We start from the raw sequence: 72,089 nt of genomic DNA, 5'->3' as shown, positions 1-72,089 counted from the left end.
ACTATTTAGCAGAAAACAAGTTGCTGTCTTTTATACCACGGATGATTTGCCAGAGCAATGTCATATCTTATTTGAAACAAACTCTTCTGACATTTATTTGGGAAGCATACAGTACTCCCTGCTATAATTCATAGCAATGTATATAACCAAGACCTTTATTACCCTCAGTTAGTGCACATTAGGGCCAGAAACAACCATTAAGGGACATCTTTTTTAGTTTCTTTTTCGGCTGATTAATGGATAGTTTCCCATAAGTTCTGTCAGGGGAGTGCTTGTGTTCAACAGCAGCAGATCCAATCTGAGCGAGTCACTTTGTGAAACTTTTATGAAATGACCTATTGCTTTATTTGATATAGTGATAATGACTGTGATTGATATTCTGTTTGTCTTAAAGATTCTTTAAAACTCTATATCAACTTTTTAAATGTTCTCTGTTTTATGGTATAGTAACACTGCCCCGAGAAAAATGTAACTATTCCACATATTCACAGGTATATGATTATGGGGCATCCAAATATGCTTCAGTGCACTGCTTCACCCCCTTTACCATTAAGAGCAGATGCATCTGTAGAATATTTAATATCCACAATATATTGTGAGATTCCATTAGATTTAATGTTTGCTTTCGTTAACAACAGTTTAATTATATACTGTGTGATTACTCTGTGTTTATATTAGATTACTTGTATTACATCCTCATTCTGCTGACTCTCCAAAAGCACCGTATTCAATAATATAGGACATATGTTCTGGTCCACATAACACCAGGGATGTAACTGGCTTCTAGCATTCATTATGCAAAGATCAGAAGAGAGTACTGAAAACTCAATGGACTGTAAACATAAATGCTAAATGTCTATCTTATCCTTTAGTTGCTTTCGGCAGTGTTTTTTAAACATTTTACTGGAGTAGATAGATTTGCATGCTCCTTGTAAATGTGTATTGATCAAATGTAAGTTAATGAGGGTTATTGACTTTTGTCATGTTTCTTTCAGTGTAATTAATCTAGTGATTTGTTTTTTTGTCCAGTATCATTGTGAGGTGCCTCATTGACAAAGGGAACTGGAGTCTGTGTAACAGATATGTGGTGTGACTATCAGTTTGATATGTTACTTCTGCAGGCTACTAGGTGTTTGTAAAGGTTTACTTCATTTTTGCTGTAATGCTTCATATATGTACACAGGGAGTATTCTTTAGCCACTTTTTCATATTGTTAAATATTACCAGCTTCATTAATGAAATCTCAGCTGAAATTAATTTAATTAAATTCTTTCTCTGGCAAATGACTTACTATTGTCCAGTCAGACTTTGTTCCTGCTGAACACGATCGAATCGAATAGAATAGGACTGCAATAGAGCTGTAAAATTGCAAAAGTTATTTTGGGTCAATTCCTAAAATATCTGGTTGAAATTTGGTCAAATTAAACACCCAACAATCAGTTGATGAAAAGTAAATTACTATTTTCAATGTGCATTTTGGAAAGGAAAGCCTCATTACCAAGCTCTGAGCTCAAAAATCTCATATCTTCCATGATTTTATTGAATGAAACAACAATTTGAGTCCAATTTTAGCTATTTCAGCAAACTGATAAGACGGTTTCCATCCTAAATGAAGATAACACCTCTATTGTTACCATGTGTGTCACTACTTTTGTTTTCAGGTTACTGGAATATTTAAAACAATCACAACGACCAACATGGAAAACACACAAAAATAAGCTTTTTTTAAAAAAACAAATAAGATTGACCATGACTCAAAACTTCAGAGACGTTTGCTCGTGTGCTTGAAGTGCTTGAAGTTTGTGTATTTCGAAATGTGGCCAACACTAAAGTCATGGTGCACTGACACAGGCTAAATTTAATTTATACCTCATTAAACCACTGGAGGTCCATAGAAGCTAGATTTTCACGGTGGTGCCTTCCTGTTTTTTCTTTTCCTGGAAAATATAATTTTAGCAGTTTTTCCTCATCTTTTGGTAAGTGAGTTGAAATATTTAACAGTAGATTAATTGCTCAATGCTGTATACCAAATGATTTTTTTATGAGGCAATGAAAACATTACTTGTTTACTTGTCAAACCTTTGTTTAGAGTTCCTTGGAAAACATTCACCCCATAGTCAAATGCACACACAGCCCTTTAAAAACTGGCTAGAATACCAGTGACTCGCTTTCATCCACCGCCATCATTCATGCACTTCAAATATCTTTAACAATCCATTGACATGAGCAATTAAATGTTCATCACAGCCACCGGAGCCGAACTGTTAACAGTCCAATCACCTCCATCAGTCTGTGACACCATTTCTAATCTTTTTAGCAGATGACACTGGCCAGTAATGTGGCCACAGAGAGATTAGACCTCACTAATCTAATTTCATTTTTTGTCTCCGTGCAAGCTAACAGAACCTAAAGTGTGTTGACTGTTAACTGTCACAGTCTAACCTGAGAATGATAGTGTACAGGCCAATGAAGTAAAAGTAAATGTCTGTCAGAAAAGAAGTTAGGTTACATGTTAAATAAGTCAGGGTAATTTAAAGGAACAAAGTCTGAAAATATGACACAGGTGGAGAGCTTTGAATTACATTTGAGATAAGCTAAATATAGTTGTAATTTACAGATAATGTGCAACTTTGGTACTGTGGCTACATGGAGACGCTAGCTACTGTAGTTCACAGTAAGTATCTTCCATTAAATTTTTAAAACACTGCTTTTTGAAGTTGCTGCTGAATTGTTCATTTCAGGCCTTTGCTGTTAAATCGGAATTTTGTATTACTTATATTCTTTTCTTATTTTCTGTTTGAGATATTTTCTTAAATAAGATAAAATACTGATCATATTCTAGACAATTACAGTTCACACAAAGAGAATGCCATATATGTATGCAGTTTTGTTTCACTTTGCAGCCTCCTTTTTTCTTTTGCTTTGCACCCCCTTTCCTATTTCAGAATAGCTGGTGAAATACATTTGTAAGTATATGTCATATTTTGTTCCAAGGCATGATAATTGTAAGACTTAAAACCCGCTCTATAACTCACCCTGGCACCATATTTCTTAAAAATGTACCATATTCTAGGTCTCCTGGCACTTATAGAAGCTAAGAGAGTTGCTGCTCTTTTTTTCTGTCGTTGTGTCACATCTGTCCATTGTCATGTTTCTAGCCTTGCTATGCTGACACTCTTGCTGGTGAGCTTGCTGAGTTTGCCCAGGATTAAAACTCACTGAGCTCGTGCTTAGAAACTGGATATCCCCATGACTGTGCTGCAGCTTATGCCAGAGAGAACAGTTTGACAACATGTTACTTTATTACCAAATATGGAAATTCACATCCAGAAGCAATGCGCTGTCTATTTGTCTGTGCAGGGACTGTTCAAAGGACTTTGCCGTCTGTGAAATGTGACAGAAAAAGAATGAAAAGTAAGGTTTTTAATGGGTGAGACTTCTACGTGCACTTCTTCAATAAGGAATTTAGAAATGTTTAATTAAGAAAGAAAAGCCAGCCACAAACAGTAACTCTTAGAAACACTGGGGATTTTGGAAAAGCCATTAAGCCTCTGTCACATCTGACTGCTTTTCAGTGAAACCAGCAAGTATTCACCCTCAGAAATCCCCCTCCAAACGCAGAAAAAGGAGTGATTGGGTAAATCTCTTTTTCTAGTGTTTTCTAGTGTTCTTGAGGTCACCCTAATTATGCACCATGAGCAAAATGTTGAAACAAATCTTATTATTGCTCACTGCTGTGTCTGAAAATTATAGCATGGTGCCAGTTTTCCTTCTCTATCATTCTGTTTATGAAGATAACATGGGGAAAAAATTCAGTTCTCACTAAATTTTGGAATGTTTCAGCAAGATAAACAGACTGTTGATTTGGGGACTTGTAATCCTAATATTGTTGTTACTGACAATAGTGTATAATATAAATAATATATCTCTCTATGTATGTGTCTGTGCTTGTGCATGTTTATCTGGGTTATTTGCATTTGGTTATGCATCCCACTTATTTATTCATTTAGTTTTAAGTCGTTCATCTATGAACCAGTAATGTCAAATAAAAAACTAAAATCTGATCAAGGTAACGTAAAACATAAGGCAGTCGTTATATTAATCTTTACATAAAAACAATAATTAAGCATGTTGCTGTGTGCTTCTGATATATCCAACTGCCTCTGAAATGTCCTAAATCTTTATACAAAACAGAAAGAAAAGAGCAGAAGGGAACAATAACAAGAAAATTGCTTCCTTAAAGTGTTGAATAGAGGATCGCTATACATGGGCACATTCTGTATTGGACTATTTGAACAGAAAATGACACATCTATCATCGTAGAGATTACACAAATATACACTGAAACCCCTGAGATCTTAATATTTAGACTCTTCACCACATTTCAAACATGCTACACTTTGCCATGAAGATGATGGTTTTCTTAAATTTGAGCTTCACTGTATATCAAGACATGCCAACGCAACACTGTTGCATCTGTGTGCATTTTTTCTACACTTTAATTTAATGATTAAATGTGAGTTTTATCAGAACACAGTTAGTTAGATATTTTTTCCATTGAAATTTAGTTATTATTTCATGTACAGTACATTATCTACAGTAATTTGATGCTGATTAATTGACCAATTTGATATCCACAGCAGATGCAGCAGATGCACAGGCACATTAAGGAGAAAACAGCATGGGTTATTACTGTTTTGTTTTTATTTTTGTATTTTGTTTGATTTGTTTTGCCTGAAGTTGGGTTAATCTAATGGATAGAATATGCCATTTCTTGTAACAACTCCATTAGTTCACCCAGCAGTTGCTCCACATTATTTGTGCTTACATAAACACTCATCAGGCACTCCGTGGTCATCAGAAGGTTCTAATCCCTTCATTACAGGATGACGTTAAATGTGCTGCAAAAGTGACTCTGGCACAGTTTATCACCTTCCAAAGAGAAGGTGTACCCTTTGAAATATATTTAGCCGTCCCAATTAGCTGACCTCGTTTTCACCACTGTGGCACTGAAGGCAACTTCGCTGCTCAGCCACTGTTTACATGACTGCTCCGTCACTGATCAAAGATTAAACTTGCATAAATTTGCAACTTCAGCTGACATCTAATATGCCCTGAAATTGTCCAAACAACATGGATGAATTCTGCAAATTCAGTTAATCTCATCAAAACATACTTAAGTCTATCAAAGTATGCCCATAATAATAATATAGTAAAGCTATTATTTTTTAATATTGTCACCATTTTAAATGTGATAAGTATCTAATCATATTTAAGCTTCAACATAGTTTCAATGTATTTTATTTTGAAAATATCAAATCCAGTAAACAGAAATCTTTGGCATATTGGTGCTTTTTATTAATATCTACATAAAGAAAATACACAATTTCCCATTCAGTAGAAAAAACTGACTAAAACAGGCATCCAAATCTGACAAACCATCTGGTAACAGAAGGCCAAAATTGGCAAAGTGCTTCAGCAAACTGATGAATCAGTGTAATGCACATGCATGCATTCGCACATGCCACGTCACTGTGGTGATAATCATCAGCAGTCCACTCACATCTAACAGAACTCACTGTTATATATCTCAGCATCTCCAACACTTCTGTTCTCACCACATAAAAAACTGCCTCGAGACCTTAGGGCTTTTATGTAGAACTGATATGTCACCAGTTTGCACAGCATAAAAGCACCCCAAGGAAATTTGTCACTGATATAGTTGTTGCACAGGAAAATTTTGACCTTGGACGTCTACAAAACACTGGAGAAACCTGGTGGCTTGTGGCTTCCCAAAACAACCCAATGGTCATGCTACTGTTTTGTGAAAATGATATTGGAAGATGGAAGGGATTTTTTGTATTATTTTTTTTTAATAATGAAAAAAGGACAAGTTGAGAAAGGACTGCAGTGAAGGACATACTTCATCAAGCTAGAATTCACGGCACTCGTGGGAAGAAAAAATTTTTTTAAATCAAATTTATAGTGTAGGGAATCTTTTTATAACTTATAATATGTTTTCCTCTCAGCAAATAAAAACTAAATTTAATTTTATTCCCTTTTTGCTATGTTGTTTTGATAACCTTTTTCAGGTTTGTTTTCTTTATTTATTATATTTTGACTGCAGTAAAGAAACAAAGGCAAGTTTTGCCAGTAAATGCAAATGAAATATTTAATAAACATACTATTCATTGACAAGTAATCAAAAAATGAGGTTCACGGGACATATATGGGGAGTTATATTTTCATATTTTTCAACATATTTCACTGATTAATGCTTGTTCTATATGCTATATGCATTCACTTTCCTGTTGCGTATTAGATCACAACATTAACTCTACTCATTTTGTAAAGATTTCTGATAAGGTGGGGTCTGTTATGCTGGTAATTAATATAAAATTCCATTGCATACAGGTTAGAAAATTAAAATTCATAAGCCATGTGCTTTAACTGATGATCAGTTTATGTAATATATAAGTATGTAGCAGAATCCAGCAGCTGGTTAGCTTAGCAAAGCATTGAACAGCTGTGCAAAGCATATATAATATATTAGATGTAGATGGCAAGTAAAATGTTTTTTTAGACATCTGTGACAAAATTTAGTTTTTCACTTGTTTTATAACCTCAGTAAATGTTCTTGTTTGTGGATTTATGGTGAGTTTCAAATTGTATTTTATAAAGCATTAATTCCACCTTGTAAATGGTGGTACCACTAAGCATTAAATAGAAGAAAAAGCATCCTGTGCATTAGGGGTTGTCTACCTTATGCATTGTCCCCAGATATTGAGTTAAATTTGGGTCTGATCTGATTTCAAGAAAACAACATGGGAACAATCAAAATGCCGAATTAGATTCAAAGGCTCCACTGTAGTACAAAGCAAACAGAACTTGCCTAAAAGCACCTTTAAATTCTATTTAAAAATGATTGTTGCATGCATTATATAAACCAATCTAAGTAACTATTGCTCAGAACAGCTGCCAAGAAACTAACAGACTGCAGACTTTATGATAAGCTAAGCTTACAGTAAGAGATAAAGATGTGTGAATCAGTGTTCAACAAACCAAATAACTACCAAACTGCATAAGAACCATTCACTGTTACCAGAAAGAATGTGGTTTCCAACTGCAATTAGCAGGGTTAAAATAAAAATGGCATTTTCATTTTCCTCTTCCTTCTAGACAAGAGATGCTTTTAAGCACCTAAAAAAACATCTTTATTGGCTCTCCTGGGTGAACTCAATCTTTTTAGGCCCTTGCACAGTCCTCCTGTGTGTTCAACAGTGCTGTAGGTGATGTAAGGACAGCTACAAGCAGCTTTTTTAACTAAATTTATTGCTGTGTTCCTAAATGCTCTTGTAGTACTGGATTTTTTTTTTAAGTATTTGCATCCTTATCACTGTGGCTCAGATATAGAAAATGGGAAAGAGGTTTCTAACTTAAGGCTCTGACACGGGAACAATTTTGAGATTGCATTTTTTCTCAATTAACACACATTTTAGTGCAGAACAGAATTCCTACTCTTTTGATTCCCAGACATTTTCTTTAAGTTGAAGCCTGTGGTTGTGGTTGATGAGTCAAATAAATGACCTCATGTTTTTTATTTTTTTCCTAGACACTTCTCCTCAGTGGCAAACAATATGAATTCATGGAAGTAAGTGAAGGAAGGATTAAGAACGTACAATATGACATACTTCCCCCTTTCTTATTGTGTTGCTTAATGCAGGCTTGATAAACTGCTAAATTTCTCTTCCCTTTGCAGTTACTCTAGTTGAATTATTTCTTTTATTAAGGCTTTCATCATTTGATTGAAGTAAAATTTATGAATTTCAGTGCTAAACGCTGACAACAACTCTCAAAATAAAGACTCAGTGAAGCCCAAGTGAGTTACTCCACCGTAACATTATTTTTAACATTGATCTTTATAAATGGAGAGTCCTTTCTAAATCCATTGTGCAAACTGTCTTACACAAAGCAACAATTTGACCAGCAGAGACTTTGCAAAGAAAGATGGATGCAGCTTCTACACCTGAAAGGTGACTCCAGTGAAGACGTGCCTTGAAATGGCATTGTTTCAAAAGATCAGCATGAGCCTGGTCCTCTTGTTTCAAAAATATTTCTGACTTGAAGAAGAGTTTCTTGAAGATGTTTCACCTCTTGTCCGAGAATCTTTTAAGCTTCTCGGCTGAAAAATAAAGAAGTCCAGGTGCTTTCTTTCCAAGCTCCTTAAACTACAATGACCTGGATGACTGAGAACATAAACAGATATTCTGACTGTATAGAAATCTAAGAGAACTCACTGTAGTCTCCTTCAATCACTGTGGATCCTGGTGAGTTAATGGTCTCAATTACTAATTTCATGTTTTACTGTTTTACTGAAAATATGATCACCATTTGTTTCCCAAAGCCAGTAAAGCAGGGTATCCAATAAAATGTCAATCTTTTATATACAGTATGTGACAAAAAAACTGAATTTGCCTATTTACCTTGTTGATGGTTCAAAACATATCAAAATATTACCAAGTTATGGCACAAGCCTTAAAGCACAAAAGTAATTCATATGATGATCTGCATCAGTCATGCTGATATTATGGTTTTCTGAATGAATGGATGACGTGCCACTTTAAAATGTGGGACAGCATTAGCTCATTCCCTCTTGTAAGGGATGGTCTAGTGTATCCTTTGCTGAAAGAGGAAAGAAAGGAAGCACTGACTTATTAATTTTTTTGGTAAGTAGAGAATTTGAGATGGTCTTATTATGGCTATCATCCTGACACTTAGGTTACAAAATGTCTATTCATCTGCAACTTAAGAATATAGACTGTAAAACGTGCAACACTTACAGAAAGCAAAATATTAATATGTACTTCGTGTGCTTTATGACTTGTCTGCAGCCCATAAAGGCGTGATCTGGTTTAATTCCCTCTGTAGACTGTTGCCAGGGTAACGTATTTCAGCCATGTTCTCTCTCTACATAGCAGGAAACACAGTACACAGTTAAATGCAGTGTTTAGGCTCTAAAATCTTTCTGAAAACCTCTGGGATAAGGGAATTAGAAATATGGGTAAGATCCCTGCAGTTATTATTTCAACAAATTTTTATGCATGCAGAAATTGTTCTTCCTGAATTTTACAGTTACATAAACTCATATTTCCTATATGACCAAACTTGTATGTGAAAAATCTCACTTTTTGTATTGCTAATGTGGATATACATGTAGTAAATCTCTGTAGGCTGTTGCCGTGGTGACAGCTCTCAGTCATGCTTTTGAGTGGCCGATAGGACTGGGAACTGTTTTTGTCTGCCTTTGAGCAGCTCTTCCGGCAGCTGGTCTCTAGTAGAACAGTACAGCTCAGTTCTTATCAACTTCTGACCCCCCTCCTCCCATCTCCCATCCTATTTCTCTCTGTCTCCTCTCTTTCTCCCTCCCCGCTTTTGTTCACTGACCTGTTTCCTGCAGGCTTTCTGCCGTGGATAGATGTAGTTTTCACAAGAACAGAGATTGCTGAATGCCCCTATACTAAATACCCAGTGTGTGATCTTAGTACAGAACCCACAATGTCCTGAGCATGATGTACACTTTGACTTTTGTTGCTTTCTAAGCATCTTTGAATGAAGTACAGTTGTGGTCAGAAGTTTACATACACTCATCATACTCTTGAATGTGATGGTCATTTTTCGGCTTTTAATGCATTGTTTAAACTCCTCTTTTCCAGGGTGGAAGTACTGTTTAGCGTACATCTTTAATGAGTAAAAAACAGGAATTGGGTGGACAAGTTTGAATTAATTTAGGATTTTCTCTAATCCACACAAGGTCAAAAAATCATACATATAGACTCTAAAGTTTTACATTCTTTAAACTTTACAACACTAATGCATATTAACTTCTTATCAGTGATCATAATTTACTACAACTGGTTGTTCTTTGCCAGCATTAAAACAATTTGGTTGACAGAACTCATTGGATTGGCCAACAGAACCTGTGAAAGTCCAAAGAACTTTCACAGATTAACTGATTTGACTTGGGAGAGACTCCTTTCTAAACAACTGCAGATTTCAAGATTATCAGACAACTGTATGTAAGCACAAGTGATCTGGATGTGTTAACACCTTTCCCACCATCGGATGAGATGAAATTGGCTAGGATGTTCACCAACAACCCAGGAACCACCAAGGCTCAATAGTGCCATGAATTTAAACACCACTCTCACTATCCACCATGAAGTTTTACATCACTGAGACAGTGCTGGCCAAAAAAGTGCCGACCAAAAAAGAAGCCTTGACGTCTAACTCTACAAGCTCGACTGAAATTTGCAGATGTCCACTTGAACAGGAGGAAAGTTTTATGGTCAGACAAGACAAAACTCGTTCTATTTGGCGTAATGACAAATGGTATGTTTCATGAAATGAAGGTGAGATTTTCAAATAATGCCCAAAATCCATATTTTGAGCATTATATTAGATATTATTCATCCATCCATCCATCCATTCCGACTGGGTTATGGGGGCAGCAGCCTGAGCAGAGAAGCCCAGACCTCCCTCTCCCCAGCCACCTCCTCTAGCTTATCCGGGGAAACACCAAGGCGTTCCCAGGCCAGCCGAGAGATATAATCTCTCCAGCGCGTCCTGGGTCTGCCTCCCGGTGGGACATGCCCGGAACACCTCACCCAGGAGGCGCCCAGGAGGCATCCTTGTCAGATGCCTGAACCACCTCAGCTGGCTCCTTTCGATGTGGAGGAGCAGCGTCTCTACTCTGAGTCCCTCCCGGATGGCTGAACTTCTCACCCTATCTCTAAGGGAGAGGCCAGCCACCCTTCGGAGGAAGCTCATTTCCGATGCTTGTATCCACGATCTCGTTCTTTCGGTCACTACCAACAGCTCGTGGCCATAGGTGAGGGTAGGGACGTAGATCAACCGGTAAATTGAGAGCTTCGCTTTTACACTCAGCTCTCTCTTCACCACGACGGACGGGTGCAGCTTCCGCATCACTGCGGCTTCCTTCTCCCGTCACTCGCGAACAAGACCCCGAGATACTTGAACTCCTCCACTTGGGGCAGGAACTCATCCCCGACCCGGAGTGGACACTCCACCCTTTTCTGGCTGAGAACCATTGCCTCAGAGTTGGAGGTGCTGATCCTCATTTCCGCTGCTTCACACTCGTCTGTGAACCGTTCCAGTGCGAGCTGGAGGCCAACACCCGATGAAGCCAACAGAACTACATCATCTGCAAAAAGCAGAGATGAGATTCTGAGGCCACCGAAGTGAAAGCCCTCCGCCACTTGGCTGCGCCTAGAAATCCTGTCCATAAAAATTATGAATAGAATCAGTGACAAAGGGCAGCCCTGGTGGAGCCCATCACCCACCGGGAACGAGTCTGACTTATTAGATAGATATTATCCTTCTAACCTTAAATTGAAACAAAGGAGAAAGTAAAATAATAGCCAGTGAGTCAGCCACCAAAGACTAGAATAAAGGAAACGTTTACAGACAGGTGAAGGGTACAGAAATGGTTTCAATACCTGGGAAGAGCTGGGAAGTGTATCTGTAACCGGAAGGTCGCCGGTTCGATCCCTGGGCTCTCTGTCCTGGTCGTTGTGTCCTTGGGCAAGACACTTTACCCTACCGCCTGCTGGTGTTGGTCAGAGGGGCCGATGGCGCGATATGGCAGCCTCGCTTCTGTCAGTATGCACCAGGGCAGCTGTGGCTAGAACTGTAGTTTGCCTTCACCAGTGTATGAATGTGAGAGTGACTGAATAGTGGCATTGTAAAGCGCTTTGGGTGCCTTGAAAAGTGCTATATAAATCCAATCCATTATTATTATTATTATTATAGCTAATTGTGAACAAGACTTCCTAGCATTAGCTGGCAATACAATTCTACTTCTTGTCCAAATTTAATCTCTAGTTCCTACAAGACAACATGGTATTGGGAAAAATGCAACAATCAAGGCTTCAGGCAGAATCCATGATTATCAGGGCAAAGTTAAGGAAGCCATCTTTTATTTACAGTCTATGTTCTAGACAACAAATGCGACTATTACAAATACATCGTGTGACTGATCAGTCTTCTCTCATCTGATTCCCTCCTTTCTACTGGTTTACAAAGCTCTCGTTATTTATGTGTTTCCCTTGTTAATTTTCAGTCTGTCCTGTATCTGCCTGCTTGCAACATGTTCATCTCCCACGTGAATTGCCATTTTTTACTGTGCTATGTTATTCTTTTTAGTTTTTCTGCTATTTCTGATTACCCAGCCTTTTTGTTTGCCAGCCTTAATTTTTCTAAGCCACATCATGCTCCCATTTTTTTGTGTTTGGAATTAAAGCTGACTTTTTGTTCATTTTACCTGCCTCACGAGTCTTGTATTTGACTGTTTTTTAGCAAACAAACATAACACTTTCAGAATCATCTTTTTGAAAACAGGAACCCCATTAAAAAGAGCAAAAATAATAAACAGAACAATCAAAGACCCCTGTGATGTCTGTATTTATGAATTTGACTCTCCTGCAATTTAACAGTGTTAAATTATGTGGAATAATTTATCACAGTATACATAATAGAAGACACCTTTCTATTACATTATCCAATACATTATATTATCTATATATTATCTAATAAAACTAGGGTCTCCACTTTGCCTTTACATTATCTTGAATTCAGTTTCTTCGTCACCCTGAAACTAACTGCATTACAACAGCTAGATACAATTCAGCAATCAATTACATGTGCAACCATTTGCAGACACCTATTCTGCAAGACATATTCTTCAAAGAAATCCTACATAATGAATGTTTATCTTGCACAAAGATCAAAGAAAATTCCATAGCTCAACCTGCTCTCTCTAAAGACTAATTTGTACCTCATTCACATTAATCATGGAGCACTCTGATTAAAAGATCTTTAAATACTTCTACTGTTAAAAAACTGGCTGCATTTAGATCTAAAGACTGTGTTGTATTACTGCACACACACACCAGTCTATTTCATGAAGCACAATACAGAATTCTTTAGTTGTATTGATTTTGCAAAGGCAGTCATACATCAGACACACTGTTCGCACTTCATCTGCCTCCCATAATAAAACACACCGTATGTCCAATGACCTTTAGTGGAAATACCAAAGCAAACTTTGGATCTGCTGTTTTATGTTCTAATGATCTGGGAACCTGCCAGAGCAAAATTAGTTATCTATAAAAACACAGCCTCATCCAGCATCTGAGGGAGCAGCTGCCATAGCAACCAGACACTCGGTGTTTGCTGTAGATATATAGGGATCAACTCAGAGAGGTCTGGCAAAGTAAAGAGCATTTAACACACATAATCCTGCACTTACTGTTCATGTGGTAGCCTACAAGTACGCTACTAAAGTTTTGGCACCTTCTTTGTTTTCTTTTTTTTTCTTTTTTCTTTTTTTTTTGTAGAATCCTCTCATTTTTTTCTTTTAATCTCTTTCATTAGAGGGATGTAAAGAGAAAATACAATATCACCACACTGAATGTCAACTTCTAATTTCAGGTCTCTCATCAGCTAATTATTTCATTTAACCTCAGACTAACCATCTTTTCCTTGACCCTCAGTTCATTCCTCTTAAACTGACTTTCATACAACAATCCATCATTCATTTCTTTGCAGCAATTGGTGAATGTGTTCATAGATGTTCACAGAAAAATAGCAGTAAACAGTTTGTGTAATTACTAATAAAAAAAATAAAGACCATCCCCCTAATCAAAATCAAACATTGTCTTTGGTCATTATGTCATATAATGTCACAAACTAATAATCTGCAATATATATTCTATGCTCTGCTATCATACTTTTTACATCTTAATAGTGGTAAAAAACCAAAAAATGTGTAACTATTAAGATTATGCAATGATTTGTAAATAATGTAAACTTGAAAATAGTGCATGTTTTCCACCTTTTTTTGTCAGGTTTTGAGAACTGACATGTTTATGCTTGGCCCCGGACATCTTTGCAAACAGCTGTGCTGAAAAGTCATCTCATATCTGTGTGTCATTTAGGGTTGTCATGTTTTTTTAATCTGTCAAGCGACACAGTTGATGCAGCTGACTTGAAGAGAGCCCCAGGTTATACAGACAGAGATACTGCTGCAGCTTGAAATGATGAGACTTTCTGACTAGTTTGCTTCTTGTTTTGATTTTTTCTAATCATTTACCAGCTGATGTGGAACGTTTTTCTGAGTGCTGACACCTATAGTTCAGAAGAAGGCTGCAGCCTGCCCTCAAGTGTCAGTATGAACAGTATCAGGATTATGGTGATGTCACAGTCGGTGCGGGACACAACCAATGCGGTTTGTAAATGAGACTAAAAAGACCGGTTAGTGTAGTTGTACAATGATAATATTTCCTCTGTCTTTCTTTATACTGGTTTACAGCAGTTAAGCAGTTCTGGGCTTCCATTGTCCTTTGTCATGTTTCATAAACATCAAATCTTTTTACTCCAATGTCTGTGTAACCTGACTAGCGTTAACGGAGCCTTCACAGATGTGCAAGCTGACGATGCTAAGTCCCCCAGTGTCATCAAATTGCCTTACTTTGGCCCCAGTCACATAGGCCTAGAGTTTGATTGGTGACTGCTTGGCAACCACAGGTCACTAGAAAAAAATAAGTGGTTTCTGCCAGTTGTTGTGAAATCAGTTGCTAAAACTACTAGAGACTGGTCACTCAGCCCCTTGCAACTACCGATCACTTGGGAAAAATGTGTTTATTCCACTTGGCAAATGGTTGCTTGCTGTCACTCAGTAAAATTGGTTATAAAGCAGTTAACTGTCATGGTCCGCGGCCCGGCGTCCGGGGTGCTGCTGGGATGTCCACGCCCACGAGCGTGGCTGCTAACCCCACACCTGCATCCCATCCCAGGCGATCACCAGGTGGACTATTTAATCCTGCCCTACCTGCTGCTCCACGCCAGTCCGTAGTCGCCTCTCAGCGATCACAACTCGGCGTGTTTTTTTCGAGCCACCTGCCTGTCCACCTGTCCGCCTGAGATTTGGTTCACATTCAGCTTCGCCGTCTCGACCCCTTTTGGAGCTCCACCCCCCTCTAGTTCACTCGGCCCGGCTATCACCCCTCTCACAGCCCCGCTCTCGGCGTTCCCTGTGCGGTCCCTCGGTTTCGTCTGGTTTCATCCGTTGTTTTTCTGGCTACCCTCACGGGACACCTTTAGTTGCAATAAAAATTACTTTCTTTATTCGCTCCTACCCTAGTGTGTGTGTTCTGCTACTGGGTCCTGCCTGCGCTCGGAACTTCGGTTCATGACATTATCATGCAGTTGCTTTCGTTATGACCAGGTTGCTTCAATCACCCAAAGCTTGTATGTAAGATAATGACTTATCTTCAAACACTCACTAACTATTCCCTATGCTGAAACTTCAAAGTGTGCAACACAAACTGTCTTTAGTGGTAAGGCAGTACTTTTATGTTGAAAGTGGTTAGTTAGCAAGTGTTTGCAGACAGCTCTTTCACACCAACATAAGGCAACTGTGGCAATTTTCTAACAACCAAAGCAATCACAAGGAGGTTTTTGTTGCAGCACACCCTTGGAGACCTTCACCCGGCAACAGCCAGAAACCTCCAGCAACCGCTTGTTCGGGTTATACACATATTCATCAACTACAACAACAACCTGATCATAGCCACCATTTAAAAGGAAATACAAATTGAAGTAGAGGATACAGTAGTTAATGTCAGGGACCTGGGCTTGAGCGACCCAGGGTCCCTGAGCAGTTATGGACTTTATTATATTTTGTAGAAATGTGTGTGCACTGTGCTGCTGTCTGTGTGTGCATTCCACGCGTGTATGTTTAGGCAGGTGTGGGTGTGTGCCTGTCTGTGGGCGGATGTGGTGGTGTCCTGTAGGCCGGGTGACAGGCACCTGTGTGGCCCGGCTAGGGGGCTGGCCACACCAGAAGACCATGCCACGCACCTGCTACTGATGAGGCTCGTCGGGGGAGCTATTTAAGAGGATGATGGCGCTCCCACCGAGGCTGGATGATTGAAGTCGACTACAAGTTAGTTTGCCTAAGTGTAGTGACGTGCAGTAAGTGTGTGCCTGCTGGAGTGTGGTGTCCTGACGGCTGCCTCTGTTGTTTTTCCCCCAGGAGGAGGAGAGTGGAGCACAGGTGGACAACAAGCACGGGGAGTGAGAACAGAGTACAGAGTTTTGGGTGAAGACACAACACAAGAGTCGAGGGAGCTCACGGGGATTATTGTGTTGTCTCATTTACTCCACTGTAAATAAAATGCACTGTTCATCGCAAGAGCCCTGCGTTTGGGTCCTCCTTCCCCACTTCTATTAGTATGATTGAAAATAAAATTAACAGAGGTTAGAAGTCTTTGTTGAATATAGTATGGAAACTGTGTTTGTTATTTTACGTCTCCAACACTAAAAACACTTTAATATATAAAATATAGTCATGTTAGATAGGGGATCAATGGAACCATGCAGCACAGAAAACTGACTTCAGGGGGGAAAAATACTGCCTAAAGTCAATGAGAATTATGTTGTATTTACTTATCCTTCCTTGTTTTAATAATTTATTTTTAACGCAAGCACTTTATCTCTGCACCAGTGTCACAAAAGACCTAGATTAGCAGATCGTATCCACAGAGCCCAGATTCTTATCCTCAAAAGATGCAACCAAGGCTTTATCCTTGGATCTCTATCAAGATGTCCCCTCCTATATCTATAATCTGAAAAATAAAGAAAAAAAATTCTCCTACCGTTATAAAAGCTTATATACTGCAGTGCCAACAGCATTAATATTAACACCACCCCTTTCCCTTGCTGTTTTATTATGAGAACTAGCTGTGTGAGAGAGAGGAACTACTGTATCACCACAGCAGAAGGAAAATTTGTCATGAGTCAGATGCTGGGTATCCAAAATGATTATGGATTATCTCACTTTGCCATCGAGAATTGATCACAGTTGATGAAGAGCATATTGTTACCACTGTATCTCTGAAAAGTGGGCTGACTAGATTTTTTAAATTCTATAACTTTGAAGAAACGTAAAATTATATTTAAGATGGCTTTATTTATATCATCTATTCAACTAAGGCTCCAGATTATAAAGAATGTTTTACCAGGAAAATAATATAGACAACCAGTTTTTAAGAGAGTAGTTAAGTTGGACATTTCAAAACTTTAACAAAACTATCTTAAAACTAACCTAAAGCCCTGGTAACACAAGCAGAGAACAGCTGGTAACTGGGAGTTGGTAACCACTAATTCCTAGGGGAAGATGAGTTTTCAACAACCTGTTACAAGTGGTTGTTGGCAGTTGCTGTGAAACTGATTATAGAGCCACACTCATGCATGCCTAGAAACTGGTTCATGACTCTTTAGGGACTAAAAATGTGTATTCCCCAAAGGCAAGTGATTGCTGGAGGACACTTGCTGTCACTAAGTAAAATTGGTAGCAAAGACATATGCAATACTGCACTAAAAACCTCCTTGGAATTGCCACGGTTTCCCAAAATTTGTATGGAAAACACAGCCTTGTCTTGTTGTCACAAACTACTCTCTGAGCTGTCGTGAAATTGTGAGGAGTGAAATGTAACAAGAAACCTTCAAAGTAATACATGCACCTTTTGAAACATGCTGGTTTCTGTGGTACGGTAAAGATAAAGTAACTTTAACTTGAAAACGAGCATTCTCAGTTTCCAGTATGTACTGAAGTTTTTTGAGTTTCCCTTCTGCTCGATGGTTAGTTAGCAAGTTTTTGCAGACAAATCAGCATTTTCCATGTTAACTATGAGGGACTGTGGCAATCTGCAAGTGACCAAGCCAATCTCACTGAGGTTTTTGGTGCAGCACCCTCTCTGTGACCGATTCCCCCTGACAACTGCCAGCAACCTGTAGTGCACATCTTTTCCTGAGACCTAATTTAACAACGTTCAACTTACTGAAAGAACATGACACAAAGCAAAACAAAGAACACACATTTAAAAAGGAGCTAGTCTTTCGCAGGTGAACTTCAAGTGGCTGTTATATTTCTACAAGGATCTTCAAATCTAATTACAATCATTGTGAAAGTCATTTAACTGAATATTTTCATTATTTCAACAAATAATGTTTACTGCTTAAGAGGGATACTCATCAACATGCATAGAGGAGAACCTGTGCTTCCTATCATTGTGGGATTACGATTTGATCTGGTTGCCTTGTCTACTCTTAATGGGTGTTTTTGTCAAGCTTTTTAAATCTGATTGTGTATTTGTGGGCATTTTGTGTGTGGACTAAAAGAAAAAAATACAACTGAAATGACAGGAAAGATAAAGAAATAAAAAAAAAATGATGAATGCAAATGACACAATAGGACGAGAATGTCTTAAGAGTTTGATAAGCTAGAGAGCAGCACATTTATAGATGTCTCTGTTATCTCTATTGTTCCACCGTTATGTGTCAGTGAGCAAAATCTAAATGTAATGTAAATGTAGGACAGACTTTCTTTAGGCTGGCTTTGTCCTTTAAAAAAGGGCATGATGACTCAGGGTAAAGGTAGATAAGAGTGGTGGGGCGGGAGGGAATCTGGGTCTGTTTTTGTGATCTTAGCATTTCATACTTTCTCTGTAAACTATTAGGAAGGATAGATAAATACTCAAACTTAGCAAGTAATTGATTATACTATTTACATTAATTGCACTGATTAATGTAACTGACTGAAATTTATTTAATTGCGTAAATTAGTCACATGAAGAAGAGGAATTAATTCTCTGTTTCCTGCTGAAAAAGCACATATGCCTTTTTTTCCCCAGCCCTGTCTCTCAACCAGAGCTCACTTTGCCCACTTCATTTGCAGCTTTGATCCCTTTGAAAGAGTTCTTTATATTGTCAGCACTGCTGTTAACTGCTGTCTGTTTTACAGACAGCGGTATTGTACTCTTGTAACAACTTGCTCCCTGATGATCTGCCTGCTTAAACAAAAGGTTTCATCTGGACGGTAGCCAAAGCATCTCAGCAGCTGTTGGCTTGTCGTTCACTTTTTCTACAGTTGTGTAGAATTTTTTTGTGCACCAAAGGGTTGAAATTGTGAAACTAGGCCTGCCTACACTGCTAAAAACAATATTTCTGTGTTTTGTTTTTTGCTACATAGATTTGCATTTAACTTATAAATATTAGCCTTTGTTTTACATAGAACATATGAATATGTTGGTTTATTATATTTATTTCTAAGCATAACACTTGCTTGCTGAAAACTGTTTATCTTTTACATGTATAAGTGTTTGGGCTGTTGAGTGAACTATCACAAGATGATTTTGGTTTTCAGCCATGCACCAGTGCAGTCGCCCCCCTGCTGATTTGCTCTGCGTTGATGTTTGTCTCCATTAAAGGAACTTCATATGTTTCCTGATCAAAAGTTTTGTAAGGTCACAGTCCCTGAGCAGTTTCTTTAATCTACCTCTTTCATTGGACAGAGAATCATCTTGCCAAAGTGACTATGCAGTGTATGTCAAATTCTCTCTTTATGCAGAGGTGTGTTGGAGTATTCATCTTCACCTATTGCCCTGCTATGTTTATGTTTTAATAGGTGCAGTTTTGGTCTATTACCCCACTGCTTTATGAAGATTAAAAGGATAAATTATTGACTGTACAGGTTAAATGACATGCAAATTCTTCTCACGTGTCGATAGCATTTCCCTGCTTACATCATAACAAATTAAATTAGTTACAGTTACATGGACTCTCTAAAATAAAATACGTTTTATGTGTCATTTATCAATGACTGTCAATAACGTACGTGTTTTGGCTAGTTTCCTTATATGTTAAATGATATGATTGTTATTTTTCATACTAAACCTAACAAAAGATTGTCTGGCAGAGACTTTAAAGTTACAGCTGCCAGCAAAATGTGTTGACATTTATTACCGGGCCTACTGGCTCAGCTATCAATGAAAGCATAAAGAGACAGTGGGTCACATTAAAAGTTCCTTTATTTTAAGTAAAGCATATGGGTTTTTTTTTAATATAAAATTACACTGATCAGTAATATTGCCCAAAAAAGCATTATTAATGGATAGATTTTTCATAAATGATTAATCATTTTTTTAGTGGAATATCTATGTAGGTGAGCAGAGGACCATTTCAAGTAACTATAACATAGTTGTCTGGCTCCCAAAAATCATGGTTATCATGGTACATGTGGAGAAAAAAAATAACAAAAATAATTATACAATGGTGTGTATGAAAACTCTCTTCAAAATCTGTCTTTTACTGAGATAAAAAGAGAAGTGGGACTCCAACAAGTAAGTATCAAGTTTAACAAGCAGATGCCTCACAGGTCCTCATCTGTTAGTTTCATTTAATAGTACCCATAAGTGTCCAATAATGCTGGTTTGTGAAAGGAGTAGTATACACTGTTGTATAAAAACTTTGACTGTTCTGTTGGTCTTTGAAAGCTCATCATTAGTTACAAAATTATTAAATTACTGAGGGACATCAACAACAACTATTGTCAAATCCCAAGACATATCAATACTAAACTAGCCAGTCTTTATTAGTTACAATGATTTTTAACTATGCTAACCTGACCTGATGAAACACAGGAGTGACGTTGAAAATGAGCCTCAGTTCTTCTAATACAAAATATTAAAAGGAAATAATTAATTAATTGACCCTAAACTTTTGAGCAGTAGTGTATACAGAAATGTGGACTTACAGTACATCACTGGTTTCTAGAAACTGGTTGGTTTCTAGGCACTTCGGAAATGCTAACAGAAGTCAAGGACAGTAGTGGCTCTAGCTCAACTTAGCATATGCAGCAGCATCAACCCTACAGTTAAGATAAGGACAAACTCACAATGGTAAATTCAATGAGAGATTGGTCACAAGGACAGCCAAATATTCAGCAGGAAGCAAATGGGTAGCAGGTCAAAACAATTTAATGGACATTAGAAGCAGATAAGAAAACAAATAATAAAGAAACATGATGAGAATGGAAAGAAGAGATGGGATTTCAGCCAGAAGCTGCATCAACAAAAGCTTGATATGCACACATGCCCAGTGACAACATTGTGTGTGACAGGTGTATGAAAAAGTGGGCAAACAAACCTACACATGCTTGACACACTAGTACCAGATATTCTTGCCCATGTACATGCCTGGGCAGCAGACAGACAGTGAGCATAATAATAAGGCAAGAAGAAACTCCAGACTGTTCACTACTTTCAGCTCAGATTTCAACATGAAGATAAAGTTAATGGAAAAGAGTGAAGTTGATTGTGTACAGGTAGTTTCTGAGTTTGGTGTGGAGACTTACAGTATAATGTTAGCAGTCATATTCTGCCAAAATATTTCAAAATTATACAGGATAAGAAAACCGCCCTTGCATTTTTGGCAGCTCAACAATCCACCCTGCTGTTTTAAAACAGCAGGAGAAACACTAGAAAAGGGGGGCAGCTGAATAAATTATCTGATATTTTCTGATTTCATGGTTTCTATCTGAAAGGAAGTCAGGGTAAAACATCTGATAAAACAGAGCCATGACAGTTTATATTCTGTGGTTTCATTTTACATATCCAGGGTTCATATTTGTATCATTTTTTCTTACTTTCTAAATTTTCTACATTAAGCTGCCCTTATTTTATGAAAGACAAAGAGTAAGAAAAATGGCTGTAGACCAAGTCCCTCCAGAATGATCAAAGTTTATACCATATTAGTGTCCTACTTATATTTAATACATTAACACATTTATATCATTGTATTTATTTTTCATCTATACAAACAAATACTTCTAAGCAAATATTAATATTTGGTCCAGTGTTGTGTCAGCACACTAAGTTTGACTTTTTGTCATGTCTGCACAACAGAACAGCCTTGTGCTTAACAGAGGTGCTTGTCAAAAATAGTCAAATTTGCATGAAAATCCCCAATAGTGATGAAGACATCAAATCCCATGAAAGAAGTGCAGCTGCAATCTAAATCTTGCTTTTTAATGCTTTCTCTGTTGTTAAAAGCCAAGGCCTGTGGAAGTTCACAACTTTAGTGTGCTTCCTTTTAAACTAAGAGTATTATGTACACTCAACAAAAATATAAATGCAACACCTTTGTTACTGCTCCCATTCCCCATGGGATGGACGTAGAGACCTAGAATTCATTCCAGATACACAATATAACCATCCCTCCCAAACAGTGGTCACAAATCAGTCCAAATGTGTGGTAGTGGGCACATCTGCCATATTGAGATAATCCATCCCACCTCGCAGGTGTGCCACATCAGGATGCTGATCTGACATCATGAGTAGTGCACAGGTGTACCTCAGACTGCCCACAACAAAAGGCCACCCTGGAATGTGCAGTTTTGTCTCACAGCAAAATGCCACAGATGCCACAAGCAATGAGGGAGCGTGCAATTGGCATGCTGACAGCAGGAATGTCAACCAGATCTGTCGCCCGTGCATTGAATGTTCATTTCTCAACCATAAGCCGTCTCCACAGGCGTTTCAGAGAATATGGCAGCACATCCAACCGGCCTCACAACCGCAGACCTCGTGTAACCACACCAGCCCAGGACCTCCACATCCAGCAGGTTCACCTCCAAGATCGTCTGAGACCAGCCACCCAGACAGCTGCAGGAACAATTGGTTTGCACAACCAAACAATTTCTGCACAAACTGTCAGAAACCGTCTCAGGGACGCTCAACTGCATGCCCGTCGTCCTCATCGGGGTCTTGACCTGACTCCAGCTCGTCGCCGTAACAGACTTGTGTGGGCAAATGCTCACATTCGATGGCGTCTGGCACGTTGGAGAGGTGTGCGCTTCACGGATGAATCATGGTTCACATTGTTCAGGGCAGATGGCAGCTGAGAATGTCCCAGTTCTTGCATGGCCAGCATACTCACCGGACATGTCACCCATTGAGCATGTTCGGGATGTGCTTGACCGGCGTATACGACAGCGTGTACCAGTTCCCACGAATATCCAACAACCTCGCACAGCCATTGAAGTGGAGTGGACCAACATTCCACAGGCCACAATTGACAATCTGATAGACTCCATGCGACGATGTGTTGCACTGCATGAGGCAAATGGTGGTCACACCAGATACTGACCGGTTTGTTGAGTGTATTTCACATTGAATATTCACTGGCACCAATTCAAAGTGTGTAACCCTTCACAAAGACACAATGTCAAAACTGTTTTAAATAGCACAAGTGAGTGGGGGTGGTGGAAGGCGGAGTCACTGTATATGAAAATGAAGCCATTCTCAGGAGTTGCAGTCTTTTTCTCAGTAGAATACTTCACGCAAATGACACGGTGCATAAAATTATTTTCCTTCTTGACATTCATACATGTTAAAATGTGTTGTATCATGTTGCTTTACATGATTTATTACTGTATAGCACAAGGTAATGTCAATGTTATAGCATAAATTTGCATTAAATTACTCAATGAATGGATCTGGAACATTTACAAGCTCAGATGTTTCATAACAGTATTTCATGACTGTTTCATCAGCTCACATGACTTAGTTGCTTAGATTCTAGCAGGCTTTCAGACAGGAGAGTGGCAATCATATTCATCAAATCATATCAATCCAGTTATTATTACCACACATGTAGGAAATGTTTATTTATTAGTTAAATTAATGCAAACTGTTTAAGACTTATCACTGATGCAGTGAGTGAAATGCAAAACACCACAGGAGTTTAAGACTGAGTTATGATAATAAAAGTCAATGAAATAACTTGGAAACTTCCAGCTAAGAACTTTGAATTACACTGTAACACATAATATTTCAAGCTTGTATTTTTTGAGAACACAGTCATAAGGGCTTGGTTGAGGGCTGTATTCAGGGCAAGCTAAGATCCATAGAGGGTTTTTAGCCTCATTTTCTGACCGGCCAGCTCCCAGGCCTATTTAATATTTCACAGCACTCTCTGAAATGGAGGAGAATGCACTTAATTAAGCGTGAACAATAAATTGGCTATAACCAATTCACCACAGTGCATGTATGGCCGGTTTAGGCTTTTGATCATTCAGCCAGGTCCCTGAATATGTTCGTCCCAGAAATGCTGTGTGCATTCAGATGCATGAAATTACAGTATGACATGATTCAACCATGACAAACAAGAACTTTGAAGTGTTAAAATCACCAGCTGGCTGTCAGTGCCCTCAAACTCTTCCATTGGTCTTAGAAAAGCAGTTTGCTTGAAAAGACGTAGGGAACAGAAATAACAGCTCAAGAATATACAATGGAAGCATTTGAACTGAAATTAAGTAAACACACATAAAGATTATCATTAACACTATAAAACCAGAAGGCTGAGCCAGAAAAGATGGATTATCCTAGCAATGGCAATAGTGGAATTACTCCAAGTTATTAGGGCCACAACCTTTTGGAGTATTCTTTAAATGAATGTCTTTAACCTGCTAAATACTACTGGATTTATAAATAGTTTTAGCGGGGGTTTTTTAAATTCTACTTTCACATTGGATGGTTCCTTTTCAAGTGCACAGGGATAAATAACAGTCTGTCTTGTGGCTATTAACTGTGATGCTCTTAACTTCAAATAAGTTTTGAAGCCAATGAAAAAGGGCTCTTCAAGTCAAAAGAAAGAAAATTATCATGAAGAAAACTGCTGAGACAAGGCTTTGCAGAAATGTTTCAGTTAAAATAATACTAATGGCTAGCTAATACCAACTTTTGGCTTACTGTTATATACTAGCATTTCTACACTGAGTCTGACAAACATTGATAAAGACCAAATGAGCTGCAACGTCTTCCAGTGTGCCAAATTTTTCATTTCACACTGATATTTTCCAGCTTCAGCACATGAATTTACAGCTAGGACTTCTTTGTCTGTTTAGGGTATAATGAACTGCTCTAAAATTGTGTCAGAAATAATACAACCTCAACATGAACCCTCATAAACCCTCATAAAGGAAAGGGGGCAGCCATCTGCCGTGACCAGTTGGGTGTGGTGAGATGGAGAAAGGACAAAAGATGTATGAGACGGTCAGAGTGCAAACTGGTGTGTAAACCCATAATGAGTGAAAAAATAAAGCAAATCAATTCTGTATTTAACAGAGAACCAATGAATAGAGTCTAACAGGAGAGAAATATGCTCTCTCTTTTTAGTCCCTTAGTACTCTCACTGAGCTGAAGGCTTTTTAGAAAGCTTTTAGAACAACCTGATAATAATGAATTACAATACTCAAGCTTTAAAGATATTGCACAAATGCAAGGCAGTATAACATATTTTTTTAATATGTGCATTGAAGGACATATTTTGTCAAAATGAATCAAAAATGATTCCTCACAGTGTTACTCAGGGCTATGGTAATGTCATCCAAAGTAAATATCTAGTTAGTCGCCATATTACTAATATATTTTTCTAATATTTTTTGGGCTAAGTACAATGACTTCAGTTTTATCTGAATTTAAAAGCAGGAAATTAGAAGCCATCCAGGTCTTTGTCTTTAACTAACTGGTGTATGTCATCAGCTTCATAAAGGTGAGTGTCATCAGCATACCAATGAACATGTATGGTATTTCTTCTAATAATAATCCCTAACAGAAATATGTATACTCTACGTATTATTAGTCCCAGCACAGAACCTGTGGAATTCCTTAATAAACCTTAGTTTCTTAGTTAATCTCCAGATCAAGACCAGGTGACCAGGAGTAGGCACAAACCCACCCTCAGGGGTCACTATACTGCTAGTCCCGAGCCCAGATAAATTGAAAGATTGAGTCAGAAAGGGCATCTGGCATGAAATCTGCCCCAGATCAAATATGTGGAGCCACTACTGTAGCAGCCCCATGGGAAATAAGAGAGAAGCAAAAAGTAGCATTGATTATTTAAACAGGTGTGACAAAAGATAATGTAATGGGTAAGAGAGTTCACTGAGAGTGCATATGTGAATGGACTATAATTGCTCCCTGTACAACTTTGCCCTGTTAGTATTAATTGGTTATGTTATTTGGAATAAATTGTTTGCTATGTCCAAACTGGCTTTCAGTACTCCAGCGCACTGCTTGTGAAGGCAGGAGAGAAAAAACCAGAAAGATTATGTGGTGTGAGTTCTCACGTACAAGTAACTAAAAAGTTGTCATAGAGGGTGTGATATTTTGCACTATCATTGACAAAGCTGCAAACTGTAGCTGCTTGAGATGGAGTTTTGTTTGTGACTCCCTAATATGCAGCCACTTTTAACCCACTCAAAACTCACTTAAAAGTATGTATGTCTGTGAGCTGTTCAGCCATTAATGAATCTCCCTTTAAATTACTTGCTTCATGTTTTTCAAAGGCAAAAGGGAAGCTAAAAAATTGGATATATATTTTCTTGGGACTGGGACAGAATGCTAATGTTATCTCATGAAGGTATAAAGGAAATACATAATGTCAATGTTGCTTTGACTTGTTCCATGTCTGTAATCAAAGGTAGACACAAGAGTTATGACACAATAAAAGATGCAATTACGTAAAAAAAATACAATAACAAAAGATACATATTTACACAGGTCTCGTTTATGGTAACGTTCCCAATTACTTATCACATCATGGATCTATAATTATAAATAAACTAGAGAAACTTTTTTTTTTACTGAATGGATAAAAATGGGCAGAAATTGGAATCTTTGTTTTGACTTGTCCTAGTATGAGTCAACCATTTTTCCTTTTCTTTCCTCATTATTTCTTTACCAGTGATGAAGAGTTTCAGGGTGTGTATGTCATGTGGGGACAGACAGCTGGTTATAATCTACAGTGTTCGAACATTTTTTTTAAATTTTATTGCTTTGGGTAGACAGCACACCAACCTGACTACACACACACAAACACATAACACGGTAACAACAACTCCCCTAGTCTTGGCAGCAGATGCCAGCCTGACCAGATGAACTGTTATTGATGGAGGAATGTATCATCCTCCCTCCCACTGTCTCCGACACACTACATTGATGAAGTATGCTGGTGCCCAGAAGTACAGCCACAGTGTGAGAGATACCAGTCCATATATTGAGTCCCACATATTGCAAGGAAATAAAAGAAGATACTTTATCCACCAATACAGTAGCCAGTTACCTCAAATATGATATGTGAACATTAGAATATATCTCATATGAAAAATGCAAAACACATTGTGTGCCAAGTAAATTTTAGCGCTCTTTTTGTAGCTGATGACATTATCTACTTTCACATTGAGGGAACACATTTTAAAGCTAATCTGTCTCTCAGGGTACATACTGTAGTCCACTAAGATCGATTTATATATAGCTGGATATTGTCTTTCATTTTCCCCTCGTTATTAAAGACTAATGTACTTTTCTGGTTTGAGATTAGAAGAGTCTGATTATTGCATTCACAGAACTAAACATACAGCTTGTAAAAACCTTTTGTTACAATGTTTTAGATTTCAGGATTGAGAATTGGCTTTATTGTGTCTCCCATTATTCTCCCCTGCATGTGTTTCATAAAGTATAGCTAACAAAAGACAAGGTGGTGGCATTAATGTGCTGTAATTACAGATGGAGGCGGACTGTGGGGCAGACTGCCATCTACTGGATTAAATGCGACCCCCCCCCCCCCCCCCCCCCCACGCCTTACCCCAGCCAGTCCTACCTTTTCTCATTCTCACTCCCACTCAAAAAGTCAGTTGATGGAGTTTATACACACGCAATCTGGTATCACCAGATGCATGCAACTATGTATGAGACACAAAACCTCTGAATAAATGTGTCCCCATTTTAGTATACAGTGTGACTTCCTTTGTCCAGCATAACACAGTCTACATCTATCCATTTATTTGCTATTTTGTGTAACCATTTGTTCACCCTTCAGGGTCACTGCTAACTTTATGCATCTTTCAGTACTTTTTTAGTTCAATCCTGGACCAGCAGTAAATGAACTGAAGTCACTGTGGATGTGAACCAAGGTCATAGTCTCTACTACCATCTGAAACTGCACGAGATGACGAAACATCATGCAGGAAGTCCATTAAATTAACTACAAGGATAAATAAATACTGTGCTTAACTAAAAGATTAACTCAGTGCAAATCTTGCAGCCCATTGTTTTCCTTCTAGTCAGCGATAAGTTCTGTTTACTTCATTTAAAATAATGAGAATCAGTTCATTTGCCCACACATTAGCCTAAGTTAAACAAGTAAACAGGTGCGGGTCACTCCATGTTTTTATTATAAGTAGATATATAGTTTGCATATAGTTTTCCAAAACACGATTGGTCCCATCTAATCGCTCAGATTAATATATATGTGGCACAACATAGACAAACTTCAAGAGTAAAGTATGTAAAGTGTGTGTGTTTATGTCTGTGTGGTGGGGGTGGGTACAAAGAATGCACACAGGATATACTTTGCACAAAAAATTGTACGTGTGAGATGCATTTAAACCAAGTCAGCTAAACAACAGTGGTTTATATAGACTGCTGTAAACAATTCAATCATCAACATGACTCTCACTGTGATCTGTCACGCGCAGTGAGGATCTCTAAGCAGGAAGCTTTTATATGGTAATGAAATCGATTGGACCGATGCGCGCACCAATCAGAAGCGTTTGATTTATGTTTAAGGGACTGTTGAGAGGAGCAGTCGCTTGGCAACCGCTTAATGAAATGTATGAACTGTGGCTGTTAAAATAGCGACCTCCGAACCTATCAAGGAAATAAAGCTTTAAAGGGCCATGGATTTTTTTAAAGCAGTAAATGCATGTTAATCACAAAACTCGGTTTACTGACGTCTCGTCGAAAAAGAAGAAGTATTAGAGATTAATGTGGCAGACAATTCGAATGTCGTGATTCAAATTTCATCGAGAGCTATTGTCCTGTTTTTCACAAGAACCTTTGACGTTTTCGCTGCCTCGTGGTATCATTAGTTCTCAATGGGAATGTTAAAGCTTCGCCTAGTCGCTAGGCAATGCCTGAAGCGCAGTCAAAGGCTATATGAACAAACAATGGTTGAGCACCGCTCTTTCTGGGCTCAGAAAAGACGTGACAGCGGTAACCAATGAAAAAACGTCAGTCTCAGCAAGTCCTACATCTCAGATTTCGTCTTGAAAGATGAAAGAGGAAAACAGCGAATGCATACCGATCCAGTTAACCTGTCTATCTTCAGTATAGTTGATCCTTTCAGTGAACATTAAATATAAAGTAATGAAGGTGGCTGCTTAAAATGTCATTTGTTACAAGAAACAGATCAGAGAATACTGAAATTAAGTCTAGTTCTACCACCCCCTTATCTTCAGTTACTTTCGAAAAAATAAGTTGGTTTGCATGAAAGCAGGATCATAATAAATATTAGGATCGATATTCTTGCAGTACAGTCTGTTTGATCTCTAAATCTGAAGAAATGAAAATGGGATGGATGTGACCGACTGTTTCTGTGGAAACCAACTTTCCCCTGCCTACACGAGCCTCGTTCATCCTCAACTACACAGCTCACAGTCTGGATGTGTTTGCTGACAGAATATAGATTAGACAGCTCAGATCATTACATCCTAAGAGCTGATAACGTGTATCCAAACTCTTATGGTAAACAGCACAGCGGTGGAGATTATATCACAGATGACATTGAAGGCTTCTTTCAATAAAAGTACACTTAAAATATGTTTAACTTACAACAATTGGTAACAGCGAAACTGTTTGCCACTTCCAAATTGTCAATATGAGGCGTCAGTCTGAATTCCGAGGTGCCAAACTGAACCATTCCTATCCGAAACGCGCTGTATTCTTGATCCGCGCCCCTTGGAAAAAGTCCCCCTGAAATAAATACAAATAATCTTTTTTACACTGGTAAATATTTGATTAATACAACATATTTAGAACCAATTTCACAGGTTTTTGCGCACAAAAATGTTTGTAGCTAACTGGCTTTTTCGGTTGAACTAATGGGTGCTTACCAATCTGAACACTGGGCGAGCCTCCAAGCGCGCATCCCCATAAAACCAGGAGAAGTGAAACGAATAAATTCACTATCATTTCCATGTCGACAGTTTAGTGTCCACATCCACTAAGGTATTATGATATTCCTCTGTTTCTCCAGAGATATTAGATCCCAGACATATTGGACACCTTCAGTCTTGGGGAGAAAAAAAATAGGAAAGGACCGTTTTCTGCAGGTGGCTAGCAGTGAAAGGACACCGGCAGTGAAGGAATGGTCGCCTGCAACGTAGGTTTGCCGTTTCTTCTTCCGCTCCTCCTCGTTGCTCCCCTCCTGCCGCCAGCTGATACCTCCTCTAACGCACAGGCACACTGCGCGTCTCCGCTCGGCGAGCAGGAGATCTTCTCAGCATCACACCCACAAGTGAGGAATGTTAATGAGAAGGCGGACAGAGACGGAAAAAGCCGAGAATGAGCCACTTGGCGACAAGAGAGCACACAACACTTTGAAAAAGCGCTTCTTCTAAACAATGTAATCTTCTCTTTTTTCCTAACATTGCAAAAATAAGAAGTTACATTTACAAATATGCTTTATTCACAACATTCGAGAGTTATAAGTGACACTTTATTTTCGTTTCCTGATGTACGTTTCAACTTTCCTTTGTTAGTGTCCCAATTCATTTTAAAGTCTGTCCACTTTTCAGCATCGTTGCCACCAAGTTTATGTTAAATGAACCTTCAATAAACCAACAAACAGACTTCCAGTATAAAAGCAGATTTTAGTACAATTTCCATACACTCATATGCTTTTTTACATTAGATCATCACATCTACTTTCTCCACACACATATATGTTTAAAGTGTGCATTTTGGGCATTTTACTGCTATTTTCATAACCACTTTAACTCAAGTGCATATAAACATAAACATAAACATAACATTAAGATATTCAGTTTACAATAAGAAAAAGGAAACAAAGAAGTTGTAATTTTGTGATGTTATCTCGAAAAGTGCTACTGCTGGACTCAAAACAACTACAAATATCTAAACATTTAAACCTTCTCCAAAACTAAACATCTTTTCAGTCAATATCAGCAAAACCACTGATTGATTTTTCTGTTAATTAGGTAATCAGTTAATCTGTGTTCACTGTGGGAATTTTCATTAAGTGATCACAAAGAAAGATATCTCTTCAGACCACTGTAGTACTTAGCTCCAGCTAGTTCCAGCAATCACTGACGATATCCAAAAGGCATGAGAAATATGGATGTGACGATATATTTTAGATTTTAAGACTATACAAGTGTACTTTATGTAGTTACACAAAAGGATTTATATTAACATTAGTAAGGGTTACAAAAGTCTACATGTAGTTTATCCAATATAGACCTTTAATACATATTTACAGGACACTGTTTTGACTGTATTTGTCAGTCACTGTTTTGAATGACAAATATCACATATGTATATTAGACAGCTTGGATTAAGACATTCGAATATAGTTGGTCACTTAAAAAAAACAAGCCTCATCTACAGCACGTACAAGGCCAACATTTCTTACTGAGAAAACTCATCAAGTGCATCAGCTGGAGGCCATCACTCATGCCCTCCAGGAATAACCATCAAATGAATCTCCTCTTTAACTTTGATCTAGTGCTTATCTCCACCTTCTGCATACAAATCTGATGCAAATATATTCCTGGTCTTGGGTGCCATTATGAATGGGGTTAAATGGAGGAGAGCTTGCCTTGCAGCCAGCAGGAAATAAGTAGCAATCCTGTCACCTGCTTTTATGATATGCATATCTCAACCTGCACAGACAGATGTATATTAATCATTGGCAATGCAAGATAGCAGTCTAGGAGCAAACTAATGAGGCTGAGAGTGAATTAGAGCTGAGGGCAGGGGCAGTTATAAGCAACAAATTGGCAGATTTCAGCACCATGGACAGCACATAACATGGATACTGTCTCCTGTTGTGAGAAGTCTTTAGGTGAATGAGAACACGTAGGGGTGGTAAAGATCCAAGATACTATAAGAAAAAACATCTTTTGTTTTGTTTTGCTTTTTGTCCATGATTCTAATTGATTATCACAACAATATTTTTGGAAATTGCAGGTAACTTCTTAAATCTGGTGGCAAGGATAAGTACAAATGGGCAAAAAACATACAGTGACTGGCCACTTTATTAAGTACAATAGTATATACAGCAGTAGTGCTATTGCTGGTTTCTGCCCCCCAGAATTCTTTGTGGCAAAGATACTGAAAACATTCCTCACAGATTTTGGTTTATATTGACATGACAGCATCATGCAGTTGCTGCAGATTTGTCAGTTTCACATCCATGATGTGAATCTCCTGTTCTACCACATCCCAAAGGTACTCTTTTGTGTCAAGATCTGGTGACTGCCAATTTGCGTGCAGTCATTTTTAACAAGAAACTAGTTTGAGATGATCTGAGCTTTATGACATGCCACATTATCCTGCTTGAAGCAGCCATGAGAAGATGGGTGCACTCTGATCATAAAGGGATTGACATTTAAGCTCTGGTATTTAAACAATGCTCAGCTGGTACTAAGGACACCTAAGTGTGCTGAGTTTTTTAAAAAAAATATATTTTCCTGCATTTAATTTTGTTAAGTCTGCAATTTGTTTTAAGGTTCGAACATTGTTGTGCATTCTGATATGTTCTTATACATACCGTGGTTGTATGGAGTGGATATTTGTGTTACTGTTGCCTTTCTATCAGCTTGGCACAATCTGGCCATTTTCCTTTGGCCTCTGGCATTAGCAAATCATTTTTACCCGGAATATTTTCTCTTTTTCACACCATTCTCTGTAAACCCTAGAGATGATTGTGAGGCAAAATGCAGGGTTGCTGCCATCTGAACGACTTATTAGATATTTGCTTTAATGAGTAGCTGAATAGGTGTACCTAATAAAGTAGCCAGCGAGTGTAATTACCCACATGAGCAGACAAGTACAATTCAGTTCGAAAGATTTGCAGTTTATCAAGGCTTTAGATGAAATTATGACTGAAATTTAACACAAAATATCTGTAATAAGATATTATTACACATAAAAAAGCTCTGTGTGCATGTCTGTGATACTTATAGTAGGCTACAGTTTAATTTTAGGAAGGTAATTCTTAATTTCCCATGGTATGTTTTTAATTTCCAATTTTCACTCACTTTTGAAATGGCTGACAAAGAGTAAAGTATCTTAGTGTTTTAGCACTGCTGCCTTACGCACAAAAGTAATTTCTCCTGTCATTGTGCCCTTTATAAAGGCACTGGCTTGGGACAACCAGGCCTCTGTTGGTAGCTCTTTGTGTTTAAGTAAAACGCAAAGATGGAGTTTTCATACAGACATCAGAAAGAAATACACCCTTATCCTTCTTCATCCTCAACTTCGTATCTGTAAACATCTGTCTATCTCCAACTATTCAAGCTGGAGCTACTGAATGTTCAGAGGAAGGGTACATGCTAGAAAGGTTACCAGTCTATCACAAGCTAACAAAGAGAGACAGAGAATCATTCACACTCACCCTCACACCTAAAGCCAATTTAGAATCACAAATTAACTTAACCTGACCTAACGCTAGCTGGAGTAACTACACAGGCACAAGGAGCACAAGGAAGACAGGTAGACTCCAGTCAACCAGGAGCATCAAAGCAAAATCCTGTTTGCTGCCTGGTCATAATCCTGCAAAACTGTGGTGCCAGAATTTTGCTGTCTTAGTTCCCAAATTACAATAGAATTAAATTGTATGACACCACTATTTCCTTTCAACCTGTTGGGTTTTTTATTTATTCCTGCACTTCCTTCGTTTTATGTAAATAAACCAAACACCAAAAACTTTGCTTTCTTATGGTATCTTCATCGGTCAATTTAATTCTATACTCAACTGCTTGTGTTCCACAGGCACACATATGTTCTCCTGTTTGACCTTGTCTAAAGGTTCTGCCATGCATTGATTCCTTTTGCTGCTGCTGTTAGTAAGAATTTCAATTCCAGTGTGATTAGTTTAGAGCACATTTGCCAGTGTGCCGAATTGGCAGCCTGTGAGATAATTTAACTGTGACAATGCTGAAGTGTAATCTAATTAGTTTTTAGGGTGTGAGTAACATTTTAAACCCAATCAACAGCTCAGAACTCTTAATCAAATCACCCCACAAGCTGTGTAAGAATGTTTACATGGGGGATCTTTACATAAAAAAGCAAAAGAGTAGAATGAGAATTTTACATATGCTAATAAAACTGTTTCTGCCTTGTGAAACCATCATTGCGAACAGCTGGTAAAACTAACTCAATGTACTTTTGAGAACTATTTAGCTCTTAAGGTGTATGTGTTCCAGATATGCTCTAAAACCATATTCTAGAAAGCATTTATATTTCTGACATTTAGTTGGCTCCCCTATCTAGAGAGGTACACAGCACAACCGAGCAGCAATTTAGTGTCCCACTTATGACTATTTCAAGAAGACACTTAAGCTGTGATGGCCACACACTGACTAATGAAGTAGCACATTTCCTTTCTGCAACAGTATGCTGATTGTTATTGTTCTGTAAGCAGGATCAGTATGAAACATTTACTGGCTATTATTGTATGTGTTTGCATGTATTTACTCATAGTTCACTGATGATTTAAAGGCAAGTTAGTGTGCAAAATGTCTTCTGTGTTCTGCATTGTTTTATTCTATATTTTTGAAACTATGTTTGTAATAACTTTAAAAGCAGGTGTATGCAGAATTTCAAGACAATTAGCATTGGCATGTTTTGGTTTAATAAAATAATAATTAGAAATTAGTTAACTGTGCATCCACTTGGGTAAATACGACCAAAACACAAAGCAATTAATATCAAATATTCTTGTTCAGTTCTTACTTGAAAAATCAGCAGGGTCACATCTACTCTGGCCTTTTCCTATTCTAAGGAACTTCCCAGCACAGAAAGCAGAAAGAGATGTCAGACATGACCACACTGCTGTCAAATGTGTGACTACAAGTTTCAGCTAAACCATATTTCTATTGACTAATCCTGTATTTCAAGGGGCGTTTGATGTTTTAGAATATAAGCCCTTTCTTCCCATCTTTTGGGCTCTAAATAATTGACAGGGACAATAATGTTTGGTTGGTCCAAACATTTTTGATCTTGTTAATAATTTAGACCAAACATGGGGAAATATTAAAAAATAATACCAATGTCTTTCCTTAAAATCATGAGGTAACAGTCTCCACCGCCAAGCAAGTGTGCTGCCTCCAGGCTACATTGTGTAGAGTGAAAAATTCAACACTCCTCTGGTTCAAGAAAGGCGAACTCCAAGATCCACATCTAAGCACAGCACATAGGAGGAGGATATGAACTCAGTGTTATAAGTTCGCAAGTAATGAATGTGTGCATTGGCATATGTGCTGTTTTTTTGTGCGACACACGTTTTATATTATATAACTTAGTTAACATGTTGTTTATGTGTGTAAAATATTTAATACCTCAGGGAAAAAAACGCTAATAAATGCACCATGGTGTCAAACAGCTGAGCATGAGAACACCCACCCACAAACAGATGTTTAGACTAGCATTTGCAGCATTTCCAAAAATGTTCAAAGACTGTGAAAAATGCAACTGAATATAAAAATGAAAGTAAATATAATGACCTGGTAATAATTTATAGGCTATTTAATAAATAAAATATAAATAAAACATATTAGATATTATTTAAAAAGATATATGCTCTTTTAAAAATGAGACATCAGCATCTCATTTTAAAACAAAAGGGAGGGGCTTGTTAACTACTGTGTTGAGCCACCTCTTCTTTTTAAATATGTGGGAAGGAAACAAGACGACCATTTACTGTAATTTTGAATGCAAACTACATTTAAACTGGATTGGATGACTTGATTTGGTAATCTTGGAATTCAGCTACTGAAAAGCTCTTTTGTAGTATTGTTATTATTAATAAATGGAATTGCAACTAAAAGTGGGAACTTATGGATACAAATGCAACTGGAATTATTATAATAACTATTTTTTATTTTAGTGATTAGTTTTCTTGTGCTAGTTGATCAGAAAATAGAAAACAACATTGTTCTGTGACTTACAGCTGCTGCTGATGTGACACTGACTTCAGGGCTGTTTGTGCATACAGTAAAGAGGTGATGTGAATACAAAACAAGGCCTTTGGTCACACAGAAGTTGCTAAGCCAAGCATATCCTGCTATTAGAATTATTTTGGGGAGTTAAACCTGCAGGGATCGGTCCCAAGGTCAGGGAGAGTGCTGAGACTGGACACTCTGACTGCCTATGCTTGCATCGATAGCATTCAATCAATCTTTACACGTATGCATTTACAACATGGCCTCTAAAATACTTTTCCTTGAATCATATGAAAGTTTCTAAAACCCACTTAGTCCTTATGTAAGTAATATTATGTAATATATAAAAACTGTGTTTTGTAAGAGAAAATACAGTGTAGTTCTAAAGTCTTGAGTTACTCCCATCTCTTTGTATTTTGTAGGAAAATGAGGTTCAGTGATTTATTAGAATGTGTACATTCACACATGAAAGTACAGTACAGAAGACAAAAACAGAGCGATTGAAAGTCAGTATTTGGTATGACCAACTTTTAAGGTCTTTAATCCTTTATTTCTCCACTTTCCGTATATTTTATAATGACACAATGCCAAGATATGCCACATTTTCAGCTAATAGCTTTGGGAATCACCTTGTTGGTGCAAATGCATGTCAATGTTAGTTTTGTCATTTGTTTCATAGATTTGGTTGAAGAAATGGGAAGAAATTATATGCGTATGCACCAGTAACTAAAAATGCAATTTAAAACTAGTGCTTTACTGAGTTGTCTGATATGTCACTGGTTCTCTCCTTTAGTTAGGTGCCTTTTTATGCTTGGATGATTCATAGGTCCAGGTTACGTGGGTTAACAAACAAACATTCTTCTTAAAATGGCCAAATAAAAATGTGTGGAAGCAGCAGCAGATGTCCAAATTTCAAAACTTTGAAAGACCTCCAAAAAGCCTGAAAAAATATTGCTCAAGACTACTTTAATATCGGACTCCAGCAAAGCAATGAGTGGTGACTCAAGACATTTGTACAATACTGTAATTAAAATGTTTCCTTTAGTTATGAATCATATTTCATGTGTGAGAAATTGTGTGGCAGAAATTATATACTTAAACTAAGGAAAAATGTGAAGTGTTGAGCTTTAAAGCATTTAGGAAGATGCTTCAATAATACCTAAATAAAAAAATAATAATCATATGAATATATGACACTGTTAGACACTGACACTGTTAAGGAATTTATTAGTATTTGGTGTCATCTTGTCTTCAGGGTTCCCTTTATTTTTGTTTTAATGAGTCTGTTTTCAGGCCAAACAGTTAAAAATGCTGCTTTTACTGGTAGACTTAAAGTGATCTTTGATGTGGATTGTTCCCGTAACGAAACAACTAACTCCACACTGCATTCAAAGAGAAGCAAGTTTATAATGGTTTCTAGCTGTCTCTCCTAACTAAATCATGTCTGATGCATGTCTCTGTAGGTTGTCATGGTAGTGTTAAGAGCTTGAAAAGATATGGCAACTGCCTTCCATTTTCAAACTCTTAAGACCATGTCTGATGTATGTTTGTTTGTTTGTCTTTCAGCTACATAGCATATTACTTCATGCACATTTTGCATATGCATTTAAGGCTGTTGCATTATGGTTTTAAATGAGGTGAAAAGCTGAAGGTTAAGATTAAGATGTCATTCATTACATTAAATTAATCATTTAATGATACCATTATGTTACTCATGGGATTCTGTGTTCCTTTCTACCTAACTGGTTTACATAGTTCTGCCTAAACACCTGTTTTATTATAATATAGTCATTCATACACAATTAAAATGTAAGTGATATGTAAATTTAATTACAATTGCAAGTCCAAATGCTTAAAAATAATAAGATGCTTCATGATTCCTGAGCTGGATAAAACTGATGACTCCACATTTTTATTTTAAAGGAATTAATTGTCTAGCTTCTTTTATAATCTCTAGTTCACTATTTTATTCATCAGCTTTTACTATCCTTCAATTTCTGCTTTTACTGTTTCTTACCCTCTATTTCTTCCAGGTGCAGCCTTTTTTGACTTGATGACAGTATTTCATCCCTGTCTTTCCTCACTCTTTTTTGCTCTTGTGCAGAACTAACTTTAATGATGGGACCCATGGTCGTGGCTGTTTTACAGATTTTTTTAGTCTGGCTGGAACTAAGCTTTTAGCCACTTTGAGCTCTGACAGGAAATGGCATCCTCCACACTTCCTAACCGTCCGTATTCAAGGTACTGCCAAAACCCAGACAGCTATGGTACCTGTGAAGGGTGAGGTAGTGGAAAATTGTAGCTGACCCAAAATCTGTTTTGGTCTTTGGGGAAAAAAATACTCCATTATGTCTTCGGTTTCAGATAAAACATTCCCAATGACAGTGTGCAAACATGAGAAAAAAGTAAAAGTAAACAGAATGTACTTTATTTGCTGATAGATGTGATAGTTACTGAAATATTACAACATGGCACTCTTTGCACGATATGGTCTTTTGAATAATTTTTTTTTTTTTTGTGGTAATAATGTTACGCAATGGTATAAATTTCCTGACAAGAAAATCATTGTCTAGACTTTATTTCTTTATTTCAGTGCCTAGGGAAAGGTTCTAAAAGCACAACACTCATGTGTGAAAACCTTGTTTAAAGTAAATGAGCTTCCAATAAGCCTTGTGGCCTCTTCTCCCAAACTCTTCCTCCACTAATCATTGCCTGACTGTCATGGTGCTTGTATTGGTGCCTTGGGTGGGTGCCTGGCGAGAGGTCATGTTGGATTAGAAAGCACCCTGCGTGATATAGGTTACTGCACTGTGTTACTAGCAGGGTGCTGGGTTGTGGGGGTGGAGCACAAGTACACACACAGACACACAGATAAACACACACACACTCGCAAAACCACAGACAGATGAGTCACACCTGTAACAAGAGCTGCATCTACTGTTGCGGTGCTATAAATGACATCATTAATCTTTTTGTTTTTATTGCTTCCACTGCTGGTAGCCTATTAGCAGATGTATCATTATGTTTATTTTTGGAGCAGATAAAAGCCTCAGCTAGCAGCTGCAATGTGTACTGCTTATAAAGACAATTCAGTGCTAAAACGCTTCAAAGGTTTAAAATGTCTGATAATCTTGGATTATTTACAAAACTGAAGAAAAATAAACTTTCCAAGCAAATGTCATGTAGCATTTCATATGTATTTAAATATAGAGTGGAAATCCAACTCTTTGTCTTAAAGTGATACCAGTACTCTAGTGCAAAACCTGGCATTGCATCTGTTTTTCTCCCAGGAGAGCATTTTATCGACTCATCACTTAAAAGAAATCTAGATGCCGCCATTGGGGGGCACTGCAATGCAAAATCTTTTTCATTTGTGATTCAGCGAGACCTGGAAAGAGTCTACAGAGCTATTAAAACTAACCTCAAATATGTAATCAGTAAAATATATACTTTTCTTATGAGTCATACTTTATATGCTTTTAAATGTTATTTTAGAAGCTTCAAATACTGTTTTTCCCCGTCTCAGTCTGACTACCATTCTGTGTCATAGGTTGATTTTTGTAGTCTGTCTGTAACCATGGCAGCTGCAGAAGAAGAAAAAAAATGTTTTTGTCATGTAGTGAAATCAAAAAAGAACAAAAGAAAAACAGGAGATCAGGGCAAATAACACTTTAACTGTTCCGTTACATGAGCAAACCTGCCCTAAATGACTTCAAACTTCATTAATATGACCCTATTGTCATGACATGAGGTCAGCATTTATCTTGCTTCATTAAGCCAGAGACAGATTTCATACGAGAAGTCTCACAGTGATGGTCTGGGGTCATTTTCAAAGCAGGTTTTCATGAATAATTGATGGCTGGTTTAGCAGATTAGGAGAGGTCAAGCCTAGGTGAAGAAACAGATGTCGCATGATGTTCCGAATGCATATGGACAGTGCAGAAGGGAAAATGTTGTAAATATAGACCGTTTTTGTCTTATTGTTAGCAATATATGTTAACCAGCTGTAGGCTGAGTAAGAATCAACAAACAAGTAAAAAAAGAAAGGTAAAGAAGATGAATATTTGGAGCATAGCAATGAATGAAAAACAGTTCTCGGTTTAAATCTTTGTTTAATTTAATCACATTAAATGGTGAAAAGTTGCTTGTTCATTTATTTTTCTTTGCTTGTGTATTTCACAAACATATGGTCCCAGTTCAGTAGTGATCCATTTACACACAATAAAAGTGTCAAATATTACATTTGCTGGAGGAGTGGCAGTGTCACATGGCCGTCTGAGCAGGAATAGAGTGTTTCGCATCCACATATCTTCTCAAGAGCAAATCAAAATAATATTAAATAAATATATTAAATATATATTCTATACATATATTTTTTTATACTTTGTTTTCATATACATGCATTATTTTAACATGCAAGGTAATTATAATGTTGCACGTTGCATTAAAGCTTAAATAAAACGTTTAAACGTATTAAACTTGCGAGCATACTCCCACTGGGCAATGGCAAAAATTAATCAAACAAATAAATTAATAAATCCATAAGCATCATCAATCGATCTGCGCGACTACAGTTTATTTCTTAATCAGTCTTTGTGGATTTGTTTGCATCACATCAGTTGCTTTATTTGCAACCCTGTATTAACCTCTTAAGTACTACAAAAACAAAGCTTCAGATTTTATACTTACTTTTTAGGAAAGATAAGAAAGACTGATTTGGAATGATTTTTTTTTATACACAAATGGTCACAATGTGTGTGTTTTTTTAAGTTAAATATAACAATTATAGTAATATATAATGACTCTCAAAATCATTTTGCATGGGTAGGTTTCACATTTCTTTAAGTTCACTTTGATAGTTAAGAAACTTGTGACGGTGTGTGTGTGCGTGTGTGTGTGTGTGTGTGTGTGTGTGTGGGGGGGGGGGGGGGGGGGGTGGGGGGTCGATAATACAAGATCATTTGAAGATAATCACAAATATATAGACCAGTAAATCACATTAAAGAAGAGGAAGGAGAAAGGGAAGAGAGCTCTCGAGTACAGGTCAACTCTTTTGGCAGCAGAGGGGATGACCGGCTTTGGGGGAGGAGGTTTCTTGTTGTTCTTTGCTTGGGATTTGCCGAGACCAGAACCAGTATTGATGGCCTTCCCGTAGCAGTCAAAGTTTGACAGTTCAAAGTCCCGTGGGAGTGAACCCACAATGCTGAAATCATTGGTCCTCAGGTCTGATTTAGAGGTGCATACCTTCTTGCAGCGGGTCTCAGCAACCTGGGTGGACAAAAGCACACACAGACACAGACCGACTTGATTATTGAATTCTGCATCATTTCTGTCTAAAAATACGCTTATCTGTGTGAAACATCTGAGCCATGATAAGATTAGAGTAATATTCCGAAAGCGCTACGGGCAGCCTCTAAGGCAGAGTAGCCACAGCAAAGTGGTTCAAAACTGGTTGAGTGAGCAACAGACTGACTTTACAATCCATAAAGGCTTGTAGCTTTATCAGTGGCCCCAAGATTATTCCACCTGTACAGCAAGTTCTTCAGTTAATTTAAGACTTTAAACCAATGAAACCATACCTCTACTGCGTTATTCTGCACTGTAGTGTATTGTAGCTTGGTAGAAATTAAATAAGGATGGTTAGCTGCAAAGTTCACACTGGAACACTATTCCCATGTTGACCAAAGTTAAGTTATTAGAGCAGACAGAACTCATCTGCTACTTTAGTTTAAGTTCTGCACATCTTTCCTCATGCCTGTCACTTACCTCTTGCTGCACAATCAGTCATTCTCTACTTGTTTAGTAGCTGCCAAAAGTGTTTTCTATTACATCCAGTCACTTGAGCCAAAAACATGCTCCACCAGGAAACCCAGAGTCCTGCCATTTATTTCGATGCTGAAGCACGGCTGCAAGCCAAGCACACCCTGAGTGGAAGTGGCCTTTCCCAGCGAACAATGCACAGGAGCAGTTATAATGGAGCTGATCAGTCTATACCAGCTAGGGGTGCAACGATATTCGTATCGATATTGAACCGTTCGATACAGTGCTTTCGGTTCGGTACGCATATGTATCGAACAATAAAAAATTTTTCAAATTTTTTTTTTCAATTTTTTTTTTTTTTTTTTTTTTTTGTGTCCCGTTTGGATCTATAGCCATCAGAATTGTTGTCTTGAGGCCAAGAAAGATGCCAAGAGGATTTATTTTAAGTGGATCATCATATTGGTCCATTTGATTGACCTTTATTATAATTATGAATTTATTTTATTTTCAGTTGCAAACGGGACAGACATGACTGTGGGATAGGACGGGGGAAAGAATGAAAGAAAGAGGGGGAGAGAAAGAAAGAAAACCAAAGGGGAGAAAAAAAAAGAACAATACAAAATTTGTAATTTATTTTATCAACTTTCCTTCTGACGATGCTGTCTGTGTTGAGCGCTCAGTGAATCTGCATTTGACTACTCCGCCTAGGCTCGAGAGTGCAGCCTAGGCGGAGTAGTCGAACGCAGATTCACTGAGCACTCAACACAGACAGGATGGTCAGAAGGAAGAGCGCAGGGCAAGCTAGCGAGACAGAAGTGGACCTCCCCACCCTCATTCAGATCTGGCGTTTGGAATTATTTTGGTTTTCATGTGACGTATGACCCTGAAGGTAAGCGAGTCATGGACTAAAGTAAAACAGTATGTTGGATGTGCCATGCAATGCTCAATTACATGAGTGGGAGCTAGTGTGTTAGCGCAGTTAGCTCGTTAACGTGTTGGCCGTCTAGCCCCTCTGTATAGGGTAGCTCGTTAACGGAGATTTGCCGTGTTGTGGCGTTAAGGTTATTTCAACGAGATTAACCTGAAAGCACTAGTGGGAACACAACGAATATGACTGCACATTTACACCGACATCATCCTAGTGCAAAGACAAAAACAAGCATGCATGCTACAAACTTTAGCCGAGTCATTTAGACAGCTGTTAGCACAGGATTCTCCTTATGGAGACCTGATATGTTTAATATGCTGCTGAGAATATAGCCCAGAAGAAACGGATAGTATAGCTTTTATTTTGGAAAGAGACATTTCTCTGTAATAAACTCTCTTTTCCAAAGATGAGTGATTCCTCAATCAGATACAGGGCTCGCAATATCGCTAGCCCGACGTCCCGGGGCTATCTCTCCCCTGCCTGTCGGGCTATTGTAGGAAGGAAAAATATATGTCAATGCTTTTGCATTCTTTCAGAAATGTAGCTGGGTAATTATGTCATTGGCATCGGTGAGCCACTGTCAATATGTGACATATTGAAATCGCGTTTGAATTTGCGCTTGTTTTTTTGCTTTCACTTTGCAATCGTGCGAACTGTGTATAGAGAGCGACAGCACTGATCTGTGAGTGATGATAATTTGTGCACCAATTCCTCTGACATCGTCTTATTAATTGTTAGCTTACTATGCAAACATGACAAGTGAAATCTCCCGCAGCTTAAACATGTGAGAGGTTGATCGCGCAGAGAATCGCTGAGCTTATGTGAGTGCGGCAGGATATATATTTCACTACGATGACCTGGATGATTGAGAACCTTCACAGACAGATATATATTTTAGTTCTGCTGAGCCAAATAAGACAGGTCAGGGTGAAGAAGTGACAGCCAAAGAAAAGCTTACCACAAAACGGAGAAGTTATGACAAATCAGACTATAAGGCAAAAAGAAAGTGCAGCTTTATGGTTTCATGGACAAAAGAATTTCTGTGGCTGCAATATGACGAGCTAAAAAACAACACGCACAAGGGTTAGGGTTAAATTTAAAAACTGTACTTTTGTGTTAAAATATATATTTATAATTTTAATAAATGACAAATTAAAAAGGCATGAACATTTTTTTTTTGTATCGAAAAAATATCGAACCGTGACACCAAAGTATCGAACCGAACCGAACCGTGAATTTTGTGTATCGTTGCACCCCTAATACCAGCACATTGTATATGCTTCATTTGTCATGAAATAATGAGGGAATGGGCCTGGTCTGGCCACAAAACTGCTTATTAGTAAGCCCTAAAAACAGGAGACTATGTATACAAATGTCTGTAATTCCTAAAGACTTGATCCAAATTTGTTGTTAAACCCACTGAATTACAGCCAAAAGTCTGCACTTCAATCACATCCGAATTGCTTGATTTAAAATCCCCTGTGGTGGCGTATAGAAGCAGAACTGCAAAAATGTGTCTTTGTCCAACAAATTATGAAGGTAAGTGTACCCAACAACATCACATAAGATATAAGAGTATTTTCTAATACACAAATACAGACACATTCATTTTTCTGCAAGTTGGAATTTATCTTTATCAGACTAAGACTGCATGAGGGTTTACAACTGAAACCCTTTTCCATCACGTCTGTACTTTGTATAGATACCTTTCTTGCGAACCAAGCAGCACAAAACAGCATATAGAAACATTTTTGACTGCCATTTTTAAACCTCTTATTATGGCAAAAGGAAACTGAATGCCACACTTGCTCTAACTACTCTTTGACACATTAAAAAGTGTTCTGTTTCTTTACAGTAGTGATGATGTCATATTGATTCTGTATGGAGGTTTTTCTCCAAACTGAAAGGAGCATTGAAATGAGGCTATGCAAGATAGCTGGACTCAATTGGAAACAGACTACCCTTTGAAAATGTTGTAAAAGAGCTGTTTGATCTTGAAACTTGGATAGAACTCTGATGCTAAATCAAAGCTACGGCTATTTTAAGAGGAAAAAATATCTTTGGAGCCAAAACTAGACTTGCTTTGTTTTATGAAATTTTGCCTAATATGGCTGTTCTCTCATCTAGGTTCTTGTGACTCCTCTACAGCCTCTACATGTTATCACAACCTGTGCTTACACAAAACAATCTGCAGGAGGACTTAAGTTAATGTCATCCAAAAAAAATCCCTTTCATCGACTTCCCTAAAGGCCTGCGGGGTGAACAGGATCTAATCAGACTAAGGATGCTTATTCACTGAAGTCATTAAGCTCATTAAAGCTTCATTATTTTGATTTGGTTTTGACAAGAAAACCTATTAAACCTCAATGGAATAATGTAATCCTCTCAGACCAAATGTGGTTCGGACTAACATAGACTCAGAGGTAAATTAATTGCAATTAGGGCATACAATCGGAAGACCCATGCAACATCCTCCCTGTGCATGTAAGTGTCAGACTTGAGCCCTGACCAAGCTGTGCGTATGTGTATGTCAGACACAATGCCAATTATTAATGACTGGATTTCCCTTTTCTCAGTGCCGTAATATTCCTATCAGATACTGGATCTGGTTGTTGATGTGGTTTGGGAGTTACATAAAAGCAAAAAAACTATACACAGGCATCCAAACACTCAACAGTCACTCAACAACAAAAATGCACCATCGTTAAAATGTTTTGGTGATTAACTGGGGCATCAAAACCCAAAGAGGTCGTTATGGATATCATCATTATTGATTACACAAGCATCTGTGCTCTCATTAAGCAAAATGCAACTGAAATCAAGTCCCACATAACATAAATACCCTCGATGTTATCTTGATGGATGATGCAAATATTTATGCCTAATGTATGAGTTCTTATTTAGGGTTTCAGGCAATGTAAAGATGTTTTGGTTTATGCCTCCATGTCCAAATATTCTTTAGCAAAAACTAAATAGATATAAGTGGATAAAGAACAAAATCAGAGGTTTTAAATGCCTTTCAATGGGGAATTTTAAGCTTTTGATGTGTCAAAAAATTGCTTTTTTTCTACTTGTATTTGAAGACAAAAGGTTTTGCGTTTTGAGTTTCTGTGTTCCAAACATAGGCATATATTTTTATGCATAATGTGGCCACGCCTATACCAACTGCCCTCATATAGATGGACAAGAAATGGTGACATTGAAATTATACTACGCATATGCAAAGTTGAAACTCTGAAAAGTAAAAGCTGTTGATGATCATGATAAAAGATCTAAAATGGACTGCAAAAAATGGATTCCACTAGTTTGAGCACCATATGCAAAGCATGTGTCCTCTGGTGCATTTTCATTTGAATTGCTCCTGTTATACTACATGCAAACTCTCATAAGAAGGCTACTTAGAGGTGACTTACAGATACAAACACACTCAAATTATCAAAAACCAAATATACTGACATGCAAGGTGCTGACGTGAAGCGGTGTCCCTCCGGTTCCGTTGACCGTGTTGTTCCGGGCAGCAGGGCTCTTTCCTGCAGCCTTCTCTTTGGATGCTATCTTTGCCTTCTCTGCCTCAATGCGTTTTGGGCTGTTGAGCATCACTTGAACCACGGCATACTCCACCAGCGAGGCGAAACCAAACAGCAGGCAAGCAATGAGCCAGATGTCGATAGCCTTGACGTAGGATACTTTAGGCAGCTCTGAGGCCAAGGAGGTACACTCAGAGGACAAAGAGAGCACTGAGAGGATGCCTGTATGGAGAGTTATAACAAGAGACCTTGTCAGTCATTATAGTCAGATGAGGTATTTTTTTGTTTTTTATATTGAGAGATATGTGCACATTTTAGTCCCTGTGAAAACAGCTAGTAATCAAAACATAAAACCTTCATCCCTGTATAGCAAAAATATTTATTTATCACAGAGGTTAAGCATTTGATTAACTTACGGCTGAGGAGGGAACACTAATACGTTTCATCTTTAATGAATAAAAAAATTAAAAATTCATTTAGTAATACACTAATCTGCAAAAAAGCTTTTAGAATGTCGGAGTTACCTCATTTATTAGGACATTTCCAAGAGCTCAAATAGCCTTTAATGAAATAGCATTTTTAAATCATTTTTACAGGTTGGAGATTCCTTTGCAAAGCACCAAAGCATCCTTACAGGATACTAGTGATGGGTCGGTCGCGAACGAAATGGCTCTTAGAGCCGGATCTTTGAAGTGAACGATGCGAGCCGTGGGTTTTTTGTTTTTCGCTTCACGCTGCAAGTCACCCTTGTGTTTGCGCTGAGCAGAGACGGCAAACAGAGCCTTGCGTTTGCGCCCCTTCCCCCTCTGCTCAGCGCTGAGTTGAGGGGGCGGTAGTTACATTCGCAACAGCAGTAGCACACAACAAGAGCAGGAGGGAGAGGGAAAGAAAGAGAGCCGGGAGCAACAACAAGAGACAACACCGTCACATTGGAAAGGTACAGTAAAGAAAATGAGTGACACCAAGAAAAGAAGCAAAGTCTGGAACCATTTCAATCTTAGTGACAAAACAAAGGCAGAGTGTAGTCTACAAGAAAAGGATATCATATAGAGCCGGCTCCACAAACAACATGCACATACACCTAAGAACTGTCCACCCATCAGTGCAATGGGAAGATAAAACGCAGTCAGTTGAGTGTGATATTAATATTTCTAAATGCCAACCTTTCCCTTAATTAAAGATCTGGGCGTTCTCCCCCCCCCCCCCTCTTTTTTTCCCCCCATATTTTAATTTATTGCGTTGTGGTTTGCAGTGTTTTGTGTTGTTTCACTTTAAATTTGTTTAAAAAGAAAAAGCTGAAAATTTAAGTAGTTAAAAGTTGAAATGTATGAAATGTAAATAGTTGGTTTCTGTATTTTATAATTTATTTATTACATTTTATGTGGAGTGAATAAATAAAAGTATATTTACAGTGGCCTTTAAAGACAAAACACGTACAAACTCCAAAACACAACGGAAGTGCTCCAGGATGCTAGGGGCCGTGTTGAGCTTTTGTTACCTAGTGGCTACTACACAAGCCAGGAAGTACCAACAATTGGATTGGGTGTGTGGTAGTAACAGGTAAATGAAGTTTTTTTTTTTTAATTATTCGAATACACACACACACACACACACACACACACACACACACATATATATATACACACACACACACACACACACACACACATACACATATATATATATATATATATATATATATATATATATATATATATATATACATACATACATATATATATGGGGGCGATCGTGGCTCAAGAGTTGGGAGTTCACCTTGTAATCGGAAGGTTGCCGGTTCGAGCCCCGGCTTGGACAGTCTCGGTCGTTGTGTCCTTGGGCAAGACACTTCACCCGTTGCCTACTGGTGGTGGTCAGAGGGCCCGGTGGCGCCAGTGTCCGGCAGCCTCGCCTCTGTCAGTGCGCCCCAGGGTGGCTGTGGCTACAATGTAGCTTGCCATCACCAGTGTGTGAATGTGTGTGTGAATGGGTGGATGACTGGATATGTAAAGCGCTTTGGGGTCCTTAGGGACTAGTAAAGCGCTATATAAATACAGGCCATTTACCATTTACCATATATGAGTGTTTGTGTATTAATACAAAAACAATAGACATATGAATTCGATTGTGTAATTTAAGTGATCTAGGTAGCTCTGTTTTGGAAGTTCAGTTAACGCTAGAAATGTGTTTTGGAGTTTGTACGTGTTTCATCTCTAGGGGCCCCCATAAATATTTATACATAAACATACATAAAGAATACCACGTTTTTTCACATTACTAATTCCTTTTGTGCATAATTTTATATTGTTGTTGATAATTAAGTCATTAAAGCAAGAAAAAAACCTGAAGAGCCGGTTGGGAGCCGAAAGAGCCGTCTCTTTTTAGTGAGCCGAGCCGAAAGAGCTGTTCTCTAAAAAGAGCCGGAAATCCCATCACTACAGGATACAGCACAAATAATTACAGCCAGCCTTTAGAGGGTGTTCTAACAACTGACAAAGAGCTTTGCACAATTTTTTTTCAAATAATAGTGCTGCTTCAGGGACACAATAAAACACACAAATAGTTACTAGGTTTTGCCTCCAGGCCTCATATGGGTCACTCATCAACAAAATGTTCATACTGGGTTCAGGATTTCTAAACAAATTGCTTCTTTCTCACTGGAATAAACTTTAATTACAGAATCGTGGAAGCCTACCTATATGAACAGAGAGAAATATGAAAGTGGCAATATTGGTGTCTTGTTCATCAGTGAAAAAAAAACAAACGTGGGCTATATGAGAATGAAAAACAGGAACAACATACTGTACAGAAAATTTCTGTTGTGTCATGGCAAACCAAGTTATATTGTTACATCTGTTCACACTCCCTATACGGCAAGAATACATGCTGTTTAAACATAAAAACACACACCTCAGTTCAATGAGCACATGGACACATACAGTATATCCACATGTACACACACACACACACACACATAGACACACACACACACACACACACACACACAGCACAGAGCTATAAATGAGAGTATTCCCACACCTGGGTGCTAACTGACCTGGACTGATCCCATTTAGAGAGAAGTCAGGGGAGGCTTCCAGGAGGAGTTGGAGTGATGATGGAATGAAAGTGGTGATAAACAACTGGAGGGAGGATGGAAAAAAGGAAGCAGTGGAAGACTGAAGTGGGATAACAATGGATTATCTTATCTGTGCAGCCCTGAACACACACACACAGACGTGCCAGTGTGACACTGGGTGTGGGTGACACAGACATATTACACACAGGTTGAATTATGAAGGAGGGGGACAAGCAAATGGAAAGATTTTTTTTCTCAAGCCAGCACAAGATCTACAAATACTCTGTCAATTCTGAAAAGTGTAGTGTTTGTAAAGTGTAGTATAAGCATTTACAGCATATGAAGGAAAGATAATGCATAAACATCTATAAGAAATAGGCAAATATAACATCTATACAGTGATATATAACCTTGCTTGAGGCATTTTTCTAATTAATCTGAACACATAAGGGTGTGCCAAAACGTTTATATTTGGTACATGTAAGACATACTTGAAATATATCTGCTGTAAAAATAGTGTTAAAATTGTTAGTTCACTACATTCATTCATGTGACAGTAGTAGTGTCTTTATCTGAGTATTTTTACATTCAGGACTTGAATTTCAAGTTGTAACATCATTCAGAGATGGCCTTCTCTGAAATAGCCGAATTACTTATTCAGCTATTTCATTAAACTGAATGTGAAAAATCACAGTGGAGCCTGTGATTTGGAGCATTTGAGTGGTAAGTTTATCACTGTTATGTGTTGTACCATACCACATCAGACGTTAAATTAAGCTACAATTTGACCAGGTTAGTTAATCAGTTCCAGGTGTCACATGTTTTGAGGACATCCATTAAGTAGAGACACAAGACAGAAGGGCATCCACGGGGCAAGACAAAGAAATTAAAAAAAAAACCCTATAATGATGCTATGAGAAGAGTGTGTTTTAGCTGAGGAAACTTATGAAACCGACTGTTTAAAAGAACTGACAACTTCATATTAGCCAGTGGTGCCAGCCTGTGCTTAGAATATATTAACCTAGTTCCTTTTTCCAACATACAGGCCTAAGCGAAAGACAAATTGTGTCAACAATCAGTGTTATAAAAAGGGCCACTAGATATTGTTCATCTGGGTCCTGTGATTTATGCAGTACATATACAAAGTCACACTATAATCTAAGTACTACCAGTACCAGACAATCCTTGTCACTTCCCTTGGGGCTCGTTCTAACACTCTAGTAATCTACCTGAACCTCCCTCAGGCTTGATACAACGTGTGCTTCTTTAATTTGGAAAAAAAACAGCACCTGTGTGCTTCAGCACACTCCTTCATTACTTTGGTTAATAGGGATCAGGTGTGCCCTGTTGGCCAGCTCAAGTAGCTTCTGCATTCCCACTGTCTCCGTAACACTTTATTGACTGCACAGAATAACATAAGAATTTAAGTGAAAGACAAGAGCCTGGCCTTGCCTCCAGCGATAATAAGCTAAAATTTAACAAAAGGCATTTTATCAGTGGATGTTTATAGGAATCAGCTTCTTGTCTAATGGGAAAAATAGCTTGAGTGGATGAATGTTTTAGATTTTAAACATAACAGCAAAGAGAAACCAAAGTTATGACAATTAGGCATAAACCAACTGGCTAACCAGCAAAGGGGGCAGTTATTGGTCTTAAACATGGGTTTAAGCTCTCAGCTCTGATTCATGTGTATTTAGCTTACACTGGACAAGGGTTCTTGCTTCATGGGTCCCATCTGTCAATTACAGCGACATTCAATGATTTGTCACATACAGAAAAACGATGGCTATGACACCAACCTCAACAGATAAGTCCTTCATGGTGTCAAAGTGATGGATAAGTCAGTGATCCATACAAACATCCAAATACTTTAGAGTGGTTTCTATTTATTTACTATAGCCTTTTGCCCAATAGAAATCCTTTTAGACAGTAGTTTAAATGTCTAATTCCTCCAATAAAAAAAAAAACAAAACACTCTCACCCATCACTCTTTTTGATCTAATTATGCACTTATCCCTGGATGGAAGCACAAGAAATAGTTCACAGACAATGTGTACTGATAAAGATCGGTGAAACTTATCAAGTAATCCATACCCAAAGGAACCCTGGCAGCACTTGCGTCAGGGTTAATCCAGAAGGAAAGCCATGAAAGGACTACGATGAGCAGCGTAGGGGCATAAACACCCATCATGTAGAAGCCAACCTGTCGCCTTAGGGTGAAGATAACCTCTACACAAGTGTAGTACCCTGCATGACAATGGAAACAATGGTCACATATCAAAACATGATTTCATCAAAACATAGCTAAGGTAGTTAAGTAGGCATGTGCTTGATGGCACTGGCAGTGCCTTCATGCACATGATTTATGTGTCCCAATTCAGAGAAATGGCACTATATGAAGCCCATGCTCCACCTTACCTTTTCCCATAAAGCATAATTAATTAGAGACAATAGCCAGCAGTAGTTTTAAGATCAATAAGAAAAAATAAAATGTTACGTATTGGTTGAAATGTGGTCTTCAGAGCATCCAGTCCCTTAACTGAAACAGAGCAGGTGAGAGAACTGGCACTTCACTGAACGGTCTATAAAAGCCACATTAGGCATTAGGAGGTAAGGTAAGTTCTTTATGCACTCTACTTCGTCCTTTGGCCAAAGAGAAAAGCAAACTGCAGTAGTGTGCATCATTTGTCATGGAGAAAGCAAAAAGAGAAGACAACAGCCAATAGGCTTTAATATAATTTCACATAACTTTGTTAAAGCTGAGACTTATTTGAGCACTCAAGGTCGCACATCAGAAAATACTGCTTCCTACTGTGAATGTGCCAAATGTGTAGGATGTCTGAACCTGCCCCAAATCCTTTGAGTTATTACTGTTAGAATTGGCACTTCCATTTTCTCTTTTTTTAAGTGATTTTGCTTGAAAGTACTATATACATTCCTACTAATAACTTATCTATTTTTCAATCACTCATTCCTGTTGGAAGTAAAGCCATCATTAGTAAGCCTGAGGAATAAGAATCCATAAGATTCAGACCTTTTCAGGAGCCTTTTGTTTCTGAATATAGAGCCTAGTTAGTCGGTCTAATGGGATGGTAGAGTGGGTGGGCTGAAGTAATATTTAACTAGCTCAGGGATCTCTGGAGCTTTTATACAGCATATAAGAGCCGCCTGTGTCGCCAAGCAGGCTTGAACCAGTCGTAGACAGAGGTGATCTTTGTGTCTGGCCAGGTAGCCATGGCAACCAGTTAAAAGCCTGACTCATCGCCAGCAGTGTGCCTCCCCAAGTGTGAGAGCATTGAGGTCATACCAGCTCTGTTGGCTGATAGAGATTTTTCCATTTCATTGTGAATTCATTTTGTACTCACATAAGTCTGCATGAGTGTATACCACAGTACCATTACCTTTTTCTTTTTTGCAGTTTTACTTCTTTTATTACAGGATTAGTTATTATTCTTAGTTCGGCAAGCAGCCTGGAAAATGACAACTTTTACAAGCTGTCTGCTACCCTTCACTGGTATTTAGACACATTTAAAAAAGAAAAAACCTCTTAGCAACAATATTCAGTAAGGACCACATAATTGTATATAAGGGTACTGAGGCCTGTAATGCAATTCAATATTTAGGACCAAGAAGGATAACCCAGTAGGTGGTTCACTTCTGGCAGGGCACACTGTCATGATAACTGATGCTGCACACCTAATTTGCTAGCTTCAAACACAGTTCAAGACAGCAGATAAAAACATAAAATCACCACCTGGGGATAAATCTGATTTTTAGAAATAATAAACAATTTTATTATTTCATATTTATATAGTAAATAGCTTTTTTTTTTTTTTATTATTCTCATGACAAATGGGAACAAACAGATCTTATCCTGTGTAGTCCTTGTTGTACATTTGGCCATTTGATGATAACATCAGAATTTTTGGTAAAACATACTTAGAAAAAACTTGGTTAACTTCCTTAAGAAACCACCTTCGTGTGATTGTTTAAAATAATAGGCTGTAATGGACATATTGAAGCCAAATAATTAAAAGATTCTTGGAAAACTGAATGTTACCACTGTTATTTTTACTATACTCAGTGCACAACCTATTAGCTACACCTTGCTAGTACTACATTCACCCCACTTTGGCCTTTACAACTGCCTTAAATCTTCATAGCAGAGATTTCTCAAAATCCTGTAAACATTCTTCAGAGATTACTTTTATTCTTATTGTACAAATGGATGAGATTTTCATGGTAAAGTGAAAAATAGATCCAGGACAGAAAAAGCTGCATTATGCCGGTCATACAACTTCAGCTTTTTGCAAGAGTCTGCACAGACAGCATGCTAATGCTAAGCTAGCCAGCATACTAAGAGAAGAGTCATCTGTGTCCTAGTTTGAACAGCGACTTGTGTTGGTGTGTTGGGCCCAGGGAACACATTCACATAAAAAATTAAATACATTTCAATGGGGTTTTTTTTTGTTTGTTTTTTCTATCTTTACATTTTATTTAACCATGAGCAAAACCTTCCCTGTGGTTTGTCTTTTAAAACTCTAAATTACTTTAAACTTGTCAACATTAGGTTTGACTACTGATAACACATCATGAAATAGAAATAATATGAATGAGAGGAGTTTGCACTGTGACAACTCAAAGTCACTCCATGTTTCAAATTACAGCGTGTGCTAATATTATTACTTTGTTTACTTTGAGGAGAGTCAGAGTAACCTTTCAGTCATGACTAAGTAAATTTGTAATATTTCTGAATTTGTCCTAAGTTATCTGATACATCTGTCTGCTCAGTGACTGTGATTTTTGGTGGCTTCCCAAGAGGGAGATAGTCAACAGTTAATGGCAGACATATCCATATGACTATACTTTTAGGTTGAGGTTAATTTTCTTTTAAAAAAAAAATTAATATTGCTTAAAACAATGTTCATAGAAAGTCGGAATTTTAGCGCAGATGCCAGCGCAGGGAAAAAAAGTAATTTAGTAGTTCAATATACCCATTCAGACTTCTACTGTACATTTTTACTGTCAGCTGAGCGTAACTACTTTCTTTGGATGGTCAAAACTTTTTAACTTTCTTATCACTTTATATTGTTTCATAACGATGAAAGTACCTGTGCCTGCATAGTATTTGGTGCAGTTTCCATAAGTAATATCTTCTTGTCGGATATCAAACTGTGGCAGAGCAATAGCATCCATTTGCACAGGGTCTCCTGTCTGCCACATAAACTGCAGGTCATCTGTTGTATAACCAACTGGAAATCAGGAGGGCACAGATACAGAGATAGAAAAACAGTCAAACACAACAGATATATATAGTTTAAGCCCACCGTTACCACCCTTCCAATGAACATAACAGTTCAAATGCATGAAGCCATCCAGAATATGATACATCTCAGCAGTCAGGTTTGGCTTTACAGGGTAATGGCTTCAAGTTATGTTGCTTATTTAAGTCTAACTGCTTTGTAAACAAGATGCAGTAAAGACATGTCAAGCTCAATTAGCTATGAGACTCTCACAACAACCCTAAAATATGATGATTTATTCTACTGCACTAAGTGTTCACCACTGGAATTGGCTGCTAAACACAAGCAAAATGCTCTTATTTACCCTAAAACCAACTACTTTACAAAAACAACAACTATATTCCCAACTCATAAATACTGAATGTCTAAAATATCAGCAAGCACATGTGTATACTGATGAGATACTTTAAAGAGTTGTTAATTTAGGAAAACTTACAGCTTTCAAGTTGCATTTTACACCTCTGTGTGTCCATAGGGAATAAGGTCAGATCAAGTGGACAAGAAAGGGTGACGGACAACCTGTCGGAGGAAGAAGATATTTATTTTTTTTCTTTATGGCTGCTTTATTGTATTCATTGCATATATTACTGTATACACTTCACAAGATGAAACTCTAGATTACACTGGAGCCAAGGGTTTAACCCGAAAGGGTTTTTTTTTCTGAGTGATATATTAACATGGAATAAAATGGTACATGCAAACATACAGACAATTCTCTTTGGAGATGAATAAAACCTGGCAGCAATCCCTTTGAAGATTAAGTCTGTACATTCACATTTCTATTGGTTATCCAGTTTTGTGTTACATGGGGGCCTGGAACCTATTCTACTTGTTGTAAGGTAAAAGGCGGGGTACAAATCTGTTTTCCACTAAATTTTGTGCATGTAAACAGTTTTATCTTTTGAGTTTCCAGTTTTACAGTCTTAATTACTGAAGAAAATATATTAAAATAAAGTAAAGAAGGACAGAAAACACAGGCAAATATTTCCAGTATAGACTAAAATATATCAGAGTGAATTTGCAGTACTTCAGGTCATAGACACAAATGATCCATGATTAAATACATTGGCAGCACTACAGGTAATAGTTCTATGCAGCTGGGTCAAAAATTATTTAATGTGCTCAGTCTACAGATGTGTCCACAGCTACATAATATAATTTTGCACTTTTATGTAGTCTAATATTGAGAACACTGAGCAGTCATTTGGTTACTACTAAGGTTGATGCTACATTAATTCAGTCTGAAACTATGCCAAATTAGCCAGGAGATAAGATGTACCACAACGTAAGGAGTGCTCTGACACGTTGATAAATATGTTTTTTTCCTTTCTCACTGGGAGGTTGTTTTGCTCTAAATAGTAGCAAGAGGTGTCTCCTTTTTATTTGACATAAAAGCCATAGTAAAGCCTAAAAAGAACAGTTTGTCATATTGTGTCAAAACACTATCTTAATGGTCAATTGTTTCTGTATCCAGGGATACAGCCCTCAAGGCACACACAACCAGGTAATAACTTAGAAGTGGGTATTGATAACTGGTTGAAGTATTGATAAGAAGTGATAAGCCATGATTGCCATGGTTCCCTGTAGTGTGAATGGAAGCGTAGTGAAACTGTGAAGAGACTATTCATGAAGTCAGATGCATCTTTTGAAATGTGTTGGTTTCAGTGGTAAAGCACAACTTTTATTTTGAAGGCCAATGTTCTCCGATTCCAGTTTGTGCCACAATTTTGCAAGTTTTACTACAGGGTGGTGAATTTGCAGATAAGTCGGTTTGTTCCATGGAAAACACAAGTGACCCTGATGATCTGCTGGTGACCAAAGCAGTCACAAAGGGGTATCTTCATTGCAACTGATTTCTCTTAGCAAAATCCAGCAACACCTAAGAACCACTTGCAAACCAGTTAAAGAACACACATTTCTTTCATAGCAAGCAGAGGTTGTCAGGGAATCGCCAGCTTGGGACTGAGGCCTAACATGGTTTACAAATTTCTAAATATTCCACTATGAGGCTGCCATTATGAAGTGATTACTTTTGAAGTCATGTAAGTGTTTACATTCTTTGTTCTATGGCCAATAATAAACTCTAATAGCCTGAAATACAGCTTAATGTATACTGTTTATAGAAAGCTAGATGTAAGGTAACACCCTATTGATCCCTTTCAAATACAAGATTTAATAACTCTAATATCTAGCATATTGGACTCCTTTAGCTAAAAGGCTGCTGAAAAGGCTGTGTCTTCAGTATGGCCGCCCAGCTCCAACAATTGAGTTGTGACTGACTTGACTTCAAGATAGGCAGGGTAACGCTACGCTATCCTTTTTTAAAAATTAGTCTCTAGTTATCAATGCAGGACACAGAACTGACTTTAAGTGCTTTGTAGATGTTTCTAATTAGTACTTAGGCACCAGCCACCGCTTAAGTGCAGTATAAATGGATAACACTCAAACAACCAAATGAGCTCCAGTCTCAATAACTAGATAAGAGAAAACTAGACAGGAAATTTGAATTGATGTTCCTTCATTCCTTAATTGGAGTCAAATTATTTCAGTTGTTGTATGCTTGTCACCGAATATTTAGAAATGCAAAAAGCCTAACTGCTAGGTAGTAAAACAGAAAGAACACATTTTATATTACTTTCACTAGCTGGGCCCACGTCCTCATTTTAGGTTTGAAAGCGTATTAGTAGATAAAGGTGAATGCCGTGGACGTGAATTGAGCTGGGGTTTAGGGAAGGCCACTGGTGGTGGCTCCCGGACCCAGCAGATCCCTGTGTACTAATTAGAAGTGAAGAAGTTAAAAAATTGAAAAGAGGAGGGAGGGTGAGGAACGTAAACGAGTATTAACAGGTTGTAGAACTGGGGGAAACTACATAGATAAGAATCAGGAGGAGCGTGTTTGGAGGCGCGGTCCCACTCCTGAAATTCTGGTACTTTATCTCCAATTGTTTTAAACTGTAGGGATCACAGGGCTTGACCCCAGATCTAAGTGATAAAACAACCTCATAATTACTTGAAATAAAGATCAGCAAATATGGCAAAAGCATAAATACACCCTGTTTAAGCCATTTAGTAAAAAATATAGAATGCTATATCAATATCATAAGCTATATGTTTTGGTATCATAAATCAATGCTGGTATTGATAAAATATTAGTGAAGATCATTCCTAGACTGTATGAGATCTGTTTGCAGACAGAATCCTTTCTACTTAGCTTAAAGTTTTTTTTCATCAGCTTTAAACTTGAAGATTCATGACTTATGGCCCAAACTAAAATTGAGTGGTACTGTCGAAAGGACTTTTGAATTAAACCAGATACTAAGTCATAGCAAAATTTACAGTAATGCTGCATTTTCCTGGATTATTGCATATCTGATGAAGTGACTATTTTCAACGAATCACATAAGACTGAACGACATTTCAAGTACACTGATTAAAAACAAGTTAAAAAAAAAAAGTAAATAAATTACCTCATACTGATTAGGACATCTCCATTACGGAAGATGAAGAGGAGAATATTTTCTTGGGTAACATCATGAAAGTTGGCGCTCTTCTCATTAGCGAAGAACAGGTCGGGTTTCCAGAGACATTTGAACATCTTGGGATCAACAGTGAGAGAATCAGACTTGAAGTCGTCTGGCAGTTTCAGCCTGGGGTCATTCCAGCGCTGCCGCAAGAAGATGTTGACTCTGTAATCCTGTTAAGTGTAACACCAGGCGAGTACAAACACAGTTAATGTTACTTCCATGTAAACTCAACTGGACACAGTTTGGGTGCTTTCACGGTAAATGATGCCCAAAAGGCAAACTCTCTAAATGGAATAAAATAAAGCATATGCTAATCTTTCTGCTAACATTTTCTGAAGCTTTAAGGGGATGGTACAAAAAAGTGCATTTTCTGTGGGAATGAATGAGATGCTTTAACAGGGTAACAAAAACATTTTTAAGCCTCCTAAATATGTTTGAATAATGAATAATAACATATAGATTACTTTAAGTGCAGAGTGACAGTTTACATCTGCAACATAATGCCTTTAAAGCGGTCAACACACAAGAAACTGCACAGTCCAAGGGTCAAATGTTATCAACACAGCAACAGCAAGTACCTCATTAGTGCACATATTAGTAAAATGTCCACATTCTTGATGGTGGGAAAGTATCACTGTGAGCTTTGGGACACATCTCTGTGCACACACTGATGGTGGGCCTCAAGCTGTTCTGGGAGCAGGTGAGCTATTAAGCTGAGGTTGAAGACAGATGGTATGTCAAATACAATGGCTGAAATATCAGCTTTGCATGTGTTCAGTCTTGTGTAGGAAATATGCCTTAAACGTATACTCTCCCCTTCTATTTAGTTTTTATTACCTGAAACTATATTATTATTGACATTTTTGTTATTTGACATGGCAGCTTGTTTAAATCTAAAGTAAAGTCAATGAGAAACCATTAGAATTTTTAATAACTCAATTTTAGCATATGTGCATCTACTGCAATTTAAAACATGTTAGTATTTATTACAAGGAAAAAAAACTGCCCATGGTCATTACACTTGCAATACATAAATGATGCAATGTCAAAATTATGGAAGCCCATTTCCGCCACTAAAATTTCGAGTAATCTACGTGAATGACGTCATTTCCTTGTTACCCGGAAGCTGAAGCCTTCAGGTAAAAATGCTACAGCTAAGCTACCGGCAATGTCAAAATACAGCAGTTCAAATGACATAAATAGAATATACGTGTTTATAGACTACACAAATCTGCCAAGTTTGAGCCAATAGAAATTCTGATATGATTGTGACACGTTGCGTGTCACTCACTTCTCACATGGTTTGGCACCTAGCTAGCTGGTGAACATAGATATTGTTATTATTATTTCAGCCAGTGCAGAGATGTCAATTAACGCTGAGCAAAAACAGTTAAATTGTAGATTTTAAGGGTTATTTGTGTCTTTTATGTACCCCAAAACAAATTTTAACTTTACTGAGGAATTTTCCACTGTCCATCAGCATTTATACACTCACTTGCCAAATCATTAGGTACATGTGTTAAATTGCCAGTGTAAATATTTTATCTAATGGCAGCAAGTCAGTGCATTTAGGCATGTAGAGTTAGTCAAAGAAAAAAACTGCTGAAATTCAAACCAAGGATCAGAATGGCAAAGAAAGGAGATTTAAGTGACTCTGAGCCTTTCTAGGTTGTTGTGCTGCTCTGAGTATTTGAAAAACTGCTGGATTTGGATTCTCTCACACAACAATCTCTGGGGTTTACAGAGAACGGTCCAAAACATAGAAAATCTCCAATGAGCTGCAGTTCTCTGGGTAAAAATCCAATGTTGATGCCAGAGGTGAGAGGAGAATGAAAAGACTGTTTTAACCTGATAGGGAGGCAAAAGTAACTCAACCACTATTTAATAACCAAAATATGCAAATACTTGGCAGGGTCGGAGGCAGGGTCAGAATTTGGCATAAACAGTTAAGGAGTGGCCCGTATGATGCATTATTTTCTTTTGAAAGGGGAATCTTGCAATCAAGCTGTTGATATCTTATTTTATAAGATATCATTTCTATACAACCACATTTTAGACACCTGTGTTGAACTAGTCCTTGAGCTACAACATGAATAGCTTCTGGTGGCTCTTCTCTGTCTGAGGGAGACACGGGCCAATTCCCACACCTTTTCCTTCTCTAAAAACTAGACAAGGAAATATATCTTGCTTCTGGCTCACAATCAAGCTGCCAGTACAACATTCGATTCCAGAGAGATTTAAGAACTTTCTATAACCACTGAGGGAAACTAAAGCTGAGAAGCAGTAAAAAAACATATATAACAACAATTTATTCCATCTCCAAAGAAAATTAGTCATTTTTTTCTAAAGATTATAATCATAATGTGAAAATAGGTATGTTAAATATAGTGAGTGTTTGGTAGAGGGAGGTGTGAATAATGAAAGAAGGTTTCCTGAGATCAGATACCCCACAGAGTGAAAAATTGAGGGTAGAGGTGACCAGCTGTCTCTTCCTCCTTCTGCTAGATTTGTTTCAAACCTTCCTCACTTTCATTCAGTTTATGCCTAGGCTGGGTGTCCAGGGGGAAAAAGGAAGACAGGAACAAGCTACCCTTTTGAGAGTTGTGCATTTTTCTCTTCCACTTTGTCTTTCTTGGCTCTTGTTCTTGCTTTCTTGATCCTCCCTTTTTGTCTTCGCTGTTATGGTCTCTTTCTTCAGATTATTCTCGCCATTTGCGGTCTTTATTATTCCTTTGCTTTCATCACACTTTGAACCATCACACTTTTTAATTTTATTCCCGCTTCCTCTATCTTATTCTTTTTCACTACTCAATTTCCTCATCCCTGTCTTCCATTATCCGTCTTAATGATCTTTGGCCTCCTACTGTCTGATTTAATCTTCCTTCTCCCATCCATTTCACTTTACCTTTGTCTTTCTCTCTCTCTCTCTCTCTAACATGGTGTCTGTTTTTCACACTTTCCTTCACTGGTCAAAACTTTTTCCTCGAGGTCTTTGTTTTCCTCAGCTCTTTCTTCCTCATTACCCTTCTTCTTTGTTTGTTTCCTCCTGATGTGTTCATTTTCTTCCACCATCTTTGGGTCCTGTGATTTGTAAGGATTTTCCACTTATCATCCTAAGTGGTCTATAATAGAGTGAAACTCTTGACTGGAGTATTTTATAAGCAAATACACACTACCTATCTGCTGCCAATCTTTTCCCCGTGTGGCAGATTTTCAAGCAGTGCCAGCTCCAGGATATATTATCCAAGACTTTGTTCAGAGTGCCATGACTCATAAAAGTGAGCATGATGGAACACTTAACCCTGCTGAACACTGATCATTCTTGGACATTTGGTTGTTTCAATGGCAATACAGCAAGGTCCATAATTTGTTGGACAAAGACGAAGACATTTGTGTAATTTTGTCTCTGTACATCACCACAGTGTATTTTAAATATAACAATAAAAATGTGGTTGCCGTGCAGACTTTAAACTTTAATTGAAGGGGTTTTTACAAAAAAATGTTTAGGAACTAAAACCATTTTTTACATAGTTCACAAAAACTAATTGGAAAATTGAGTAACAAGCAGTTTAATGGCCATGTAAGGCCAGTTTCCTTGATATTTTGTGAAAAATGGAGCAACCAAATGAGAGATGTCAAAAAGATAACTCACAACTTAAACTCCTGAATAAGAAGGTCAGATTAGACTTTGCCAGAATTAAAAGCGCCTGCACAGTTTTGACAAAACCTTTGGTTAGATGAAACCAAGACTACGTTTTACCAGAATGATGGGAAGAGAAAAATATAGAGAAGCAACAGCTTACGAGCCAAAGCATACTATATTACCTATCAAACATGGGAAGGCAATTTTATAGCATTGGCATGTATGGCTGCCACTGGAACCGGGCCAATGGGGCTTACTGATGATATGACTGCTGAGTGAGGTAGCAGGATTAATTTTGAAGTGTACAGCTCTATACTCTTTGCAGAGATTTATTCAAATGCTGTGAAACACAGGGCAAACTCTCACAGTGCAAACTAATCATGAGCCGAAGCACACCACAAAAGAAATGCAAGAATTTTTTAAGGCCAAGCAGTGAAAAAATCTTGGATGGGTAAGTCAATTCCACCATCTCAACCAAACAGATCGCTTATCTGATATTTAATACAAAACTAAATGTAGCATTTGGTGATGTCAGTGGGCTCTAGACTTCAAGGGAGTCATTGACTGTAAAGGGTTTTCATCAAAATATTCAAAACTAATCTTATATTTAAAATTATGTAAGTAAGCCTCTGAAAATGGGTGGTTAGGTATAAAAATAACTGTGATCCCTCAACAGTTGATGCAAAAAGTCTGTAAAAGCCCTTGAATTAAAGCTCAAAATCTGCATATAAATCACGTTTGATTTTAAATTCACAGTGTTTGTGTACTGAGGCAAAGTTAAGAAAAATCGATAATCAAATAACGTCTCTTTGTCAAAATAATGATGGACCTAACTTTAGGTTCTGTAACTAAAATAGGATCAGTTATACAACATTAAATAACAGGACATGGAGAAGGACACTGAAATGCATGTTGGCTGCCACACACATAAATACTGCTAAATTTCTGAAAGAAGGTCATATACATATTACATGTGTCAGCCTTAGAACAACTATAAATTTTACATTTTTATTAATCAACTTTCCATTTGAGTAAAAATGTGATTGTACTTATATGGGAAAAAAAAAGTCAAATTTATCTCACAAAAATGATTTATGAGTGACAATGTGACAAATCATACTAACGCTAAGTGGGAAGAAGGTTTGTTTTTTGTAATAAAGACATCCTGGATTAATTTCTGTAAAACACACATGGAAGAATAAAATAAAACTGTTGATTTTGGTAATTTGTGACATTACACTGTTGAATGATTGGATGTATCACACCAGGTGAACCAGTCTTATTAGAAACTGGGAATTTCCATTTATTGCTTTCTAAGTGATCAAGAGTCAACCCAGCTTCGTCCTTGAGTTTAATCTAGTAATTAGTATTCAAACTGCATTTCTTGATCAGCAATTAAGCCATCAGATAAATGAGGCATGCAAACCCCAGTCTTCATAATGATTCACTGCTAAATGATCTAATACCATCTAGAAAACATGCTCATGAATTCTCCCTAAAACTTGGCCAAAGCAGTTTTCAGCTCTCATTCACTGCTTCTGATTGGCAGAAGTATTGATTACCAATACTGTCAAACTGCAGCAGCAAGTCCTTACCATGGTTGTTTCTTGGATTGAGCCAAAGCTGTTGATGAAAATGTTCACTCTATCCTCCACAGGAATTCCTGGATTTAGAAAGAGAGAGAAAATTGTAATTTTGAAAACTGTATTCCTTGTGTCTAATAACTGCTTCGCCCATGTCTCAAAGCAAAGCAGTTATCAAGTACTGCTCCTGCAGTTTACAATACATTTGTTCTGTAAATCCATGTAAATGCATTCCTAAACCATACATATTGTACCTAGTGATTTAATTGATTATATTAATGGTCAGGTTTTGTGAAAGGCCCAGCATTGCAAAATAATAAAAATCCCTTCTCAAAATCATCCCATCTTCTTGCCAAGCTCACGCTGTAAACATTTACTGTATATTGGCACCCCTCCCCACTCAGCCTTTTGCATAAACTAATAAAACTGTTGATGAATGCAGACCGCTCACCCTGCTTTGAATAAATTATTTCCTTTGATCTGTTTACTTGAGGCTCACAAGTTTCACTGGATAAATTCTACCATGCAGGTCACAAAATTAATGCACAAGTTATGGCGTGTTATAGAGCTCACATCTTTGTTGCATTAATGTAACAAATCAAACATTAACTTGAATCAATATTCAAAGGTAATGCTGCTATTACTATATTCTATTATTCTATAGGGCCCATAAAAGCAGCTTGCCATGTTACAGCGAAGTAATGCATAAGGCATAGTTTAGTTCTTAATTTGGGAGATTATGATATGGATGCTAATGGATGAGGATTTCAGGCCACCCTGAAATGGAGAGCAGATGTTTGGCTGCTGGACCAGTCGGAGGGAGTGAGGCTCACTACACATCAAACATTAAGTCCCAGATACAGCTCCTGGTGCCAAGTGCCAGAGCAAGGAAACTACAGATCCACCTGAAGACTGGGGAGACGATCAGTCAGACAAAGAGGCCACCAGCCACCTCTTTGTTATTTTCATGGCTGTTTCTGTGACACAAACATAGTACTCCCAGCAGTGTGATGTGTACAGTACACTATAAACACTGACGATGGATGGTTTTTGGGCTTTGAAAAATGAAAAATGAAAAAGAAATGACTGTACAAAGGTAACAGATGAGGCATGCTTCCACTTCAAAATCAAATTTTTACTTGTGCATTTGTCTGTAAGCTAGCTTTAGCAATTTTGATTAATCTGATTCCTAACCTTAGACAGATTTTAGAAATATCAACTTGTCCTATGCACGAGTGTCTATTAAAATCTGTCCATGCAGCAGTATCGGCAAGAAGTCAACCCAGGAACACAAGCCTTCTGTAACTGTTTAAGCACAAGTTACATTTGCAAGGGAATGCATTTTGATTAATGCCTCCACATTCCTACCTCCAGCATTAAACTCTTAGAAGAAATCTGGAGGTACACATGCACGTGTTTCTTTAATTAGCATGACAGCACTGCAGCTAGAATGTAAATTAAAAACGAGACAGAAACAGATAAAGAGCAGAAAACCTGCCTTTGAAGTTGGGCCTTATTCTGGGATCATAGGTGATCAGTAACCTGTTCAAGATGTTGCTGGTTGAATTTGCAGGGACCCGGGCCAGATCCTCAGATGACAGCTGTCTGCAAATAAAAAGACAGAGAGAGAACTTGAGGCACGATTACATTAGCAGGTCAAATTCCTGGCAGATGAAGAGACAAAGTGCACAGTGCACTCACTTCTACTCTGTATACTCTTTGATTAAACTATAACCTGGGAGAGCTACCAGTCTGGGATTAAATTGGCTTTTAAGATTTGGACCACCAAGGAACTGTTAGACTGAGACAATGTTTAGAAATGAAATGTGCTGATATTATGGGATGTTTCCAGATTATGACTGAGGAAGTTGACAAGATCCCTTGGGCTAATGGAAGACTCTTCTCAACATGCTGAATTTTGAAATATTTGCAGTGTTCATCATCTCAACATGTTTTCATACAAATATATGTTATTGAGCAGTAAACACAGGGCAGTTTAAGTTGTACTGACATTTAATCATCCATAAATAAAACATTTGGGTATGTGAAAAATTCTAAAGGATGCAAAAATATTTCATTTTAAAATCATTCAAGGGTTTTTTAAGATAAATGAGTGAAACGCTTGATCAAAGCACATATTATACTATCTTTATAAAAACAGCACTAGTTCAGTAAGCAAGCCAATAAGTAACCCACTGAAATGATTTTCCCCTGAATGAATCAATCTGCCGCACAGGTGACAAGTATAAATGACTTGTCAAGACAAATAATCTGTTTTTGTGCTATGTAGTTCTTTTTGTTTAAGTCTACTTCAAATGTTCCTACAAAATTGAAAAAACTTAACAGTGCTTGGTAAAAATATCACCAACAACATGACGACAATCAGTCAAACATCATTTGTTTTCATGTGCTTGACTAATGAAAAATACAGTGGGACAGAGAGAAAAGGACGAGGAGGGGATCTGGCAAGAGAGAAAGGGGAAACAAAAATCCTCCTCCTGGGTGGCAATGAATGCTTCTGCCAAAGAATTCCCCCTTCTCAATACATATTATTATGTAAACCTTATCATGCACTGAGGATGGGCTAAAGTGCTACACAAGAATGCTGCGCAGTGTGTATATGTTCAGCGGTTCCCCTGATCAAAGTAAAACCCAATTCCCATCCGCTAAACCGCTTTTTTTCCTCCTCTTTTTTTAAGAGACCTTCCTGACAATCTCAAGCACAAGAGCTAAACTGGAACCAAGTGCTTTAGTTGATCCGCAAAGGCATCTGCAGCATTAAACACAAAGCATGTCATACAGCTTCCACTTGCCAATTTTCTACATCAAACAGTTTATCCCACATTTCAAGACTTCATTGTAGAGACATTTGTTACCATTTAAGGAAGAAGATAGCGCAGCTCTACATTACACTTAACTCAGCGTGCAGGACACAATTACGTCACATTCCTTTTGTGATCTACAGTATTTACATCTATAGTTTAAACCATAACCTGAGAATCACCTTTTGGCATGCACTGAAGAGGCAATGACAACCTGAGATCTATTTATGTGTATGGTGGAGAGACTGAAAAGTAAGATCCATTAGGTGTAAAATAGACAAAGTCCGCCATGCTTCAGCTCCATGCTGAACTGACAACATTGGTCAGGGTTTTTCCTACAAAGGGTAATTGTTGTCCACCCCTAAGATGTTTTACACCCAAATAGAAAAGAGGCACTGTAATAGCCATTCATCCATTTTCTTAACTGCCTAGCCTAATTACAGTCATTGAGGTGGGAGCACCTGGTGAAAACCCACACAGGCACAGGAGAACATTAAAACTCCATGTCCTGGCCAGCAGTTTCAAACCCAGAACCGTCTAGCTTTGAGCTGCTGGTGCTATTCAATGCACCTTCGTAATATGATTTTTCAAACCTACGTTCCTAATTGTTCTGCTATTAGGATAACAACCATTTTACTATCTGTACCCACATACTCATTTTAGGTTTGGCAACATTTTTAGTAGATAAAGGCAGATGGCTTAAACATGAATTGAGATGCGGTATTCAGCTAATTTATCTCCAATTTATTTACCAAATGGTCAGAAATATGCTTCAGAACTAAAATAAATAAAGGCAAGTTTGTGTTTTTAATAGATTTAATAGACCAACACTATAATATATGTATATAGAAAATGTTTTATATGAGGTATAGCCTCCTCTACAAAGGACAGTAGTTCCCCATCTGTCTATTGGCTCCACAAGTGTCCCGATCTGCTGAGGAACTGCTCTCCATTCCTAGATGAGTGCACCATACATTTTGTAATGGTCACTGGCCATGGCTGCCTCAGATGAACATGATGACTAAGTCCTTCCTGACCATTTTCAGTGGAGAAAAATCATATAAATGGTATCCAAGGAAGTCTCTGCATACGCTCCTGATCCAAAAAGTAGAGGCGGGCACCGTCCTGACAAACGGTGCCTGCCTCAGCACAGAGCAGGGTGTTTCCATAAGAATCTCTGACTAGTCAAATTTCCACCAAGAACAGTTAGATCCGAAGACGCTCTCATGGACATGTAAGGCTGAAGAAACATCATTAGCAAGAGCTAATGCTGACTGACTGAAGCCAATCAAGCAGAACCAAATTCTACTCATAGAAAATGTTTAGGTTTTCTAAGAGATTAAAGTGAATGGATTTAAAACAGAGATTGCAAACAAATTTCACAACAACAAAACTTACTTCTTTATTCGACTTGTATACAAGAAAAACGTATGCATTACTGTGTATAGAGCCATCAAGCTAACATGCCTAGTCAATACGCCAGAGGCCAATATGACACAGCACGATGTTGTTTATTCCACACGGTACTTACGATGGACAGTAAACATGCTTCCCTTTCTTCTTTCCTTTCTTTGCTCCTTTTTCTTTGGCAAATCCTCCGTCTAAGCAAAGAAAGAGAACTAGGAGAATAATGGCGACCTTCCTTGTGCCCATTCTGAACCTGTGTAAAAGAAAAATAATAATAATAAAAATTGTGAATAAAATGACCATATAAAATAAAAATGGAGGGACAAGAACAAAAGAAATGATTTGAAATTGTGAATCCAATGATTTTTTTTTCACATTCCACAAATTCAGCTGTTATGTGACAGTAATTCTATGGCTTCCTTGTTGGCTAGAGCTTAAAGCTTCAGAGCTTGTTGTTTCCTGAACACTGCAACTTTGCCCCTTACTCTTTTTAACATCATCGATTCATATTTCCTCTAGATGCATGTCACATACAGTAAATGTCTGAAATACAGATGAATCAGTCTGACAAGGTTTAATAAAGCAGAGCAAGTTCAAGCATAAATTCAATCACTGAAGCATTGCACCTGAATAACAATGGTCATTGAGGACTCGTCAGCTGAATGTGACCTTTAAAGGATAGCTGAAATAAATATCGCCTACAATATCCTTCAGTTTAGTCCAGAACTTACATCAAAAAGGCTCAATAGGACTTTTTTCTAAATGTATTTTTTAGATTTCAACAATCATGTTTAGATTTCTAACCCTTGGAGTGTTATGACCAACACTCCCTATTGGTCAGTCATTTCTTACAACATAATACTAAAGTGAAGGCAACTAACAGATAATATGGTCCTGTGTATTTACAGTAACAAAACTATACAAATGCACACTTACACAAACACACAGAGCATTTTTGCATTTCTTGATAGAGGCCATTAATCATCTTGCAACCACAGTACCTGTGTGATTCATTGTCCATCTAGAAGTGTTGCCCTTTCATTGCATTGGGATACTGAGACCAACAGCAAGGCAGCAACACCAGCTTACAAACACACACTCATCCAAACATATATCTTGTGTATTAACTGAGGCCGTCTAGACAGAAATACTCTCTGTCTGTCTCTCTCTCCTTGTCTCACTGCCTTGACCCAGCAACTCCCTGTCTACTCCTTGCCTTCACATCGATCATCATCTTCCTCAACAGAAATCCTTTCCTGAGTGCACTGAGAACTGTACAGAGTGCAATGCCTTTTGGCTCCATGCAAACAAGTTGCCCAAACAAAGACAACATTGGTTTATCGATTTGGAAAATTCCTGAAAACCAGAGGGCTGGATACTACTCGCCTGGCCAGCATAATGTCAAAGCTAATCCACACGTCTCAGATGGCAACAGCTGGAGCAGTGTCAAATGTTGGACTTCACAACTCAACCACATTTCTGAGAAATAATTTCTTATGCAACCTACAAATTCTCTATGCAATCTTCCCTGTTAGAGCCAATCTATAGAGAAATAGACCGCTGACTACAGTAACAGATGATCCAACAGACCTGGAACCACTGACGCCTAAAAGCCGGGTTTGCCTCCTGGACTTTTCAGAAAGGAAGACTCATACTCCCGCCGCCGTTGGAAGCAAGTGCAATATCTTGCTGACTTGTTTTGGAAGAGGTGGGTGCGCGAGTATTTGCCTATGCTTCAAGAGCGTCAAAAGTGGACTCAGGTCAGAAGAAATGTAACTGTGGGGGACATTGTAATGGTGGTCGACGAGTCAGCGCCAAGAAGCTCGTGGATGTTGGGGAGAGTTCTTCGTGTATTCCAGATGCTAAGGGTCTGGTGCGGCGTGTGATCATCAAGACAAAGACTAACACCTTAGAAAGACCCATTGACAAGCTATGCTTGATCTGTGAGAATGTCATGTAACTTGGAATGAGAAAATACAGTATATGTTCTGATCGGTTACAGGTTTTGTGAAAGATAATTTGAATGACCACGTGTGATACAGGAAGTGTTAATGTTATTTGGCTCTTTTGTAAGTATTCGCTAATTGTCAGTCTTCACGCCCTCCAATTAGGGGGCTGGAAATGTTAGAGCCAATCTATAGAGAAATATTTTTGATACTGTTTCAGTTATTATGTTACATGTTTAATTTTGTATAATATGTTGTTAAAGAATAAATGCTGCACGTTTAATTTGTGTCGGGTAAGAAAACATTACAGCGCATGTGTGGTAGCAGGTTAGAGTGAGCCAGGACGGCAATGGAAATGTGCGCTGTAGCAGCAAATAGTTTTTTGACCGTGACATCTTTTGTTTGTATGTACGAGTCAGAAATAAATCTGAACAGCTCACATTAAGAAGTGGAAGAATTATTTTTTCGAAGCTTGGGACAGAAATTCGCCACTACATTCCCCTTTGCATTTCTGTAGGTGAAATCTCAGCTTCTTTCCACATTCTACCTGATAAGGAGAAGGGTGAAGCAGAGGCATGTATACAACTAGTATGCATCGCACTGTAGCGAATAAAAGAGTCTGAATACCAAATAAGACATATTTGAAATTCTTGATAGTGCTGAACATTATGGCACTGGTTCATAATATTTGTTGGGATTGTGAAAGCTTAATCCTTATGCATGTGTCTTCTTATCATAGTTGCATTATTTTGTCTTCTTTTGAAGCGTGCACCTATACAACTTGAAGAGAGAAGTTAGTGATCTGCTTTTGTCAAAATATATCTATTTTGACATCTCTTTTGGGTCCCAGTCCCAAAGTGGAGCTCAGAGAAGCCAGTCGATATATAATTGTGTACAATCAAAATTAAAAAACAAAACAAAACCCTCAATCACGCGTCCACCCAACTGATATTAAAGCATAAATATGAGTTCAGCTGAAACTATAACTCGACCTTGGCACTGTCTGACTCATCTGTGTGCCACCACTGAAGAACATTGCCCTAGCTCTGTTTTACTAGGGGCAAAGTTAAAACGGCAGAGGCTTTGTCATGCAACGGCTGACAGTGACTCAAGCGGGCTACATGGTTTGCCCTACGGGTCATGGGATAATAAACAATCTGCCACTAGAGCACAGTGTCTTTTTTTTTTTAAGATTCTGGACATTAAACAAAACACCTAAAATTATTTCTGCCGGGAAGAGGGTTTACATTTAGGTAAATAAACGAATACTTATTTATTATATTAATGTTGATGATATAACAGTCCGGCCATGTCATTTGGTGGAACTGAGATATGTATATAAGTATAGGTCATATTCCTGGTAATATCACCACTTAAAACTAGATTATTTATTACTGCTTAATCCAATAATCCACGAGGAAAGGCCTCAGATGTATTCAAGAAAAATACTGAAATGGAACCAAAGAAAAATAAATCCGCACACTGCCGGTGCTCTCACAACCTGTGGCTGCACGTCGCATTCGGTCTCTTTCTAACAACAGAAAAGTAAGTAAGAGAGGCTGACACTCGCCCGAAGCCTGAGCATCAGAAGAGCAGAGGATACAGCGACCACCATGACGGGGGTGGGTGGGGGATGCAGAAAGAAGATGCCAACACATATGAACACGAGCATGCGATTTCACTACATGCGAGCGCACGCTATGAACATAAATAACACAAAGTCATCTCTCGCGAAACACGGTACGCAGTTCTGCTTACCGTTTGGCTTTGTCACCTGTCAATTCCTCAGAAATCTCGATCCACTCAAGCTGACTGTGAAAACAGTGGTTAACAGAGCTTCCACGACCATTCGCTCCCTTTCTTTTCCATTCTGTTTCCGTCTTCCTGCACTGAAGCGATTAGTTCAATTGGTTTGAGGGGAAAAGTTACATCTCGGCAAATTGCCAATTTTTTTTTTTTTTTGTTGTTGTTGTTTTGGTTTCCGAGCCCGTTTGTTGTTATTTTTAAATCAACGTGTATATGGCTGCTGCCCTTTCGCCTTAGCTTGGGATGCCCAAGATGGAGGCTTGCGTGTACCTGTCATGCAACATGCGCAGTAGCGGCTGCACAGAACTGGAGAGCATCATTCCCATCAGCACCACGGACAGCCGCTCCCCGCCTCCACATCCACAGCCGCTGCTAGACGGAGACGTGACGTGACGGCAGGAAATAAAAGCTCTCTTTCACGGGATAGACGCAAACGCATCACTACTTATGGCTGGGACTGAGTGGTATTTAGCAGCAGATGGATGAAAATAGAGAGCGCTTTATTAGAAATTATGAATCCAATAAGATACTCAAGCTTCTATTTCTATGTATTATGTAGTAATAGACTGTGTGGTAATCATGTGCCGTAGTATGACCTAGACTATTTTAGATGTGAGATAAAAAGCTGATTTTTTGTATATGTGAAAATGTGACTCATTAAATCAGTGACAAAGAAGATAAAACAATATAGTCTGTGTTTCTATCATCCAGATAAAAATGATGACTGCTTTAATTGCATAATGCAGAAGTCTCAAACATATTTTAGTTTGTAGGACACAGAGCAATCTGATCTCACGTATTTTGGTGTAAAGAA

The 72,089-nt window shown here is 38.0% G+C and overlaps 2 protein-coding genes across 13 annotated transcripts in view; both read right to left on the bottom strand.

Annotated features, from left to right (window-relative positions):
* gria2b (glutamate receptor, ionotropic, AMPA 2b) overlaps positions 1-30,212 on the bottom strand; it is a 53,147-nt gene extending 22,935 nt beyond the window's left edge. For all 11 annotated transcript variants that reach the window (XR_013973861.1, XR_013973862.1, XM_080901291.1 and 8 more), the window contains exons 1-2: positions 29,876-30,212; positions 29,595-29,735 (exon numbers count right to left, since the gene is read on the bottom strand). Coding sequence is in view for 9 of the 11 variants with exons in the window: in XM_080901291.1 (XP_080757417.1) it covers positions 29,595-29,735; positions 29,876-29,960 (226 nt within the window). In the remaining 2 variants the exon portion in view is untranslated. The remainder of the gene's footprint in view (positions 1-29,594; positions 29,736-29,875) is intronic.
* Positions 30,213-40,893: 10,681 nt separating this feature from the next.
* glrbb (glycine receptor, beta b) lies at positions 40,894-71,554 on the bottom strand. Of its 2 annotated transcripts, none has more exons than XM_080900717.1 (10): positions 71,228-71,554; positions 67,648-67,776; positions 64,793-64,899; positions 63,307-63,374; positions 58,012-58,238; positions 54,981-55,063; positions 54,353-54,493; positions 51,336-51,488; positions 46,095-46,387; positions 40,894-41,218 (listed from the first exon to the last, which is right to left on the bottom strand). In XM_080900717.1, exons 2-10 carry the CDS (start codon positions 67,767-67,769, stop codon positions 40,922-40,924), a joined length of 1,491 nt encoding a protein of 496 aa, XP_080756843.1. In that variant the 5' UTR covers positions 67,770-67,776; positions 71,228-71,554; the 3' UTR covers positions 40,894-40,921. The 2 variants fall into 2 exon arrangements, with proteins under 2 accessions (XP_080756843.1, XP_080756844.1); XM_080900718.1 differs by lacking the exon at positions 40,894-41,218 and adding an exon at positions 49,221-49,305 and having other exon boundaries at positions 46,321-46,387.
* Positions 71,555-72,089: the final 535 nt, after the last annotated feature.

The sequence above is a fragment of the Rhamphochromis sp. 'chilingali' genome (assembly GCF_963969265.1).
Source record: "Rhamphochromis sp. 'chilingali' genome assembly, chromosome: 13".
Classification (NCBI taxonomy): Eukaryota; Metazoa; Chordata; class Actinopteri; order Cichliformes; family Cichlidae; genus Rhamphochromis; species Rhamphochromis sp. 'chilingali'.
Note: the sequence above shows the minus strand (reverse complement) of the source record. Positions and strands in the feature narration are given on the sequence as shown.

What these genes read in the sequence shown, in the direction of transcription:
- glrbb (XM_080900717.1), bottom strand. Translation starts at nt 67,769, where the DNA reads ATGGGCACAAGGAAGGTCGCCATTATTCTCCTAGTTCTCTTTCTTTGC. An exon ending in TGCTGCCAGGGTTCCTTTGG is followed by an intron (nt 46,388 to 51,335) that starts GTATGGATTACT and finishes CTCTCCATACAG; the next exon opens with GCATCCTCTCAGTGCTCTCT. An exon ending in TTCACGTCAGCACCTTGCAT is followed by an intron (nt 41,219 to 46,094) that starts GTCAGTATATTT and finishes TTGTCCACCCAG; the next exon opens with GTTGCTGAGACCCGCTGCAA.